Source organism: Lissotriton vulgaris, chromosome 9, assembly GCF_964263255.1.
Source record: "Lissotriton vulgaris chromosome 9, aLisVul1.2, whole genome shotgun sequence".
In the NCBI taxonomy this organism is placed as follows: Eukaryota; Metazoa; Chordata; class Amphibia; order Caudata; family Salamandridae; genus Lissotriton; species Lissotriton vulgaris.
Window position 1 is genome coordinate 426,072,606 of NC_141697.1, and position 72,089 is coordinate 426,144,694.

The window sequence follows — 72,089 nt, forward strand, 5'->3', positions numbered from 1 at the left end:
TAATAATCCAGGAAGGCTTGTAGTATTTAGAAGGTTTATTGAACAGCACAGCATCCAGTCCTGACACAGCAGGATACAGGTGACAACTGACAAACAGTAGAGAATGCTGTATGAGCAAAGCTCTGTTAGGAATGTAGAATCAAAAGGAAACACAACATGGCACATGCAATTAAAGGAGTAGAAGCATGAATAACCTAGACACTAAAATGTACAGGATATAACACACCTCCCTCTTTAAATAAAAGTAAAAGGTATAAAACTAAAACAACTAAAGACCAGAAGGAACATACTATACAAAATCTTGCAAAGAAATAGGTCTTCTTCTGATACGCCCATCATCTTTAATTCTTGAAGCTACTGAGTCAGAACAATAACTAGACCCACCATCAGAAGTGTGTTCTTTGTCAACATTAGCATGAGGTTGGAACTGAGAGGCATCTTGTGTAGGACATTTAGCAACCCTACTCAAATTCCAGACCTTGCCATCCTGAGTAATAACAGAGTTACTGAAAACCCTTTTGATTTGAATGGGTCTGCCAAACTTACTCGTACCTTTGCTGACAAAGAAAGGTTTTAAAATTCTGACCCAATCACCAACACACAAATCATGCTCTTTTGTTTTCCACTTCTTGTTGTACCAAACTGCAGACTTATCTTGTTTCCCACTTACTCTCTTTGCAACTTCCTTGACATCAAAATCATTTTCCCCCAGGCCTTCACATTTTTCTTTGAGCCACCAAGGGCACATGTCAGTCGCAGGATCCCTACCTTTAAGTAATTTGAACGGACTGATCTCAGTGGTAGTATGAGGAGTTATACGATAAGTCCAAAGTTTCTGTCTAATACGGTTCAGCCAATCCCCCTTTTCTTTGATAGCATCAGAGACAAAACCCTTCAGAACACGGTTAAAACGCTCAACTTGCCCGTTCTCATGTGGCTCGTAAAGTGATGTACAAATGTGTCTGATGTTACAGGATTGTAAGAACAATTTCATTTCAGCAGAGACTAACTGCACACCATTATCTGACACCAATACCGAAGGACAGCCTTCCCTAGCGAAAACTTCTTTGAAGAAAGAAATGACAACTTCAGAAGTGATTTTAGCTACAAATTTCACTTCTGGCCATTTAGAATGGTAGTCTACAATGACCAACGCAAAACGTGAACTTTCGGGTAACACTTGGAAAGGCCCCGAAATATCAAAGGCTATCTTGCTCCATGGAAACTCTGGCCATTTAACTGTCTTAAGGGGTGGAACATGTAATTTTAGCATCTTGTCACTATTACAACACTCATTGCATTCTCTAACAGTGCGGTCTATGAACCTGTCCATCCCAGGCCACCAGAAATGTAGCCTTATAATACGCTTCATGGCCGAAAAAGTCCTGGATGAGTCTTGTGTGCTAATTTGAGAATGAGCTCTTGCACTCCACTAGGTGGAATGCATTTCTCAGATTTGAAAAACAAATCACCTTCACACCATAACTCTTCCGCTATGTTGTAAAATGGTAGCAGGTCATATTCAACATTATTCTTACTAGGCCAACCTTCTAAAAGGTATTTCTTCAACTTAACAAATTTCTCATCTTTATTCTGGCATTCTATCCAAAACTGTTCAGAAATATCTTGATACTGGGAGGAAACTAGATCTGTCAGGCCTAATACAAAATCAACTTCAGTAAGACTATTCACACTGTCAACCTTACCTTCACACGGAAGGCGTGATAAGCAGTCGGCAGTAACATTTTTCTTCCCTGGAATATATTCAACTTTAAAATTGTACTCCTGTAGCTTGGATGAAAGACGTGCAATCCTAGCCGTCGAGTTCCAACCACCACCAGCTGATAGGATATGCACCAAAGGTTTGTGATCCGTTCTAAGAATAAACTCACTGCCCCAAATATAAATTCTATAGTGTTCAATGGCCCACACACAAGAAAGCAATTCACGTTCAATAACCGCATATCTGCGCTCAGTTTCATTCAAAGTTCTGGAGGAAAAAGCTACATTCCATTCTAACATACCATCTGTCTGAGATAGCACACACCCAAGACCGTACAAACTTGCATCAGTGGTGATGATGCACTTTTTCCCAATCCTAAATGGTTTCAAAGTCGGGGAATTAACAATATCATGTTTGATTTCAGTGAAAGCCTTTTCTTGTTCAGTCTCTCATACAAAATCGTTGCACTGTCTTAAAAGTTTCCTTAAAGGTTCCATTTTGGTGGCAAAATTCACAACAAATTTACTGTAGTATTCACACATTCCGGAGAAAGTAAGAAGTTGTTCCTTATTCTTTGGGGCTGGAGCACTAAGAATAGCATCAACATTAGATTTTTTTGGAACAAGACCTTCCCCCGACAAAGTGTGGCCTAAATATTCAACTGACTTCCTAAAAAGTTTGCATTTGTGTGCCTTGAGAGTAAGCCCAGAATGTTCTAATCTTTTGCACACAACACTCAAATGTGAACTATGTTCAGCTTCATTTTTTGAGAAAATCAAAATGTCATCTTGAAAGCATTTTACAAACTTATCAAGATCTCTGAAGATTTGAAACATGACGCGTTGGAAAACAGAGGCAGCGGATGCCAACCCAAAAGGCATCCTTCTGTATTGAAACAGTCCCATGGGAGTAATGAAAGCTGTATATTTCTTGGAATCTTCAGTGAGCTCAATTTGATGATACGCAGATCTAAGGTCTAAAGTGGAAAAAATCTGCGCACCATCAAACAAGGAAACAAGCTCATTAATATTCCGAAGGGGATGACAGTCTATAACAATATTAGAATTTAGGGCCCTCAAATCAATGCAGATTCTTAATTTTTGGTCGGGTTTGCGCACCAAAACGATGGGCGAAACCCATTCAGACGATTCAATGGGCTCTATAATATTGTCTTTAAGTAGGTCATCCAACATTTCTTTTAGCTCATCCCTAACATTTAAAGGAACTCCTCTTAGCTTTTGTTTGACTGGAACTGCACCCTCTTTGAGAACAATTTTGTGTGCAAAATTTTCCAATCTACCTAAACGGTCACAGAAAACTTTATTGAACTTTTCACTCCATGAAATAATTACATTATCCTTTCCATTAACATCAGAAATAGAATTAATCATATCTTGTTCACTACATAAAGAGATGGGATCTTTGGCACGTGGATTTAACGTGATGCCAAGTTCCCATTGGTCATGCCAACCCAGTACATTGACTCCTTTGATAGCAATGTAAAGCTTAATTTGAGCTGACCTTCCTCTGAAACATAAAAGAACATTAAAGAAACCTTCAATATCAATCATATTTCCATTGAAACTTTCAGCTAATATATCTGAAGGTTGTAAATCAGATCTGTTACATACAGTTGTTAATTTTTCATTAAAGTACTCCCTGGTAATAATCGTCCATGGAGATCCAGAATCTACCATGAGTTCGATAGCAATAGATGAAATATGAAAGGTACATTTAGGAGATTTCCTACTGGTTGATCCAAGAATAGAGACAACATATCCACGCTCAACCTCATGTTTGACTTCATCCACAATACCAACTGAAGATACTTTAGTGGGAGTAGGCATAATAGATCGTCCAGTGCGACCTTGAGGATTGTACCTTCTCTCCCTACATACATTGCTAAAATGTCCTAACTTGTTGCAAATATTACAAGTTCTGTTTATGGCAGGACAGCCCTGAAAGGAGGCTATATGCGATCTACTACCACATCTGTAGCATGAAAACGATGAATTACCAAAATCTGATCTTCTGTTATTGATACCAACAGAATATTTATATTTAGACTGAAAAGGAATAACATTTTTATCATCAACTTTGGGTTTAACAATACAAACTTCTTCTTCTACATTAGTTTTACTAGGATTGGAATTTGTAGTTTGCTTAACTACTATATCCATCCACTTTTCTGACATTTCAGTGGACTTAGCAATGGCTATAGTTTCTTCTAAGTTAGGGTCACCTATACACCATAGTTTATCTTGCACCTTTTTGTTTTTAACATGAACAATAATCTGATCACGGATCATTTCATCTGCCATGGCACCAAAATTGCAATGTAAAGTCAAAGCTCTTAAAGCAGTGAGAAAATCATCAAACGATTCCTCTTGTTTCTGTGCTCTTGTATAAAATTTAAAGCGATTTAAAGCAATATTGGCGGTAGGCTTGAAACGTTTCTCTAATCTACCAAGAGCTTCAGTGTAAACGTTCACAGAATCACCACTTCCACTAGGCACAGTAAATTGAGGTAAAGTTCTAAAGATTTCTTGACCTTCAGAGCCCAAACAATGTAACAAAATGCTTTTTTTTCTCTCTGACCCCATGCGCTCCCCATCAATAGCTTTCATATAATTGAAAAACTCCTCCTTCCACCTTGACCAGGGCATAGGAGGATCACCCTTAACCTGTAAAAATTTAGCAGGAGGATCAAATTGCATGGTGATTGAAATTAAGTAAAAAATAAATAAATAAATAAATAAATAAATAAATAATTGTAAAATACACAGTAAAATGGGAACAATTGTTGAAGAAAATGTACTTATGCCAATGTAGAATCACATAGTTTGTAGTGAACGAAGAGAATTGTAGACTTGCAGAACTGTAGAAGTTGAAGCTGTAAATAGCTTGTAGAACTCTTGCCAGAAATACTTGAAGAAATAGAGTATATATAAAAAAATGAAAGTTAAGGTGAGCGCTAAGGTAGTAGTTCACTCATAGTTCAAGCGCTAAAATAATGAGCAAAAACGGCAAGAAACAACGATCTGAAATGAACTTAATCGCCGTGAATGCGTTGCTAAGCAACCAAGAAAACAAAATGGAGGCATGTAACGTGCGTGATGATGTTCCAAGGGCGTGCGTGATGACGTTGTAGCGTAGCGTGATGACGCGCTACATGACACAACACGGAAACATCGGAAACATCGAAGACGTGGTTGCTGGGCAGTAGAGTTGTAGAGAGGCGTTGCTTCTCCGCTTTGCGGACAGTGATGTCAGGGGTTGCTAGGCAATGTCGTGGCTGCTCCGCTTCAAAGTGGATGACGAATGCAGACTGTGAATAGACGAAGGCGTTGCCACGGAGATGGAAGCTCGTGGAAATGTCGCGCTGTAGGCAGCTGGAAAGTTGAAAGATGCCAGCAGCTTTAAAGGTCAGAAATCGGAAAAATAGTATCTTGAGTTGAATAAAGAGGAAATTGTGGGTAGTTCTTGGGAAATACTTGCGGAAGGTGGCAAACAAATTCCTCAGAGGCTAGCAGATTTCTTCAAACGCAGGCAGTCCAATATAAATTAGGAAAAAAAACGTAAAATTATCCAAAATGGGTTCAAACTCCGCTCCTGTGCTGTAGATGGCTGGAGTAAGGTTGTCCTCGTCGCCAAAATTTGTAATAATCCAGGAAGGCTTGTAGTATTTAGAAGGTTTATTGAACAGCACAGCATCCAGTCCTGACACAGCAGGATACAGGTGACAACTGACAAACAGTAGAGAATGCTGTATGAGCAAAGCTCTATTAGGAATGTAGAATCAAAAGGAAACACAACATGGCACATGCAATTAAAGGAGTAGAAGCATGAATAACCTAGACACTAAAATGTACAGGATATAACACTTGGTGTTATCAAGCACAGCAAGTTCAGTGAATTAAATAATGAAGAAGCTGTGCATCTCACAGTCATAGAGCGGTGTCTCTTCGATTCATTCAGATGACGCATGCTGAGAGGGACACAGTCTAGAATAGGTACTCATGGTTGCAAGAGCTATGTAATGTGCAAATCGACAAGCTGCTGATCTGGAAACTGGAAAAATCCCGAATGAATCAGCTTTGACCATGAAAATTAAAAAGAAACACAAAGTGGAGGCCCATATGACAATATCCTTGAAGAAAAAGAAATTGTGTTTCCGATGTGGATTCTCATTTCCACATGATGGCAATCGTCCTGTCATTGGATAGATATGGAAAGAATGTGAGAAAGAAAATCACTTAGTAACAATCTGCAAAGAGAAAAAGAAACCAAGTGTGTCACAACAAGAAGAGAAAATAGGCACCATAAAGTTCCAGAAGCATTCTAGTAATGCCTAAAGGCCAAATAGCAACATCAATTGAGGCAATTATAGACTAAACAAAGTTGATCGCCTTCAAGTTCATCCTCTAAAGGCTCGTCAATGTCATCTTCAAGCAACAATAAAGCAGATGGATGTGCAATGGTGATGTCGACTACAGAACAATGTGCACATGTAGGATTGGATGCTTGCAAAGAAGAACACAAGTCAAAAAGAAATTGCCACATGAAGTGACTAAATTCATTTGGAAACTGCCCCAAGATCATGCTAAAGAATGGTTGCACCACAAATTTGAATATAGACATTGATGCATCGATTAATACCATTCCAGCGGAAAAATACAATGAACTGTCTCCGGTACCATGTCGAATGCCATCAAAAACAAAGTGTGCACATGGCCTACTGCTCTGCCATTACAAGGTCACGGGTCATTCGTAGCGACCTACTTCGTCAAGTGCATATTCACAGCTACTGACATGGGACTGATATCCATAAACTATATCATTAATGCACATTCTGAAACAGTAAGTCAATTTCTGTCGATGTTTCATGAACTATGGAAACTTAAGACAATGAACATGTGTTGGAGAGTGGGTTATCAGTAGTGGTAATTATATATCTACCACTGGTAATAAGGCCACTAACACAAGTTAGGGCTCAGTGCAGGTCTTAGAAAATTATGCCCATGCTCAACCCTTGATAGCTTGGCTGCGAGCAGACAGGCTTAACTTGAAAGACAGGTATGTGAAGCATTTAAAAAGCACAAATTCAGTAAATAATTAAGACACAACACACAATAAAAATCAAACCCCAATTTATAAAAATAGGAAATATTTTTATGTTTAAAATGGCACCAAAATGAAATAATCCAATGTAGTAAACTGGAGATTTGAATTTTAAAAGATTTAGCACTATATAGCACATAGAAACCTATGGCGCCTATTGGGACATCTGGCCGCGCTAGACTGGATCTAAGTCAAAGTATCCAGCCAACCGGGATGGCGCTCTGAGTGGCTACCCCATGTGGTAGGTCTTTGTCGAACTTTTTACCTTCTGAAGTAAAAACTTTCTGGAGCTTTTCTTAATGGGGTACCTCGAAGTTCTCAGCTACTCTGGATTTGGTGAGGGTTGGCCCGCTTGTCTTGCAATGAGCTCCTAATCAGACTTGTGGAAGTCCAACCTCTGGAGTTTTCGAGAGGGATGAACCAGAGATCCAGGCCAGTGCACGGGTGAAGGTGGGCGACTTGACTCTTACGGTTAATCCAGCTCTCCTCTCCTACATTCGGACTTAGAAAGTTCTACAGAGCTTTTTCTTCAGGGGTCCCTCAATGCTCTTCACCAGGCCCGCTTCAGTGAGGGTTAGCCGGCTTGGGTTTCAGCTTACTCCTGGTCAAACCCTGGAAGTCAGGCCTACTGTAGACAGGACGAACCTGGACGGCAGGCCGGATGACGGTTGAGAGTCACCGGCTTACCTAGCCAGGTCAAGGCGGTCCACTTATGGAGCTTTTTTCCAAAGTTGCTCCAAACTTCTCCAAACTTCTGAAACTTCTTTCTGAAGTTCCCCAAAGCTCAAATATGGTCCTGAAAAGTTTGGGACTTCAGTTCCCACATCCACTTGGACAAAACCCTTACAAATCCACTGGTAGTACTCCAGGCTGAAGATTTTTGTTGGTGATGTTCCAGGTGAGCTCTGTTAACCTGTAGCTTGCAGGAAGTCCACTCTATAGTATGTTTGAAGCAAAGCATTGTAGCCACAAATGGAGACCTCAGGGCCCAAGTGAGGTTTCCTTGCCTTGATGAATGAGTCAAGAAGGAACTGAAAGCATATCACCAATGTAACTGCTTATCTCCCAAGACAACCCAGCATCCGCTAAATATGTCTGACCTTCCTAAACAAGTGTGGGAGAAAAGTGAAGTTGATTTCTTTGGACCCTTAAACAATGGCCATCATCTCATGGTCGTATTGGTGAGTACTCCTGTTTTCCCTTCGTGGAAGATTTATCATTGATCATTCATGACAAAGTCATCAAGAGACCATATGATATTTTTGTAGTGATGGGGTGTTCCCTCCATTCACAGTCTGACAATGGTCCACCCTTCAACAACAGAGAGTTTAATGAAGTTCTTAGTCACTTGACTGTCAAGCATCAGGAAAGCACACCTCTCTGGCCAGAGGTCAACAGCATTGTTGAACGATTTATGGGCACCCTGAAGAGAGTGGTTCAGTGTGCTGCACTGAAAGTAATCAATCTCAAGTCAAACTTGTGTCGAGCTCTTTGTGCCCATTGAAAAAGTCCCTATTTTACAACAGGTGAAAGCCCTGCTTCCTTGTTGTTAGGGAGAGCCATTGAAACAAAGCTACCACAGTGGAGCACAAGCCGAGCATTAAACACTGACAAGATTTGAGGCACGGACAGTTCTCACAAGCAAGACGAAGACCTATGCAGATAAGCGCTAGAAGCATTCAGGGAATGGTTTTCAAAGGAAACCAGGTACTAGTCGAACATAAATCGAAAAGCAAGACTAATGCTCCATTTGATTCTGATCCAATGAGAGTCTTGACAAGAAAAGGGCAAATGGGTAACCACTCAAGGTCCTGGAAAGTCCATTGCAAGAGGCATCTCACATTTCAAACATTTGACTCATTGTTAGTTGGCTACAGACCTTAGGAGTGAGACAAGTTCACCTGAGAGCCTCAATGAAGCATTTGATTCTATAACTACGATGCCAGATGACAGTGCGACTCCTTCATCTCCTATGTCCCGATCTGGAAGAATAATGTGAGCATCTAGACAATTGAGGAACTCAAATGCATATATGTTGTTCTTACTTTTAACAAAGGGAGAGATTTAGTGTTGTGTGATCATGTGCAGCAGGACACTTGTCCTCCATGAGAGACTCCTTACAAAGTTAGGTAATCAGTTGGGAAGTATTTGGATGTGTCTGGGTATGCTCAATAAAGTCTTTGACATATTACATTCAGTTACGGTTGCATGCCGAAGAATAAAGTTGTGTGCTACCAAGCTCCGTGTGTAGCATAATCATTTGTGGGCTCCAGAGCTGGTGTGGACGCAACAGTGGCTAAAAATGAAGGTACAATAGAAGGTATTCGATTGATAGTTTTCTACCCACTGTGCCATTTCAAAGTGGCAGCGACCAAAATAAAGCAGTCTTGGCTTTGCTCCATTAGAACCAATCCAAGCAGAACTGCCTGACAACAATCCTTGTTAAGGCGAGCACAAGCAAAGTATCACGTCTGGATAAAGGCATAACTTGTATCCACGTTTCTATGAACTTACTGAAGACCATGTGTAACAAGGTGGGGTTGACACCAGAGGAGGACAATACCTGAATGGACTGGTGGTCTCCAACCTCCCCCTCTTCCCGTCTTCTCTCCCTTCCACAGGATGACTGGAATTCCACTTCCCTGCCGCTTTTGCATGCTTCGGACAATTTGGAAGAAGGCTCCTTTAACTGGGTCTTCACGATCGCCAAAACCACACCCCCAGAGGACGTCACCGCTGGCCGCCCAATAAGGAAAGACGGCAACAGGAATAAGGTGCGCAAGTTCACCAAACAGGAAGAAGGCGCTGGGAGCGTGATCCTCTACGGGACTGCAGAAGAGCAACCCCCGGGAATGACTTCCACGGAAGAAGACCCAAAGCTGCTCGGAGGCCCTCGACAATACGAATAGCCCCGCCAGGCTCCAGGAGGAGCGTGGCTTACCAAGGTAAGGGAGCGGGTATCGGGTTAGATCGGGAGGCGGGAGGGATGATCGGAGACTTAGCCGGCTCTCTACTCCCTAAACACCGGTATTCACACACAACGCGGCTTTCTTTAGTTACACGTGGCACAGTGTGCGGTGATCCCCTCACTTCCCCCATCCCTTGGTTGCGGCAGCCAAAACCGCAACTCATATGCATTTCCTTTGTTGCATGTTCCCTGCATCGTGGAATTCCCGCGGGGGTCGGCGAAATAGAAGACGTGAAGCGGACTACAAAACCACTAGAAGAGGAAGATCTCCAACCCCAAATGGACTGTTTTTAACACCATCTGAAGTATTGATCACAAGAAGTAGACGATTGTTAAGAGCAATAAAGCCTTTGTTAACACAGCCCAGTTGTCCTCAAGTTACTTCTTCCCCTCTCCCATCACAACATGCAAAGAATATCTACCTGTTGGAGACACTAGGCCCTAGGTTTACTAAGACATTGTGTTGTCCACAATGCAAAGGCATAAATAAGATTTTCAAAATCATGCATGGGGCAATTTGTGCCACCTAGAGTGACTTTTTGGTAAAGAATGGTAACAAACGTAACTTTGCTTCCTGCTTTGCATGACATGAACTTTTCGTAAATGTGCTCCAGTTATTTTCACCTTGAATGTTCAAAATGCCTGGCTCCACCTGCACTGCAGAAGTATTTACAATAAAGAGTCATCATTTTCTAAATTGGTCAATGATATTGCAGTTCACTATTTCTACAATCTCATCTGACTTGTGACAATCGATGTATAACCCACTTTCTGTGATTGATGATAATTCTATGACTTTCTAGAGGTGATGCATAGATATTCTTTGTAAATAACCTGTAACCATAATGCACATTTATTAATTTATATATAAACATGACCACATATACTCCAAGCTGATTGAGAAACTACAAGGAGATGGAAATATTATAATCAGACAGTCTGATAAGGGCGGCAACGTGGTCATGTGGCCACGTGATATGTACATGGACGAGGCCTTGTCACAACTTAATGACAGAAACTGTTATAAAAGAAGTACCATCCAAGCAGTGAAATGTGCATGGGAAGTTTACAATAACAAGCTTCTAGCATGGAAATCTGCAGGCCTGCTCAGTATGCAAGAGTGTAAATTTTTTAAGTCGGACTACCCTGTTATACCAGCTATATATTTTATCCCTATGTACCCCTGAGGCTGAAAGCCGGGGGCTAGGAAGCACTGCTACGCTTTTTAATCGTTATTATTTCATTTATTTTGAGTTGTGTTGTTTTATTAAACTGACTTTTTCTGTTCCCCTGAGGCGAAAGCCGGGGGTTAGGAAGCACTGCTGCGCTGTACCTTGCATTATTTTAAATCAGACCTGCACTGTGTAGTGCTGACCAGAGGCTCCACCAATTAGGTGCGGTGTCCAGTTCTTCCTCGCAATGCTGAGCTCTCCCTCCACGCCCACCTCGGAGGCGGGGGCGGTGGGGTGCGACTCAGGCAACTGACGCGAGCGGCGTCCCTTTAAAAGCACCTAGTAAGTCGTGATTCGCCCCACTCTGTACCCCTGAGGCGGAAAGCCGGGGGCTAGGAAGCACTGCTACGCTTTTTAATCATTATTATTTCATTTATTTTGAGTTGTGTTGTTTTATTAAACTGACTTATTCTGTTCCCCTGAGCCGGAAGCCGGGGGTTAGGAAGCACTGCTGCGCTGTACTGTAGTGCTTTTAAAAAAAACCTTTGTCTCACTCACTCTTCCTCGGCAAACCTTGCATTATTTTAAATCAGACCTGCACTGTGTAGTGCTGACCCGAGGCTCCGTCGATTAGGTGCGGTGTCCAGTTCTTCCTCGCAACACTGCGCTCTCCCTCCACGCCCACCTCGGAGGCGGGGTGGTGGGGGTGCGACTCAGGCAGCTGACGTGAGCGGCGTCCCTTTAATAGCGTGTGGTGATGCCTCTGCGCAGCGGACGCGCATGGCGGGAGCACCGATGGCGCACCGAAGGCGCGCCAAATGTAAGCCTGTCTGTGCCTGTCTGTGCCGCGGCCGGGCCCAGGGCTAGCCATGCTGGCCAATCCATACCCACTTCGATTCCAGCTAGAGAGGAGATTCTTTTGTTGAATATGCATGCCACTTATTGTCATGTGTTCATAAATGTGGAAAATTGGCTGGGGCCGATCTGCTGTCATCATTGCATGACGTATCTTATCCCAGAGCAATATACCCCGGTTATTGGATGCCCTACCTCCTTTCGAGGAGGACTTATTAACGCTAGATCTATGAGCAAGAATGGGGCACATATCTATGACCTGATCTCTGAGAACGAGCTAGACTGGCTCTTCGTCACAGAGACAAGGCTGAAAGCTTGGTGTAATCCTGTTATTACATTAGCTTAACCTCAAGGATATATTATTCAAAGATTAGACAGGCAGGAACAGCGTGGGGGAGGGCTTTCTATCAGAGACTCTGTGAAATGTACACTATTCGAACTCTCAGATATCAATGGGGCAGAAAGCCTGGGTTTCTGTCTACAGATACATGAGTCGGTTACTTTCACAGGAGCCCTAATCTATCGTCCACCTGGACAACAAAAGGACTTCCTTGAGAGTCTTGGGGAAGTACTTAGCAATCTCACCCTCAAATTTGTCAATTTCATGCTGTTAGGCGATTTAAACCTCCACTTAGATTCTGTCGCAGACTCAAGTGCGACATGTTTTAAAGATCTCATGAATGTCCTAGGGCTTACCCTTTTGACATTGAATCCCACCCATAAAGCTTGACATATCCTAGATTGTATTTGCACGAATTTTAAATCTCTAAAAGTATCCAGACCTGGTCCGATCATATGTTTGTGCCTTTTGATCTTGGAGTTGAAGGAAAGGTGATTAGGACGGGCCACATTAAAGCAGGCGGCCGTACAAAATATGACTGGAAAAAAATAAGGGACAATCCCAATCTCCAGCGGATTGCTCTGGAAAGTAAACCATTACTGACCGGTGACACGGAGACAGATAATAAAAGCTTCTGTAACTATATTGCTGGAATTTGCGGGCCAGCAGAGACCAGCAAATCGGGCAAAAAGCGGAATAAAATGTCCGCGCCTTGGTTCTCTCTCTCCCTAAAGGAGAAACAAATGGAGGTCAGAATATTAGAAAGGAAATGGCGTCGTTTTTATAAAGCTCAGGAACTCACTAGCTATAAAGAAGCTAGGAGGCAGTATCACGCATTGATTAAAAATGCAAAAAAAGAGTACTTCCTAGAGGCTATTAGCTCTTCTGACAATCAACAAAAGGAGATCTTCAGAATAGTTAACAGCTTCATGAATCCCATAATTCTCTTACAAGAAATCCCTCCCTCTCTTAATCTCTGTAATTCGATTGCCAATTAGGTTGAGCAGAAAATATCAGACCTCACTAAAGATTTTCCACAACCACTGATCTCCCCTCTGGTAGAGGAGAGTGAAGCTGGTTCATTTCAGCAAGTTCGCTCCCGTTAGCCTGGAAGAGTCCCGCCAGGCGATACTATCCAGCAAATCCAGCTCTCCTTTCGACCCCTGCCCCCCTATGATTCTGCACGCTCTAGTGGACACAGTGAATCCGATCATTAATACTATCATTAACTCCTCCCTGTCCTCTGCAGTGATCCCATTGGATTGGAAAATGGCCGCAGTAAAACCGCTGCAAAAAAAACCTTTAGCAGACTCTACCACGCTCTCAAACCTTTGTCCCATCTCGCTGCTCCCGGTACTTTTTTAACTTACGGAAGCAGCAGTGAATAAACAACTGACGATGATATTCTGCACCCAAATCAATTCGGGTTTAGGGCCAAGCACTCCACGGAGTCCGCTTTATTATACACCGTGGAGAGCTTGAGGAATGCCATGGATCAGGGGAAGAAGGCTGTACTGGTCCTACTTGATCTGTCGGCGGCCTTCGATACGGTGTCACACTTCGTATTGATTGGCCGCCTATTAGCATCAGGGATAGCAGGGGCTGTGCTTGAATGGCTAAAGAATTTCCTCAGCCACAGGAGGCAAGTTACGGTGCTCGGGGAGTACCATTCGGAAGAGAAAGCGCTTACAACAGGGGTGCCGCAAGGCTCAAGCTTAAGCCCCGTACTGTTCAATCTGTACATGACCCCCCTGATTGAGCTTATTACATCCTTCCACATCAGCACAATATCTTATGCTGATGATACTCAGCTCATCCTGGTACTAGATGGCGAAACGGTGAAGGCTGAGGAAAATCTTAGAGACTGCCTCGCTGCCACCTTTGACTGGATGAGAAACAATCATCTTAAGTGAAATTCAGGCAAAACCGAAATTCTACCGTTCAGACAGTAAAACTTCTTTTCCCCAAGACTATGGTGGCCACTAGATGCAGAGGCTCTCCCGAACACCATTGTTACAGCCCGTAACCCAGGGATTAGGTTTGACGAGGCACTATCATTTAAGCAACAAGCAGGGGCTGTGGCAGGGTCCTGTTTTAGTATAATCAAGGGGCTAAGAAGATTCTTTGACCTCTTTCCATTGGCTTAAGACAAAAGCGGTTCTGTTGGGTGGCAGAGTGAATTTCTTTAAGGGAAGGCTATGTCAGCTCATAACACAATAGAAATAATTAAATTCAATTACATTCAATTAAACCTCTCTGAAAACAAATGTAGTTCAAAACTTTTATATAGTAAAAAGACACAATTACAATACATAGGAATTACTTCATTCCGTTTTAGTTTCAATAAATGCTAAAATATGTGAGGAGTGACTGTTGGTGAACAAAGTGAGTAGTGCAATATAATTCAGTGACACTTATATACAAATGTATACAGTATTGTACAAGGGGGAAAAGAGGGGAGGAAAGGTGTTTTGTTTGAAGGTCAGAGTTCTGAGTTAATGCTCCAAGGAAACAGATGGTTACTGTGCCCATTTCCGGAGGTTTCTTGACCAATATTGTGCGTCGATGTTTCGACCCTGATGCGCCCCGATTGGTGGTCGTGGCAGGTCTTTATCAAGACAAGGGAGGGAGGGGGGGAACAAGGGGGTCATGGGGTCTGTTTCCTTCTTTCGCCACGCTATCGGCGTGGAGGTTTGAGGATTTGCTGTATATATATATATATATATATATATATATATATATATATATATATATATATATATATATATATATATATATATATATATATATATATATATATTTTGTCACAAAGATTTGGCTGACCTAAGCCACAGATCCGGCGGGCACACGGCTGGGGTAGCCACCCCCTGTATATCTCACACACCGTCACCAATGTGAGAACTTGCCTCATTCACGATGAGTTAACAACAAAGGAGCCGCGGCCACAAGTATTGCAGTGCAAAGTTTATTCAGGCACGATGTCCTACGCATTTCGGAGTTGTAGTCACTCCTTCATCACGGGCAGTAAACAGTGTTAACGTGAAAGTAAATAAAGTAAAAATCACGTGATCATGGATATCCCCTCGTAGGGGATTGTCCAAGTAATCGTATCAATAAAGAATTAAAATGAGCATGAAATAGGCATTATATCACAACAATTCATGGTACAAATTAATGATCTTTCATTGGTACAAACTCATCTGATTAAATAGGAGTATTTGTTACGAAGGTAAAGTTGGTCACATGGTTCATGCCAAAAACATATGTACAGAAGTTTAAATACACACGCTGCATTTATACGGTATGTAAACACAAAGTAGTGCTGTGGAGTTGCACAACAAAAAATTAATATCAAAATTTCGAATGCTGGCAGTATTGACAAAAATTAATATGAGCGGAGGCGCAAACTCGCCTGGTGCGAAAAACTAAAGATTCATTAGCTTTTCACTCGCTTGAGCCATCGGCTTACAATGAAGTTACGTCAATGAAACCGTTTATATGTTGCTCCATTAGCGGACTGAAGTCAGTCAGCATGTGCAGCAATGATTATATGTACACAAAGTATTAATCATAAAGCCCCAGTGGGCCCTTTCTGTATACTGATTAAAATGAAGGAGTTTATGGTTCAGTGAGGCATTTAAACTGCAACCTAGGACCATAAAAGAAGAATACAAGGGGCTGTCATTTGGAATGCTATGTAGCAATACCACACCATCATGACGGCCAAAGGAATTGACATTTTGAGTGAGATCGCTCAGTCCTATGCCACTGTTCACAATATAAAATCTCCAATTGGAGTGAGACATTTTTAAAGAACGTGAACTCTGTGTGACTGCTGGATCTTAATCAAGAAGTACTGAGGAAGGCATTATTGATGAAACGCATCTGCTAAAATTAAAGGAGTAATCAACCTACCCCTGAGAGTGCTCCGTGTTTTTTTGGAGAGTGTATAGCACGTGAGTCCTGTCCTCATGTCCCGGTAGCACCCTCTATGAGGTCAACACTACAAGTTGGGATTTGGAGTGAAGTATACATATATATAAATATAAATATATCACCTACTGGCGGGAGCCAGTAGGTAGTTATAGTTAGGACCTAGTTTCCATAGGAAATCCACAACATTCTATTTGGAATAACTTTGGCGTCGATTGAGGAATTGGCGTGCAATTTTCCAAAACTTTGGCCAGCTCAGTTCTGCTCCTTCCCTGGCAGTTTTGGGGGGATTCGGCAAGCGGGGGCCGAGTAAAAAGGGGGGGTCCCAAAATGTGTTTTCCCCATGTTAATTTCCATAGGACGTTTAGACACGGCTACAGCCCGAACCGCTAAACGGAATTATAGCAAACTTGGCAAAATTGTAGGGACTGGTACGCAGAAGTGCCTTTTCTATATTTGGTGAAAATAGCTCCAGTGGTTTTTATGAATAGTTACTTCTAAAAAATGTATTTATCTATATGCGCGCTGCGATCGCTTTGGGTACGCGTACCCGTAAGCGCACCCGGCACACCACGGAAGTGCCGAGCGGAAAGCTGATTGGCTCTCGGGTGTCTGTCAACATTCCAAACAGTTCGGAGAGTCCGCCATCTTGTGTCTCGGTAGAATAAAGACACAAGGGGAGAAAAAACAAAAGGGGAATACTATAAAAGGGGGCAGGGTAGAGACCCCCTGACCCCCTAGGTATTTTTAGGGGGGCCTAGGAGGACCCTGAAGGGCAAAAACACTATTATTTATTTGGGGAGAATTTTGCGGAGTGCGCTCTGATTGCGCGTACAGGTACACGTACCACGGGGAATACAGAGAAAAAAATTAGAGTAAAAAAAGAATTTAGAGGTAGGGTAGCTCTGAACAGAGCTGTTGTGTTATGTGGGTGAATTAAGTACCTACAAGTAGTATTTTTTTTAAAAATAAACATTATTTTTAACCTTTGGAGTCCTTCAGGGACCCCTGAGAAGGCCTAGGGGGTCAAGAACACTCAACCCTGCCCCCTTTCCACATTTTCAACTTTTATTGTTCACTCTCTTCTGAAACCACAAAATGGCGGCGAAAGGGTTCGCTCTCCGAGCACTCACCGCACACTCTCCGAGCACTCCCCGTGCGCGGACCTATGAAATTTAAAAAAAATAAATAAAAAAAACATTTTTTTTAACCTTTGAAGTCCTTCAGAGAAGAGCAGTGAGGGGATGGAGAGAGTTACAAAACTTGATTGAAAAAAGGGAACTCAGGATTTTAAAAAGAAAAGGACAGTAAGTGAGGTACAGTGATGGAAAAAATACATAAAAGAGAAGAGATGTCAGATACACACAGGAAAAAGTATAGTGTGAGAAGGGGAGTAACTATGAGTAAATTTACTATGTAACTCAAAAATGTTGCACTCTATACTACAAGTCTCACTTCATACCACAATCACTTGGCCACTATCTCATAAATTACATTTAAAAAAGTATAATTTCTCAAACAATTTTTAATGACTAAATATACATTTATTGAGGGTATTGTTTAAGACATGTTGTGTCATCCATAAGTGCCTTACAGGGAAAGGCCCCGAATACCTGACAAAAAAATGTAATGCATACGCTCCCTCACGATCTCTTAGATCGGGAGATCAAGAACTCCTATGTGTTCCTAGGATTAAGAAGGCAAGGCAAGGGGGTAGGGCCCTGTCAGTGGCTGGCCCAAAGCTGTGGAACATTCTCCCCAGAGAGATCAGACAATGTAGGGATCATCTTCCTTTTAGGAAGGAATTAAACATTTTTTTCTTCAAATACTAGTTTATCGGCCATATGGTAACAATGCTACATTGTAGGACCTGCTCTGTTGAAAGATGACGCCAGAGGCGCGGAGATACTCCTTTGGGAGTCGATTCCCAGCGCGGTACAAGTTTGTAATAATAATAATAATGTTAATTGTTCTGAATGTTCGTAATTTGAAAGAACTTCTAACATTAAATCGTCAGAAATTTCGTCATCAGTAGTTTCCCAAGAAGAATCCTGGAACTCAATTAAGTCAGAATCCAAAGATTCATCATAACAATCCCCCATGCCATCTCCTTCTTCAATAAGGTCTTCATTATGTGTATTCACATCAACTGGATCATTCAAATTGTCTATAATAGTCGCAGAAATTTCAAAATAATGTCAACTGACTCCTCATTAAGATCCATCATTGCTGTTAGGGTAGTATAAAAAGAGAGAGAGAGAAAGACAGAGTGAGTAAGAAACTTCAACATTAAAAAACATTATTCTTATTAACTTAATGTGTACAACATAGTTCCCCTTACAAATTAACAACTAACCTTTTAGAATGCTGTTGAAAATTCTCACACCAGAAACTGAAAACCAAATACTCCTCACAAATCTACCTCAGACACTGCAATCACAAAATGGCCGTCATTCCTCTCTCATTCTTCACACTTATACTCGTCCCTAACCAATCAAATTTCTTCACACACACAAATACTAAACCAAACCAACATTTTAATTGGTTATACAGATCAACACTTTCAAACTCACATAATCTTCAACCTACCCAAAAGGGGCAGGGTAGAGACCCCCTGACCCCCTAGGTAGTCTTAGGGGGGCCTAGGAGGACCCTTAAGGGCAAAAACACTATTATTATTTTTTTTTTAAATTTCACGGAGTAAGCTCAGGGTGCGCTTACACGGGCGTTTACAGGTACGCGTACCCTGAGCGCACCATGGAGAAAAACAGTGAAAAAAATTAGAGTAAAATAATAATTTAGAGTGCTTAGAGGTAGGGTAGCTCTAAATAGAGCTGTTGTGTTACGTAGGTGATTTAAGTACCTACAAGTAGGTACCAATGCAGAGTCTAAAATTCAAGAGGAAAACTCTGTTCCCCTCATCTGATAAATGTACACCATCTCTCCTATAGATGCCTTGCATGTTGTAACGCAGGTTATTGTGGTGTATGGAACCCATACCGTAGTCTCTCAGGAAAGCAGAAACAGATTTATTCACATGTTTCCTTGCTTTCTCAATCTGCGGACAAAATTGGTTGGACCAATTCCATTTCTGTCTTTGGCATATATTGGAATACACAAAGGCAGTTTGAGGAAAAAGTGACATTAATTGCCCAAAGGTGTCCTTTGAAAGCATTTCCAGATCTACCCCAGTCAATGTGCCTAGGTCATTTCCCCCACAGTGCATAATTATGAGGTCAGGGTGTTGGAGATGCAAAAAGGATTTTAACAATGGTATCAATTGGTGACATCTCAATCCTCTCTGGCCAATCCACATAATATCCACATTTGGTAAATCAAGGTTGGGAATACCTCTGTTTGAGGCATACCTTTCACTCCAGTAAATATAGCTGTGTCTCACAATCCAGACTTTAGGCATCTTGAAGGGAGGTTTTGTTGTACTCAGATGGGCTCTGGAAATCAAATGGCAGTTTCAATAGTAGGAGTTTATAAAAAATGAGGATGAGATTCAGTGCATTTCAAGAAAAAGAAATGATTAGTGGTTTCTGAAAATGCTACCCAGCATATTAGGGTGCATGCTTTTGTGTTTTGAAAGAAGTAATTCTAATGGTTGAGGAAAGGTCATTGAAAGGAACATTGCACATGATTAGCTAGTAAATTGAGAGGTCAAACACCCTTGCTGAGTTCATTTCCCACATAGTATAATGAAATTTTCACCTGTGTGCTTGGTTAGGTGGGAGTTACCATGGTAACAGGCTGAATGAGCACTGGGAGGATGGGTGAATATTATGTGAGTTTGAAAGTGTTGAAATGTAGAACCAATTAAAATGTTAGTTTGGTTTTGAAATAGCGTGGGAAGAATTTTGATTGGTTAAGTCCAGGGATATGTGTGAAGAATTACAGGGAATCAGGGCCATTTGTGGTTGCAGTGTCTGAGGTGCATTTCAGAGATTCTGCTTAAGAAAATCTGGTGTGTGTGACTGACATTATTCTAAATCTTCAAAAGCATTTTTAAAGGTGAGTAATGATTCATTTAATATAGATAGAGTGCTGTATGCACTATGGGGAAGATTAAGAAGTATATTGGGCTTCTTTATTCTTGCATTGTGTGTCATGTTTTTTTTCTAATGCTGTTAAAAAAATGTAATAGTGCATATTGGAAATGCATTTTGGAAATGAGTCAAGTTTGTGCACTGTAAAGTAGTGGTCATTTAAATGGGCTGTGCTCTGTGTCTAAAATAATTTACTATGCTAATTGTTTTTTGGTAATATGTATGGCTTTAACATTTTTGGCAAGGATCACACTGAGTGTCTGTGTGAAATAAGGAATTATATTTTCACATTTTTCTATAATGTCACCTGTGTCTCCTCACAGTTTGCATCTCTTACCTTATAGGGTACTGTTTCTTTGGCATTGTGTCTCATGATAGTATGTAATGCTGGCAAAAAATGAATGGTGCATATTGGAAATGTATTTTGGAAATGAGTCAGGTTTCTGCATTGTAATGTAGTAGTCATTTAAATGGGCTGTCCTCTGTGTCTAAAACGATTTACTATGCTAAATGTTTTTGGGAAAAATGTTTGGCTTTAACATTTTTGACAAGGATCACACAGAGTGTCTGTGTGAAATAAGGAATTATATTTTCACATTTTTCAATAATGTCACCTGTGTCTTCTCACAGTTTGCATCTCTTACCTTATAGGGTACTGTTTCTTTGGCATTGTGTCTCATGATTGTATGTAATGCTGGCAAAAAATTAATGGTGCATATTGGAAATGTATTTTGGAAATCAGTCAGGTTTCTGCATTGTAATGTAGTGGTCATTTAAATGGGCTGTGCTCTGTGTCTAAAATGATTTACTATGCTAAATGTTTTTTGGTAAAATGTATGGCTTTGAAAATTTTGACAAGGTTCACACTGAGTGTCTGTGTGAAATAAGGAATTATATTTTCACATTTTTCTATAATGTCACCTGTGTCTCCTCACAGTTTGCATCTCTTAGCTTATAGGGTACTGTTTCTTTTTATATTGTTTGTCATGCTTTGATTCAATGCTGGATTAGAGATAGATGACACAGGCAGAGAGTGAGATGGCACACGGAAAGAGAGAGATAGCGCAGACAGAGAGCGAGATGGCACACGGAAAGAGAGAGATAGCGCAGGTAGAGAGTGAGATGACACAGGCAGTGAGTGAGATGTCAAACGCAAAGAGAGAGATGACACACAGAAAGAGAAAGATGGTGCAGGCACACAGAGAGATGACACACGCAAAGAGAGAGATGAAACACACAAAGAGAGAGATGACACACACAAAGAGAGAGATGGGGCAGGCACAGAGTGAGATGGCACACGGAAAGAGAGAGAAAGCAAAGAGAGACATGGGGCATGCACAGAGTGAGATGACACACGCAAAGAGAGAGATGACACACACAAAGAGACAGATGACACACACAAAGAGAGAGATGGGGCAGGCTCAGAGTGAGATGACACACGCAAACAGAGAGATGACACACACAAAGAGAGAGATGGGGCAGAAACAGAGCGAGATGACACACGCAAAGAGAGAGATGGCGCAGGGAGAGAGTGAGATGGCACACGGAAAGAGAGAGATAGCACAGGCAGAGAGTGAAATGACAAACGCAAGGAGAAAGATGGCGCAGGCAGAGAGTAAGATGACACACGCAAAGAGAGATGGCACATGCAGAGAGAGAGATGACACACGCAAAGAGAGAGATGACACACACAAAGAGAGAGATGGTCCAGAAACAGAGCGAGATGACACACGTAAAGAGAAAGATGGCGCAGGCAGAGAGTGAGATGGCACCTGGAAAGAGAGAGATAGCGCAGGCAGAGAGTGTGATGACACAAGCAAAGAGAGAGATGACACACACAAAGAGAGAGATGACACACACAAAGAGAGAGATGGGGCATGCACAGAGTGAGATAACACACGCAAAGAGAGAGATGACACACACAAAGAGAGAGATGACACACACAAAGAGAGAGATGGGGCAGGCAGAGAGTGAGATGACACACGCAAGGAAAAAGATGTCGCAGGCAGAGAGTGAGATGACACACGCAAAGAGAGATGGCACAGGCAGAGAGAGAGATGACACAAACAAAGAGAGAGATGACACACACAAAGATTGAGATGGTGCTGGCACAGAGTGAGATGACACACGCAAATAGAGACATGACACACACAAAGAGAGAGATGGTGCAGGGACTGAGTGAGATGACACACACAAGGAGAGAGATGACACACACAAAGAGAGAGATGACACACACATAGAGAGAGATGACACAGGCAGAGATTGAGATGACACACACAAACAGAGAGATGACACATACAAAGAGAGAGATGGGTTAGAAACAGAGCGAGATGACACACACAAAGAGAGAGATGGCGCAGGGAGAGAGTGAGATGGCACACGGAAAGAGAGAGATAGCGCAGGCAGAGAGTGAGATGACACATGCAAGGAGAAAGATGGCGCAGGCAGAGAGTGAGATGACAGACGCAAAGAGAGATGGCACAGGCAGAGAGAGCGATGACACACACAAAGAGAGAGATGACACACACACACAGAGAGATGACACACACAAAGAGAGAGATGAGACACACAATGAGAGAGATCGTGCAGACAGAGATTGAGATGACACACGCAAACAGGAAGATGACACACACAAAGAGAGAGATGGGGCAGAGACAGAGCGAGATGACACACGCAAAGAGAGAGATGGCTCAGGCAGAGAGTGAGATGGCACACGGAAAGAGAGAGATAGCGCAGGCAGAGAGTGTGATTACAGAAGCAAAGAGAGAGGTGACACACACAAAGAGAGAGATGACATACACAAAGAGAGAGATGGGGCATGCACAGAGTAAGATGACATACGCAAAGAGAGAGATGACACACACGAAGAGAGAGATGACACAAACAAAGAGAGAGATGGGGCAGGCACAGAGTGAGATGACACACGCAAACAGAGAAATGACACACACAAAGAGAGAGGTGGTGCAGGGACTGAGTGAGATGACACACACAAGGAGAGAGATGACACACGTAAACAGAGAGATAACACACACAAAGAGAGCGATGGGTCAGAAACAGAGCGAGATGACACACGCAAAAAGAGAGATGGCGCAGAGAGAGATTGAGATGGCACACAGAAAGAGAGAGATAGCGCAGGCAGAGAGTGAAATGACACACACAAGGAGAAAGATGGCGCAGGCAGAGAGTAAGATGACACACGCAAAGAGAGATGGCACAAGAAGAGAGAGAGATGACACACGCAAAGAGAGAAATGACACACACAAAGAGAGAGATGGGGCAGAAACAGAGCGAGATGACACACGCAAAGAGAGAGATGGCACAGGCAGAGAGTGAGATGGCACACAGAAAGAGAGAGATAGCACAGGCAGAGAGTGTGATGACAGTAGCAAAGAGAGAGGTGACACACACAAAGAGAGAGATGACACACACAAAGAGAGAGATGGGGCATGCACAGAGTGAGATGACACACGCAAAGAGAGAGATGACACACACAAAGAGAGAGATGACACACACAAAGAGAGAGATGGGGCAGGCACAGAGTGAGATGACACACGCAAACAGAGAAATGACACACACAAAGAGAGAGATGGCACAGGGACTGAGTGAGATGACACACACAAGGAGAGAGATGACACACACAAAGAGAGAGATGACACACACAAAGAGAGAGATGACACACACAAAGAGAGAGATGACACACGCAGAGATTGAGATGACACACGCAAAGAGAGATATGGGGCAGAAACAGAGCGAGATGACACACGCAAAGAGAGAGATGGCACAGAGAGAGAGTGAGATGGTACACGGAAAGAGAGAGATAGCGCAGGCAGAGAGTGAAATGACACGCGCAAGGAGAAAGATGGCGCAGGCAGAGAGTAAGATGACACACGCAAAGAGAGATGGCACAGGCAGAGAGAGAGATGACACACGCAAAGAGAGAGATGACACACACAAAGAGAGAGATGGGGCAGAAACAGAGCGAGATGATACGCGCAAAGAGAGAGATGCCGCAGGCTGAGAGTCAGATGGCACACGGAAAGAGAGAGATAGCTCAGGCAGAGAGTGGGATTACAGAAGCAAAGAGAGAGATGACACACAAAGAGAGAGATGATACACACAAAGAGAGAAATGGGGCATGCACAGAGTGAGATAACACACGCAAAGAGAGAGATGACACACACAAAGAGAGAGATGACACACACAAAGAGAGAGATGGGGCAGGCAGAGAGTGAGATGACACATGGAAGGAGAAAGATGGCGCAGGCAGAGAGTGCGATGACACACGCAAAGAGAGATGGCGCAGGCAGAGAGAGAGATGACACACACAAAGAGAGAGATGACACACACAAAGGAGGAGATGGTGCTGGCACAGAGTGAGATGACACACGCAAATAGAGAAATGACACACACAAAGAGAGAGATGGTGCAGGGACTGAGTGAGATGACACAGACAAGGAGAGAGATGACACACACAAAGAGAGAGATGACACACACAAAGAGAGAGATTACACACACAAAGAGAGAGATGACACAGGCAGAGATTGAGATGACAAACGCAAACAGAGAGATGATTCATACAAAGAGAGAGTTGGGTTGGAAACAGAGGGAGATGACACACACAAAGAGAGAGATGACGCAGGGAGAGAGTGAGATGGCACACGGAAAGAGAGAGATAGCGCAGGCAGAGAGTGAGATGACACACGCAAGGAGAAAGTTGGTGCAGGCAGAGAGTGAGATGACACACGCAAAGAGAGATGGCACAGGCAGAGAGAGAGATGACACACACAAAGTGAGAGATGACACACACAAAGAGAGAGATGGTGCAGGCAGAGAGTGAGATGACACACGCAAAGAGTGAGATGGTGCAGGCAGAGAGTGAGATTAATAATGAAAATGTATTGCACTGCCATAAACTGAGAAACAACACTCACTGCATGATTTCCTATGATGAGACACAGTTGCTGTGCTATAAACTTAGTTATGTGGTAAACTAGTGTTTATATTGTTTACTTATTGTCATTGCTATGTAGTATGTTAGTAGTGGTCTATAATATGTTATTTTTTCTTTACCACAGATTGTAATCATCTATAGAAAGATAAAAGAATATGCCGACGAAGGAAAGAAGAAGAAAAAGTTATAAACATGCTTTATTGTCCAAGAAAACACAATTAGAAGATTCATCCAAAACACAATCTTCAGGAAAAAAAAAGAATGCTCCTTGTAAGTAAGCTAAGGACATTTTAAGGAAATTAACTCAATGTAAAAAACATCTGGATATTATTTCAAAGAAAAAAAAATCATCTGTTAATACAAAGAAAAAGCAGAGCTCCCCAAAAAATGTTAGACCTGTACAAGGAGATGATATTGTCTATAGTAATAGACAGGGAAATCAATTTATTGAAATTCGTAGATGAATGTTTTATAACAGAATTATTTTAAATGTATTTAAAAATTTTAAGAATTATAAAAAGAAAACTGCTATTTATAAGAAAAAGTAAAGTATAGTGAAGATTGTGGATTAGGTTTTGTAAGTGAAAACAAAATTATATATTTTAGTAATCAATAGAATTCGTACACTAGATAAGGTAATCAATGTTTTGAAATCTAAATGTAAGTGGAAAAGAGTAATTAATCAGACTAATTTTTGTGATGTTTTTTCTGGAGAATGGAAGCAAAGTTCAAGTTGTGAGCCATTTTTTAATGAAGAGAGTTGCTTTCAGGATAATGATTTGGTGCATGCAGTTGACACCAGTGGTCGAGCATATGAGGTGAAGGACGGTTGTCCGGTTGAAAAAGAAAAAATTGTGCATAGAACTGCAGAAGAGGTGTTAACTGATGAAGTTTTAGGGAGATGTCCTAAGGCTCCCGTGTATACTTGGAATTGTAGTAGTATTTGTAGTGTGCGACAGGATTTAATTGCTTTGTTACGCAATTTCTTACGTACATATACTAAGAAAAGTCTTAAACAAAAAATGAAGATGTTGCAAGAGTTAGATCCTTGTAGAGTGAGAGAAAAAACAGGTTTGCATGGGCATTCACTGACTTGTCTTTCAAGAAAAGTAAGTCAGAGTGTTTTTCACCATTTTAGGATGTTAGCAGTGCCTCATAATAAAGTGAGGAAATTAGTGAGAAGTTTGTATTATGCAAAAAGTCCAGCACTTAAGCTAAAACAGTTAAACAGTGCTCTTTTGCATGGATCTGAATTAGATGTGAAGAACATTTGTGAAGAAATGTAATTTTGTTATTTTGGTGAAAAAGAGGGAAGTGCAGAAACTGATACAGTAATAGAAGATAACGTGGAAGAGAATGTACCGATTACAAGTACAGAAAAATTTGACCATGAAATTACAAAGTTTAAGGTCAATTCAAGTGAAAGTCCTAATTTTTCTTGTGTGTGAATCAGACTAGGTTAGTTGATTTATATGTAAAAAGTGAAATGGAAAATAATAATGAGTGGAACAATTTTGCAAGTTATTTCTTGGTAGAAAATTGTTTTGATTTGGGTTCTGAGCAACGTATTTGTAAATATTGTTATAATAAATTAAATGAAAACAGAATGCCGGCTAGAGCTGTTCATAATAATCTTGAGTTGGTAGACATTCCTTCTGAATTGATGGATTTAAATACCTATGAGTCTATTCTGATTCAATGTGTGCATCCTTTTCAGGCTATTGTTCGCATGGAGCCTAAGACAGGGAAATTGCCTCCTTCAGATTTACAGAGGATTAAAGGGAAGAGTTGTTTATTTACCTCTAGATTTAAAGAAAAATATTGATACAATTGGTGTAGAAAAAGTGGAAGAGGAACCTCTGGTTATTCTAATTAATGGTGTTTCGACAAAGAGTAAGAAAATCTGGCAAGAATTAGTGGATGTTAGGAAAGTCAAAAAGGCTACGTTGTATTTGTTAAAAAACAAAAAATGAAACTTCTTATCATTGATGAGGTAAGCATGGTATCAAATGTAATGCTTGCTTTTGTGCATCTAAGAATGCAAGAAATTCTTAAAACAGAGTATGATGTGTTATTTGGAGGCAAACACATCATTGTTTTGGAGATCTACTGCAGCTAACTCCAGTGAAAGGACAACCAGTGTTTAAAATGCTTACGCATGAAGATACCAGGAAGTGCCTAGGAAGCATTGGAAATGTTAATATATGGTTAAATTTCAAATATGCAGAACTGCTTCAAAATATGCGACAGGCAAAGGATGAAGATTATAAAAATATTCTGCAAGATGTAAGAATTGGAAAAGTAAGTGAGCATGGCAAAGAAGCTTTACAGGCACGATTATTTTCAAATTTATTTCCAAACAAAAATATTCTCTATTTTTAAGAAAATTGCTGAAAACAAATCTGTGATATGCTTGATGGCAACTCTGCAAGAGTGTTCAATCTTCAACAACAAAATGTTAAAGTTAGAAAATCAAGAGATTGTGAAACTGGAAGCTATTGATAAAATAGAGCATGAAGGAGCAACAATTATTTTGTCAGAAAAGTTGAAATCATAATTGGATTCTTTAGAGAAGACAATATCTAAAACTGCTGGTTCGGAAAAGACTCTGTATGCATGTTTAAATTGTCGTATAATTTTACGACGGAATTTACATGTGGAAAGAGGTTTAGTGAATGGAGCAATGGGTCATGTTGTTGATTTTGTTAATTACCGAAATAGAGATGGAATTGAATTTTTAAAAATGAAATTTGATGGAATTGAAGAAGTACAAGAATTCAGTTGTTGTTATGCTCGATTTTTACTTTTGAAAGATTTATATGTCCGCCGAAAACAGTTTCCTGTTTCTTTGGCATATGCGGTGACTTTTTATAAATCTTGAACTTTAAGTGTAGACAGTGCTTTGGTGAATATTGGAAGTTCGGTGTTCAAGGAGGGTATGGCATATGTTGCTTTATACTGAGTCAGAACTTTATCTGGATTGTACTTGATTGATTTTGATGAGACAAAGATTAGTGCAGATCTAAATTGTGTAAAAGAATATAATAGGTTAAGAAGAGAGTATGCTCCAAATTTACCTCAATATCCTCTATTTGAAAAGCGTGTGGTAGGCCAAAAATGAAGAAATTAGAAAAATTGTAGTGAAGTTGTAGCAAAAAGAAAAAAGTAGATGAACCAGTAATTGTAAGCAGAAAGGAAAAGGATTCAGTAAAAGATGTTGTTGGATTTCAGTTTGAAGACTGTTCTGGTGTCAACTGCTATGCTAATGTAGTGGTTAATGTTGTTTTTTTTTCCAAACTTTACAAGAACAGCTTGTTGAAAATCGGGATCAAAGATTTTGTTGTTTGTTGAATTCTGTGTTTGAGAAATGTAGCAGTGATAGAACAAAAATAGAAAGTGTTTCTAAAATTCGAAATGTTTTAGACATATGTTCTGGTCTAAATCAATTTTCACAGAATATTCAGCAAGATTGTCAGGAATTTCTAATGTATATGCTTGTTGTATTGCAAGATGAAGGTATAGATGTAGAAAATCTTTTTGGCCTTTCTTATAAATGGCAGCATAACTGCGACAATTGTTCCTTTTCAAGTACTACTGCAATAGACACTGAAAAATTTATATATTTGACTTTACTAGACTGCAAATCAGTGTCTTTTAATAATCTAGTTAGAGAAGCAAATCAAAACATGGTCTGTACTCAATGTAAATCTGCAATGCTATCAACATTATTTATACAAAGATATGGACAGTATGTAATTTTAATGTTCCAACGATGTAGACCTGATGGAACTAAATTGACAACTTTAATTAAAAATGTTGTGGCTTCCCAATTATCAATTTCAGGAAGAACCTTTGTAACTGCAGAAATTATTTTCCATGATGGTCCTTCAACAACATCAGGACATTACACAGCTTATTTAAAATGTCACAAAGGCTGACTAATTGTAATGATACTCAATTGACTTTCAAACAATGTTTACCTTTTGACTTACGAAATTCTTATCTAGTGTTTTTACAACCGAAATTTTAGGAAAGGTAATTGGCCTATGAAGATTGGAGCAGTTAATAAAACTTAGTATGCTGTTCAAAATTACTTTGTGAGTGAGAACGATCAAGATAATAAAAAACGTGTAGTTGTCATAGAGGTAGTGTAAGTGTATCACATAGTGAGTGATATCAGTATTATAGGAAATGTTGATCATGAGTGAGCCAGAGGTGGAAATATAACTATTGTTACATGATCAAAAAGATGTTGGAGCATTTCTTTCAGAAAGTCTGGTAAATGGAAGTTTAAGAGTACTATTGAGTAATTTCCAAAGAAAAAGACTTTCCATATACTATTTGGCCTCGTGGAAAAGTAAGTGAATTAAAAATGAGTTAAGATATGTTTTTTCTAAGTTTTACATTATTTATTGAAACGTTGTATGTGTTTTTTAAACACAATCTTTTTGATTGTGTTTTTTTCCCCGCTGTCATATGATGAGTAGTATTGAACTCACTGTTTTTAGTGAAATTCAATATATTCTGAGAACAGCAAAAATAAACCATATCACATGTTGTACACGTTATTTTGTATTTTGTATTGTGAAATATACATTATACTCCCCTTGTCTCATGCTCACTCACCTTTTTCCACCCTCTATCACCCCTCTTTACTCACCCTCACTGCCCTTCTCTCACTCTCCTTCGCCCCCGTTCCCTTACTCCACTTCCCTCACTACCCCTCATTCCCCATTCCTTCACTCCGCTTCCCCTCTCTCCCCTCCACCACTTTCCAGCTCTCAATCCCTCTGCTTCACTCCCCTTCCCTTCTTTCCTTCCTTTGCGCCCTCAGTAATTCCCCTTCCCTCACTCACCTTACTCCACTTCACTCACTCCCTCTCTCACTCCCTCTGTCCTCTTAAATCCTCACTCCCCTTCCCTCACTTCCTCTCTCTTACCCTCACTCCCTCCATCCCCTCACTTTGTCACTCCCCCTTCCCTCACACTTACTCCCTTTAACTCACCAACACTCCCTCATTTACTTTTCTATGCTTCCTCACTTAGTCCCCTTCTCTCACTCCTTTCTTCACTACCTCTATGTCCTCACACCCTCACTCCCCTTGTCTTATGCTCACTCACCTTTATCCACCCTCTATCACCCCTCTTTCCTTAACCTCACTGCCCTTCTCTCACCCTCCCTCACCCCTGTTCCGTTACTCCACTTCCCTCACTTATCCTCATTCCCTATCCTTAACTCCCCTTCCCCTCGCTCACCTTTTCCCAGTCCCTCTGCTTCATTCCCTTTCCCCTTCTTTCCTTCCTTTGCTCCATCAGTAATCACCCTTCCCTCACTCACCTTACTCCACTTTACTCACTCCTTCTCTCACTCCCTCTGTCCTCTCACTTCCTCACTCCTCTTCCCTCACTCCCTCTCTGGTACCCTCACTCCCCCTGTCCCCTCACTCTCTCATGCCCCTTCACTCACCCTCACTCACCTTCCATCCCTCGTTGTCGTGAATGCACCCTCACTCACTCCCCCTTCCCTCTCACTAACTCCCCTTTCCTTACTCCCCTTTCCTCATTTAGTTTTGCTAACTCACATTCCTTTAGTATCTTACTCACCTTCAGTTCATTTCTCTCTCCCTCTCTTCCTCTCTGTTACTGAATCTATCTGCCTCATTATCCTCTTAGTAATTTGCTCTCCCTCTATTTCCTTTTCCCTCTCTCTGTCCTTCACCGTTACTTTATTTCCCTTTCTGTGTCCTTCACTCCTACTTTATCTCTTAGCACCCTTTTATGACTTTTAATCTCCTGCCTTGTCTCTTGTATTTTCACTCACTCCTTCTGACACTCCCTCTGTCTCTCACTTCCTCACTCCCCTTCCCTCACTCCCTATCTCTTAGCCTCACTCTCTCCGTCCCCTCACTCTCTCACTCCTCTTCCGTCACGCTCACTCCCTATAACTCACCCAAACTCCCTCACTTACCTTTCTTTGGTCCCTCACTGAGTCCCCTTCTGTCACTCCTTCTTTCACTCCCTCTGTCCCCTCACTCCCTGACTCCCCTTGTCTTACCCTTACTTGCTTTTATCCACCCTCTTTCACTCCTCTTTACTCACGCTCACTGCCCTTCTGTCACCGTCCCTCACCCCTGTTCCCTTACTCCACTTCCCTCACTTATCCTCATTCCCCATGTTCACCCCCCTTCCTTTCACTCCACTCCCACACTCCCCTTCTTTCAGTCCCCCTGCTTTACTTCTCTTCCCCTCTCTTCCCTTAATTCGCTCCCTCAGTAATTCCCTTTCTCTCACTCACCTTACTCCACTTCACTCACTCCTTCTCTCATTCCCTCTGTCCTCTCACTTCCTCACTCCTCTTCCCTCATTCCTTCTGTCTCTCTCACACCCTCACTCCCTCCATCCTCTCACTCTGTCACTCCCCCTTCACTCACCCTCACTCACCTTGCATTCCTCACTGTCATCAACTCACCTTTACTCACTCCCCTTCTGTCATTTGTTCCATTAGTCACTTTCTTCCCTTCATTCAGTCATTTCATACAAGCAGTTATGCAGTACACATTAATTGAAAGAAAGAACAACACTATATGTAAGGAATATAGCTCTTTTTGGAGAATTGGAGGTAGTTCTAAAAAGAACTCTTTTTTTCTTCTTTTTTAGTTTTTAATTTTTTTTTTATTTTTTCCGAACGTTTTAACATTTTTTTTGTATTTTTTTCAGAACAAAAACAAAACTAGGGAATGCAAAACTGCTCAACAGGCGCAAAAAAGGGGAAAAATTAGGGCTGAGGGGCGCAGCGATGTTCCTCCCTCTTTCTAACAATTAGTTCAATGCTCTGCTCCCCATAACAGAGCAGTTGGTCACACTGCTTACAATGAATTGTAATATCTCCAAAAACAGGCTGAATATTTCGGATCATCACTGCTGGTCTTCCTCTCACCGATGATGTTGAAGTTCCGATGGAAGTGAGATGTCATCAGTTATGTCATCAGTGATGTCACTGACCATGTCATGAATGATGAAATATGTGACATCATCAGCAGTGGATTGCGGGCGCGCGAGTTATAGTGAGTCCAACTAACTATAACGTGTGAATTTCAATGGTTTTGTATGAGTAAAATGTTCAGCTAAAATGCTCAAAAGCACTTAAATAAATAAAATTACTTTAAACTAGAACTGCGGTGTCGGTATCTGGCTGTTGGGATCCGAACGCTGGAGCTGGCTGAGTGAAACAAGGCAGCCATGATGGAAAGTGCAAAGTCACATTATGAATCCAGTTAAAAGTCTAACATAGAGTGAAATAGACTCGAAAATTCATAATCTAAGTAACTCAAGTAGGATACAATCATGTTCAATGAAGGCGAGTGCATGAACATGAACTGGCAAAATATATGGCATGACAGACTGTTGACAATACTCGCGCTGAGAAGCGTGATCACTTGTCACACGTAAGCGCCTATAATGGTATGGATTGGGAATGACAACAGAATTGTTGAGTCCCGTCATCGCCTGTATGCAATGTACTACAGTGGCATGCACAGTTGTAAAAAAGTGCGTCAGATAACATCTGAGTGACAGGTGAAAAAGGAAGTGCTCCTGGGTTCGAGTACCTGCAAGCATTAAGCATATGTCGCCCATGGTGCGTGGCGCGTGTAACCATGATGTCATGGAACAGCAATTGAGGCAAGAATGCAACCAAAGGTATGCAAAACATGTTGAGCAACATAAAGGGCGAGTGCCCAGGGAAAGACCACCTCTTGACACACTCCGGGCCAGTGCCCTGGGGAGAAGTCAACTGGGGCAGGTGCCCAAAAGTACACAACAGTGAGTTCATACATGAATAACCAGTAAAAAAATGGAAGGTACATCCTTGCAAAAACAATGTCGGTGGAGCCCCGCCAAGTCTAAGTGAGAGACGAACATGTGACATTACCAACCAGCCAAGGTAAAAATCGAAGAAAAGGTTAGGTGACCCGTACTCGTAGTGTGAGGTGCAATCTGGTGAAGTGGGTCCCTTCCTTTCCTCCTACCAAACAGAAAAGAATATGCAAATTAAAAGCGATATTAAAAACAAGGTTCTTACAAGGTAGGGATCAAATAAAATGAAATTGTTTCTCAGACTGTTACTAAGGAGAAAGGAACAGATTAAAATGCTGAAGGAAGTATGGGAACTGCAGGTCACAAGTGGTCACTGAGTAATGGCAGACTAGAATGTTATCAGATGGATGGCCAATTCTTCATCCTGATTCAACCCTCCAAGTGCCTTGGTTTGAAAGTCTACAATGTATTCAGACTCCTGTTGTCTCATTTTGAGTGTTCTGTCACTACCCCTAGGATTTCTAGTGATCTGTTCTAAGATGCAGTAACTGAGAACAGAAAAGTCAGAGTAGTGTTGAGTTTGAAAGTGGCGAGCAACCAGGTATTTCGGGTCTGTGTTAGTTATGGCTCTCATATGTTCCAGTATGTGTTTTTTGGCCATTAAATTTGTCCTGCCAATATACCATTTCTTACATGGGCACAAAACTGTATAAATCATATAGGTGGTGCTGCACGTGACCAATTGTGTGATGACTCTCTTGTATGGGCCTATGGTGACTTCTTTGCAAAATGAGTTATTTTTGCATGCTTTGCAGTGTCCAATGGGTAAAAAATCCCTGTAGACTAAAGTTCCTCTCATTGGTGTATTGTGTGATGTCACTGTGTACTAAGATGTCCCTCATATTTCACACCATGACCCCCTAGGACTGCTTAGGGGGTCTCACAAGGACATCCAGGGCCCAAAAAAGATTTTTTTTTTAAACGCCGAGATGCGCGCTGGGTGCGCGGATCCAGCCGCGAAAATGAAAAAAAAAAGCTTCATTGTTAATTAGCCCCCGGGCAAAGTCCCGGGGGCAGTTCAACATATATGTGCGGGGGCCCAGGTGGAACCCCGCCACCCCTGGGGCTTTCTAACAATATTTGGGGGGCTCACAGCCCCCCAGCCCCTGGGACCGCCTCCCCCGGGGTTTTTTTTTTCAAATGGCTGTGGGGGCCTCCAACGCACCCCAAGCTCTGGGGACCACCACCCCTGGGGCTTGCTTTAAAAAAAAATACATAACCTGTGTGGGGGGTTTGAGCCCCCCCACACGCCCTGGGGACAACCACCTCCCTGGGGCACTAAGTAATAAAATTGGGGGGGTCCGTTTCCGGACCCCCTAGCCCTGGGGACCACCACCTCTCCAGGGCTTTTCAAATGTTGTGAGGGGGCTGCGGGCCCCCCTCCATGCTGCATTTGATGGCCCTGGGGACCACCACCCCCTAGGGCCGGCTCCTGCAGTGCCCCGGGGTACCCATCCCCGGGAAACTGTTGTTTGCTACGGTAGGGTGGGAGCATGTCTCCCATCCTACCGTAGCAAACTCTGCTTTGGATTTTGGAAGAGAGAGAAGGGAAACCTGCTCTGTCTTCCAAAATTCAAAGCAGAATTGTTTTTCCACATGGGAGCAGCATGTTTGCAGCTCCCCATGTGGAAAAGCAATGCCAGCTCCCAGAAGAAGTGGGGAGCTGACAGGACAGAGGGGGCATTGGGGCTCCCCCCATGGCCCCATCCCAGTTTTTTTTTACGAAAAAATTTGGAGTCGCAACCCCAGCGCGGCTCTCAGCACAACCCCCAGGTGTGAACACGCTGGGTGCGCGACTCCCAGCCCGGCCCACTGGTGTGAACACGCTGGGTGCGCGACTCCAACATGCACTGGGTGCACGACTACAAGCAAAAAAAAGTCATATTTTTTTATATACATCTAGGTTATATGTGTGGATCTTGGGTGGCTCTAAAAAGAGCCCTTGCATTTATTGGGAGATTTTGCCTATGCAGAGTCTAAAGTTGTTGAGAAATACTCTGTTACCCTCATCTGTGAAATGTACACCATCTCTCATGTAGATGTCATCCATGTTAAAACACAGATTGTTGTTGTATGTGGACCCCAAACTATAATCTCTGAGATAAGCAGAAACAGCTTTAATAACATGTTTCCTAGATTTCTCAATCTGTGGACAAAATTGGTTGGACCAGTTCCATTTCTGTATTTGGCATATGTTAGAGTAGACAAAGGCAGTTTGGGGGAAAAGTAACATCAATTCTGCAAAAGTGTTCTTCATTAGCATTTCCAGACCTACCCCAGTCAAAGTGCCAAGGCCATTGCCACCACAGTGCACAGTTATCAGGTCAGGGTGTTAGAGATGCAAAAAGGATTTAACCAATGGCATCAATCGGTGCCACTTTAATCCACGCTGTCCAATCCATTTAATGTCTACAGTTTGCAAAGCTAGGTCTTTGTCAATACCTCTGCTTTAAGCATACCTTTTTTTCACCAGAAAATATAGCTGTGCCCCACAATCCACACTCTAAGCATTTTGAGGGTAAGTCTGAATGCACTCAGTAAATGTCTGTAGCTAAAGTAGGAGGTTTGTAAAATAAGATGTCTCTAAAATGGTGGACAAGATGCAGTTTTAAAAAAGAAGAAAAATGATTGGCTGATTCAGAACATTATATAGACTGATAAATAGGGTGCATGTTTTTGTGTTTAAAAAGCATATTTCTTATTGGTTAGTAAAAACTGTGTGAAAAGTACATTAGATAGGATAAGCATGTACTTTGGAAAGTCAAGCCCACTTGCAGTTTGAATTTGCAACATTGTGTGCTGAACTTTTGAACTGTGTGTTCAGTTGAGTGTTCCATGAACTGTTACTATGGAAACTGACACTAAGTAGAATGGGAGTAGGGTTGGAAGTTATGTTTGGCATTAAAATGTGTATTTCTTATAAATATTAAAGTAATATGTAAATGCAGTGAGATTTCCCAAGGCACTGGTATAGTTAAAAGTAGTGGATTATGAAAAAGAAATGGTAAAAGTATTTGTAATATACTTTTGAAGTCTCGTCTGGATCTGCGGTTCCATCGCTTATGGTGCACGCACCAGGCCTGACTACAGAAAATTCTAGAAGCAATTTTGGTTTAGTTGGAGGTCAGTTGAAAAAGGTTGATATGTGTAACCAATAGAAATAAGTCTTAGAGTTTGAATTAATCTCAGAAGCAATGTGATTAGATATTTAAATGTATATGTGTAGAGAATGAGAGGAAAAGTTTGCCATTTTTTGGTTTTGCAAAGAGCAGTGCACTATATTCATTGTGTGCATAAGTAAATCTGGTGTGTGATTCAGATATTTCATAACCTACAAATCAATTTGAAAGGTGACTTATTAATGTGTGAGATGCTCTATGTCATGCCTTTGTTTTTAAACATTAAATGTAATTCATAAACTTTGATGTTAGTGATATATTTTCTAATGAAGAAATATTTATTGCAGATGTTGTTTAATATATAGTTTGTATACTATTATGTGTCTTTTGGAATGGGGATTGCTGATTATGACACATTGTTCTAATGTGTGCATATGTACATTTGTGTTTTCGTACATAATTTTAGGTTTTTAATTTCAAATTGGAAAAGTATATGTTGAGTTAAGGTATTAGTGATGAGAGTAGTTTTTATAAGTGTCTACAGAGGTGCAGTTAAAATATGCAACATCATTTTTGGTGTTTGGTTTGAAATTGAAGCTTGTATTGTGAATGTATGTGGTGTAGATAGAGTTCTGTATAGACACACTCATTTATGTTTTTCAGTGATATGGTGACAGTTATAGTAGAGAAATGTGAAAGGTTTCTGATTTGTATTTGGCTACATGTAATATTAAAAGTAGCTGTAGAAAGGTAATGTAGCAGTAGAGATTCATTCAGTAGTTTTATTTCTATGAAGAAATTGCTTGCTGATCCGTTATTGCCTTTTTAGTAGTGAGAATCTCCTCCAATTACCTATTTAGCATCATACAGTAGTAATAGCTATGTACTTACAAATTCTCTATGCACTGTGTTTGGTACAGTCAAATGTGCACAATGTATGCTGTCCTCTAACCCCTTGCAGAGTACTGAGTCAGTCCTGCAAAAGTCCAGAAAATAGTCATGCTTGTCTGTAATCACACCGTGAATCTGTGTCCATTCCTACAATCATCCTCACAGAAGCATGTCCTTATTTAATCTCTCTGCTGAAAAATAAGCACTTATAAACTTTCCTACTGTCAAGTACTAGCAGTCTGGGAACCCAGCCATTTGTCTATGCACTTGGAGAATGAGTCAGGCATTCAGACAAGCAGTGGTACAGTCAAATGTGCACAATGTATGCAGTCCCCTAACCCCTTGCAGACTACTGAGTCAGTCCTGCAAAAGTTCAGGTAATAGTAATGCTTGCCTGGAATCACACTGTGAGTCTGTGTCCACTCCTAAAATCATCTTGACAGAAGTATGTCCTTATGAAATCACTGTGCTGAAACATAAGTACTTATAAAGTCACCTTGCTGTGAACTACTAGCACTCTAGGTACTTATTCACAGTCTATGCATTTGTATAACAGTTATTTATTCCAATAATTATTTAATTAGTAGATGTGCACTTTAGTAAATGAATTCTGATTTCAAAAGGGAGTGTTTAAATGGTTTTTATGTAGAATGTGATTGTTTAGTAATAGAACAGTATATTTTATAGATTTTTTTAAATAATATATTTTTTTCAGATATTGTTCATCATCATTAAAAGAAGCTTATTATGGCTAGAAAAACAGAAAAGAGAAAACAACACAAAAAGGACTATTATTTGAAGAAAACTAAACAGCAAGTATTGGATGAACAACAGCATGTTGGGAAAAAGAAAAAGTCTTGAGATAAGAGAACAAAAGAATTTATTAAAACACTTTCATAGCCTAGAAACAGTGAGCACATTGTGGAAAGTACAAAGAAAGCCTCAACAACAAATAAAAATAAGAAGAAAAGAAACAATGTTCCCATGCAACGCCCATGAAACAAGACACATCTCCAGATTTATGAGAAATCGCAAATCAGGAGATGTGTGTAAATGCTGCACCATCCTAGAGTTGATGTAGCAAGGCATAACAAGGATAATTGTTTCTATTTTTTTCTTTTTCAATGCATGCTGTATTCCACACTTTACATTGAAAGAAGAAAACACCTTTGATGATTGTTTTTGTGCAGAAAGGTGCACAAAAACAATCTCCGCACAACAAAGACATCCTTGCACAATGGTGCAAGGGTGCCTAAATTAGAGAATGGCTGCAGTTTTTGTGCCAGTGCAGAGTGAAGCACAGAGTTGCTACATATTCATGCAAATATGTCACATCCCTATGCTTTAGAAGTGCTGCAGCGCGATGCAGCTAAAGGGATTGCAGTGTCACGCTGCAGCAGTTCCTCATAGATCTGGCCCTATAAATTCACCATACACTACTAATGCATTCTTTCAGTCAATCATGCTATACACATATATTGAAAAAAACTTTCAGACATTATCAGGCAATTATAGTTCTAATTTTTAACCAGAGAAGTTAGTTCCGATAAGAACTTTTTTTTTATTTTGTTGTTTTGTATTTGTTTTGTATTTTTTTTAACAATGTTGTAGTTTTTTGGGTGTTTTTCTAAAAAGACATTAAAAGGAAAAAAATAAAAAGGTAACTTTTGAAATTAAACTACATTCCAAAAACAATATAAAAAAAATTACATTTATGGTTGGGCTATGCTGTGCAAACAGCATTCACGGATTGTTCACCGTACCAGATGAAATCTTTGCACTTAGTGCAGTGCTGCTCCACATGTTAGTTTGTATTTTTGGGTGTGTGTATCAAAGGTTATATTACGGTGAGAGGAGGTTTGCCACTCTATCACAAGGATGATGTCATCAGTGATATCATTATTGATGTCATTGACCATGTCATGAGTGATGTAATATGTGGCATCATCAGCAGTGCATTGCTGGCGCGCGAGTTATAGTTAGCTGAACTAACTATAACAGGGGAATTTCTAGGGTTTTGTGCGAGTGAAATGCCCAGCTAACTATTATGCCCCTGAAACCTATGGTTTTTTCAGTGAATTTCTAAGGTTTTTTAAATTCTCATTTCTAACTATGACGTGCCTGAAACCTATTTTTTTTTCAGTGAATTTCAAACGTTTTTCAAATGCTAATTTCTGACTATAACGTGATTGAAACCTATGGTTTGTTCAATGAATATATATATATATATATATATATATATATATATATATATATATATATATATATATGCAGATACTTTCTGTTTCTCCAGGACGGCAACACAGAAAAACGGACCACCAGGCAATGTAGAGCTTCTCAGATAGGTTTATTATCCCTCCTCTCACTCGGCATCACGCATTTTCGGGTTACGAATACCCTTGTTCACAAAATGGGCATGCAGTACTTGTCAGTTTATATATACATGTTTTTTTCACCTTTCAAAACCACGTGACCATAAACAGTGAAGACATACTTCTGTGTAAAACAAGCCATTTCGTAGAATCTTCCATTATTTTTAAGATCTTCGTTTTTTTGCATGATTACAGTTCTGGATAGCGAAACATTTTTGGAGTGTAACAGCAATGTTTTTGCAATATAGCAGCATAAATGCCTAATAGTATGAGCAAAATACGCAATAAATACTATTAACAAATTCATACAATAAATAATATATATTTGTAACATATTATTTAACATCAAGCTTATTTTTAAAATTCCATAACACTATTTATGATTTGTGCAAAAAACGCAATTATTTACTTTCCTTTGAATCACATTGGTGACAGAATGTGCAAATCACAGCTTAAATGCTGACGTGTTGTGCAAATCAACCATGCGTATAAGTCCATTCCTCTGTGCAAAATATGCAAGATTTTTAATATGATGCTAGTATATTAACCCCTTCAGTGCTGCGCGAATTCCGCTGCGGTGCTGAAGGTTCTAAAGAACCAATAGAACCATGACGGAACGGTTCCGTCATAAGCACAGGCCAACCGACGCTTATGACGGAACTGTTCCGTCATGAGCATGGAAGGGGTTAACTAAGCATCGTGCACATTTCCTGCCTCAATGCAGTCACATCTGTGCAAAAATAAGCCTATATAACAATAGCTGCCACAAATTATCCCCAAATAAAATTATTGAATAATTTATGTTGTCAAGATTAAAGTATCATTCTTGTCTATACCGGATCCCAAATATTAACCCAAATATATCTAATCCTCATGCAAAACGATTCCATTAACAATTGCCAAAGTGCTTAGTGCTGATCATATGTGCAAAAAGAATAATGAAAAATAGTTTAAAACGAATGCATCACATATAGAAACGGAGGCTGACTGATGGGGTTAAATGCATGTAAATACCCCATACCGTCCTGACATTTTTTTAAATCTTCAGGTGTACTACAGATGCGCTTTAACCTTAAGATCTCCCCATAGGGGATACTGGCAATGAGATGTTTTGGGTGCACGCTAGAGGCATGAAGTGTGGCATTTCCTGCCGTCGGTTTTCTAAATGCATTAGTTGCTAAGCTATTGTTATTCACATATACGCACATCTAAAAATTCAATAGTGGTGGGACTACAATGTGATGTGAAGTGCAAGTTAAAACAATTGATGTTAATCTTCTTGATAAAATCCTCTGCACTTTCAACATCTCCCTTCCAAATTATAAAAACATCATCTATAAAACGTAGCCAGTATTTGATCTTACTGTTCCCAGAACCCCACATGTAAACACGCGTAGCTCGGGGAAAAGCAGGCCCCCATGGCCACTCCTTGCTTTTGTCTAAAAACATTATTGCCAAATGAAAAGAAGTTATTTTCTAAGCACCATGAAATTAATGACAACAGCATTTTGTTATGCAATACATATTCTGCAGGCCTTGTTTTCAGAAAGTATTCAATTGGTTGTAGGCCACATATATGTTCTATGCTGGTATACAACGACTCTATGTCCAGAGTTATTAAAATCAAGTCATCTGTCCATACAATATTTTCAAGTTTTCTTAAAAAATCTCCAGTGTCTTTCAAATAGGACGGCATAGTTTTTACCAACTCTTGTAAATAAAAAATCAATATATTGACCCACTTGTTCCGACATGCTATTGATCGCAGATATGATGGGCCGGCCTGGAGTTGGGAACGTTCCTTTATGAATTTTAGGTAAAAGATATGGGAAGGGTACCTCCGGATGTTGATTGAACATAAAATTATATTCCTCAGTTGAGATCAATTTTGTAGTTCTTTTTTTAATGCATCTTTCGCTTTATTATAGGCCTTCATTGTCGTTTTTTCATAGCAATGTGCATTGTTAAGATGGCGCATGGCTTCTTTTTCATATTGATCCTTTGGCCATAACACTATGTTTCTGCCTTTATCAGACTTTTTCACAATCATTTCAGAATTCTTGCTGATCTTTTCCATGAGATTTTGATATTATATATATATATATATCCATTTGCAACTGCTCAACACAATGAAGCGCCCACTCCCGCTGAGTCCCTCGTTGTTTCTTCACGGAGGCAACATTTTGGGTATATTTTGCGAGACCACAGCGCAATGGAGGTGACCCGCACTGACAACCCAAGCTCTCATGTGGAACACTTTGGAGGCAGATTGAGGTATCGATAGTGGGCGTGGGTTGCTGCATGCCACGGGTGATCAGACATCTGACCTGAAAGGGACCGTTACTTCACGGTGAGGCCCGGAGTATTGCCACAGCCTACTTAAGGTTTAATTGTGATACAGCGCTGTTTGGACTTCAACTACCAGCGTGCAAATGCGAGTCTAAAATATTTATTTATTTATTTATTTATTTATTTATTTATGTGCTTATATAGCGCAGGACTCGACCCCCGTAGGGGTATCTCCACGCTTGGTTCACCAAGTGTGCATGAAGCAGAGCTTTAGGAAGGCGCATGAGGTTATGCTGTCAGAAACAGATGTGTCTTAAGTGTTTTCCTAAAAATAAGATAGTTGGTGGTTTGTCTCAGACCAGAGGGAAGTTTGTTCCAAAGGGTAGGGCCCATGTACGAGAGCGCTCGACCGCCCTGCCTTGCCTTTCTAACTGGAGGGACCTGTAGCAATAGTTAGCCACTAGAACCAAGGAGACGTCCAGGGTTGTGTATGTTGAATTTTTCAGCCAAATATTGAGGACCTGAGCCAAACAGGCTTTTATGTATAACACAGCAGATTTTAAACTTAACACGTTGATGAATGGGCAGCCAATGGAGTTTTTCCAGGAGGGGGCGAGAGGGTGTTCTAGGCGGGACATTTAAGACCAGTCTTGCTGGGGCATTTTGAGCCACTTGCAGTCTGCTGAGCACATCTTCATTAGCAGATAGGAAGAGGCCGTTACAATAATCTAGCCGGCTGACTACAAGGGCCTAGACAAGGGTCTTTCTGAAAATGTCCGACAAGAACGGGAATACGCGCCTCAGAAGTCCGATCACCTGATTTGCATGTTCTTTTAACAGTAGTCCCTGGTCCAATTGCACACCTAGGTTCTTTACTGTCTGTTTAGGGCAGGGGACAGGTCCCAAGTCCAGTGGCCACCAGTCCGGAGACCAGAGGAGAGGAGCCTTCCCAAAGAGCATGACCTCGGTCTTGCCCACGTTAAATTGTAGGCAGTTGGAGGCCATCTAGTCAGACACCGCTCTCATTCCCTCAGCAAAAGAATGTTTAATTGCAGGAGTGAGGGTATGGAATAGAAACAGAAGCTGAGTGTCGTCAGCATACGACACTAGGATGAATCCATGTGCTCTCACAATGTCAGCTAAAGGGGCCACATACAGATGAAATAGTGTGATATGCCACACCCACTTAGGGTGTTTGTATATAATGAATAAATTACGGACTAAGCGCTGTTTCTTTCAATCCCTCTACAGTGCCTTCCATGATTACGGGGCGTTCCAGCCTCGAAACGCGTCGGAAATAGGCAATGAAAGAAGGTTGTCAATGAGCAAGCTACAGCGAGGCTAAACACGCTGGATGGCACGAGGCAGTGTTGTGTGCTCTTCTGAAGCTCGAGGGCTCTTTGCAGAACAATATATATATATAAATATATATATATATATATATTCACTGAAAAAACATAGGTTTCAGGGGCGTTATAGTTAGTTGGACATTTCACTTGTACATACTATAGAAATTCCCCTGTTATAGTTAGTTCAGCTAACTATAACTCGTGCCCCAGCAATGCACTGCTGATGACGTCACATATTACATCACTCATGACATGGTTAGTGAAATCACTGATGACATCACTGAAAACATCTCAAATGACATCACTGATGACATTATCCAGTGACTGTATGTTTCTGTAAAGCCTACATATGTTTAATATATATATAGGGAAAGGCATATTGAAGAGTAAGTGGGTGACTAATTGTCTGAATGGATGAATTAGTAGATGCCTGACTGACTCTATAAGTGAGTGATTAAACGTATCTTATTGATTGCATGGGTTAGTGACTAAACTGTGAGAATGTCTGTATCCGTTTGTCTGTTGGTGTGTAAGCGGCTTCAGGGGTTTGTGAATAGCTTGATGAGTGTCTATATGAGGTATTGATTGGTTGTCTGAGTATCTGTATGGGTGCCTGAGTGTTTGTGTGGGTGTGGTGTGTGTGAATCTGTGCATAGATGTGTGAGTGGGTGATTCACTGGGTGCATAGTTTCAAGAGTGCATCTGTGATGGAATGTATGTGTGGGTGAGTGTGTGTTTGGGTGTGTTAGTGAGTGAATGTATATCTCAGTGGTACATGTGTGAGTAACTACATATGTGAAAGGCAGTATATATGTGTGCTAGAGTATATAAATGGCTATAAGTGAGAGTATGTGATTGTGAGAGTGGCTGTATGGATGAGTGTGTGCTTGTATCAGTAATTGTATAAAAGCATAAGAATGTGCTAGTATTTGTATTAGTAAGTGAGCTGGTGTGTGTAACACTGTATAGGTGAGTAAATTTGAGTGTGATTAATTATTTGCGGGACTGACTAGGTGTGTGAATACCTCTATGGATGAGTGGTGGTGTGTTAGTGCCTATATAGATGTATGAGTGCATATAATAGTCCTGTACTGAGTGACCATAAGTATGAGTGACTGTACAGGTGAGTGAGTGGATGTGTATGTAGACCTAAGAATCAGTGAGTGGGTATGTATTTATTGATGTTGGAGTGTTTATGATGTTGAGAATGCCAGTCTGTAATTTAGAGTGGGTATATCAAAAGGTATATTAGGATGAGCGAAGATGCATGAAATTATCACATGGATGATGTCATCAGTGATGTCATTTGAGATGTCATCAGTGATGTCATCATTGATGTCACTGACCATGTCATGAGTGATGTAATATGTGACGTCATCAGCAGTGCATTGTGGTTTTATACGAGTGAAATTTCCAACTAACTCTAAATCCCCTGAAACCTGTGTTTTTTTCAGTGAATTTCTAAGGTTTTTTAAATGCTAATTTCTAACTATCACGTGCCTGAAACTATGTTTTTTTCAGTGAATTTCAAAGGTTTTTTAAATGCTAATTTCTAACTATAACATCCCTGAAACCTATGGGTTTTAAGTGAATTTCTAAGGTTTTTTAAATGCTAGTTTCTAACTATGCCTACAGAGGTAGGACATAGAAAGAAGAGAAAACGCACAGAAAGAAGCAAAAGAAATGCAGAAAGAAGCAACAGAAGTCCACAAAGACGATGAAAAGTGCAGGAAGTAGCAAAACATGTGCAGAAAGAACCAAAAGAGCAGCAGAAAGAGGCCTTGTTGCAAAATCATCCTGTGTCTACAACTTTTTCATACGGGTACTGGTGGTAACTGACTCTGACTAACCAGGCCTAGAGCAAGTGCTTTGCTAAAAGACTCTTAGAATACAGTGAAAAAACCTACATACACTAGGGAACACTATGCATTTGGGTACCCCTGTGATTAGCATGACCTCCTCTGTAAGCCCCTAGTATGCTAAGTCGGAGGTGCAGAAATATGCTACTTTAACTAGTAGTCGTTTTTGCAGAGTGGTGGAGAAAGGGTGCTGGGCGTCCAACCAACGCTCAGGAATTCCGCTGCGTATAACTAACAGGAGATACCAGGAAGGATTCTTGGCCCCCAAACTCCCTCAGGACTAAATTGGACTTCATATCCATCCCGTAGTCTGCCATGAGGCACGTTTGCCATGAGGGATGTTTGCAGAGAGAAAGGGGGCCATGGGCGTCGAAGACCTCTTAGCAATCCCACTGTGTGGGACTTACTTGAGGTAGCAAGAGGGGTAGTTAGCCCCCGAGGACATCCTTGGGAGTCAACTTCCCAAACTATTACCTCCAGTCAGTCCCACACAGCAGAATTGGTAAGTACTCATACCAGGCCACGCCCACTTTGCCCACCACTCTACAAACACGCTCCCTGGCACGTTCTTGAATGGGGATTGATGTCCCCTTCACTGCTGGAGGTCCTTTAGGGGCCAACTAGCCTAAATTGTACCTCCAGTAAACCCCACGCAGTGGGATTGATGAGAGGTAGACAAAGGCCATGCCCCCTTTCTCCACCACTGTGCAAATGTGCCCTCTGGTGCGTTGTAAGTTGGGGCATTAAGTCCCCTTGAATTCTGAAGGTCCCTGGGGTCCAACTAGCCCAACAGGTACCTCCAGTAAGCACCACAGAGCTGCGTTGCAGAGAGATGTAAAAAAGGGGCATGACCTGGACCACCTCTCTGCAACGCAGGCCTGTGGCGCTTACTGGAAGTACCTGGTAGGCTAGTTGGCCCCCACAGGCCCTCAGAATTGAAGGGGAATTAATTCCTCAACTTAAAACGTCCCACAGGGCGTGTTTGCACACGTGTCACCTCAGGCCCCGCCACTCCCTTCACCACTGTGCAAACATATCCCCGTGGCACATTTTAAGTTGGGGGATTAAGTCCCCTTGTATCCTGAGGGTCCCTGGGGTCCAACTAGCCCACCAGGAACCTCCAGTAAGCGCCACAGAGCTGCATTACAGAGAGGTGTAAAAAGGGGTGTGGGCTGGACCACTTCTCTGCAACGCAGCTGCGCTTACTGGAGGTACCTGGTGGGCTAGTTGTCCCCCAGGGACCCTCAGGATTGAAGAGGAATTAATTCCCCGACTTAAAACGCGCCACATCAGGCCCGCCCCCTCCCTTCACCACTGTGAAAACACACCTGTGGTGCATTTTAAGTTGGTGGATTAAGTCCCCTTGAATCCTGAGGGTCCCTGGGGTTCAACTAGCCCACCAGGTACCTCCAGTAAGTGCCACAGAGCTGCGTTGCAGAGAGGGGTAAAAAGGGGCATGGCCTGGACCACCTCTTTGCAAAGCAGCCCTGTGGCGCTTACTGGAGGTACCTGGTGGGCTTGCTGGCCCCAGGGACCCCCAGTATTGAAGGGGAATTAAGTCCCCAATTTACAACGTGCCACAGTGCACTTTTGCAGAGTGTCGCTGGGATGGGGTGGGGCCTCCGGCACAATCCCGTCTTTTAAAAAACGATAGTTTAGGATGGGGCTGTGTGGCCCCCCTTCTTTTTCCTTTGTTTGGGCCCTGGGGACCCCATCCCCCAGGGCCTGACCCCTTTTAAAAAAAAATAAAAAAATATGAACGGTAAGGGCGCGGCGTGAGACCCCTCCCATGGCCCATTCCGGCACCGGAGACCCCATCCTCCGGGGCATGGCCACATCTTTGTTGTTTTTTTGTGGAGGGGGCTGTGTGGTCACACTCCTGGGGTCTCTATTGGCTCCGGGGATCCTATATCCCGGGGCCAACCTTTTTAAAAAATGTTTTTTCTTTATTTTCGGGGAAGGGGGCAGCATGGCCCCCTCCCGGGCCACTTCTAGCTCCAGGGACCCATCCCCGGGGCAGGCCCTATATGTTGGGGACCGTGGGAGGAGCCCAAATACCCCAATTGTCCCTATCGGCTCCCCACCTCCAGTGGGAGCCAGCATTGCTTTTCCACATGGGGAGCTGCTGACATGCAGCTCCTCATGTGAAAAAGCAATTCTGCTTTGCTTTATTGAAGCGAGAGCAGGTTTCCTGCTCTCGCTTCAATGAAGCAAAGCAGTTTGCAATGACAGGGTGGGAGCCGCACGGCTCCCGCCCTGTCATTGCAAACAGCAGTGTCCCGGGGGGTGGGCACCCCAGGACACTGCAGGAGCAGGCCCTGAGGGGTGGCGGTCCCCAGGTCCAACAAGGGCTCCAGGTGGGGGGCAGCACTGGCTCCCTCCCCCCTAATACACAACCCCAGGGAGGTGGTGGTCCTCAAGTCTCAATACTTAGTGCCCTGGGAAGGTGTTGGTCCCTGGGGAGCGTGGGGGGCGTGAGCCTCCCCACACAGGTTCTTTTTTTAAAAAATAAGCCCCCTGGTACATATTAAAAAAAGCCCGGGGGGGTTGGCGGTCCCTGAGGCTTGGGAGGTCGTGTGCCCCCCCCCCCACATTTTAAAAATCAAGCCCCAAGGGGTGGCGGGCCCGAGGGCTGCAGGGGGGCCATGAGCCCCCGCAAATATTTGAGGAAATGCTCGGGGAAAGACTCCCTGGGCCCCTGCAATTACAATATTGCATGCCCTCTGGACTTGGCCCACCCGGGGGCTACATAATAATGAAGTGCCAGAGCCCGTGCTTCATTTTTTTTTTCGGCTGAAAATTTGCACTGGGTGCGAGAATCTTGCTGATTTTTTTTTATATGCTTTTTTTGTCTCCGAGCAGGCCTAGGGGGTCAGGGTGATTCTACCATGCCCCCTTTTCTTGCTTTTTGCATTTGATTTTCTGTTTTCATGTGACTAAGTTCTACCAAGTCACAAGATGCCTGTCAACACTTCCTGGTTCGGAGTGTTGACAGCCAATTAGAATAAAGCTCATGGTCGGGAGGGTCTGCGGATCCACCGCGCCTCTAAATATCGAAACCTTTATTTTGTGATTTTCTCAGCAACTACTGAACAGATTTACACAATTTTCTTAACTAAGCACTACCTTTTTGCCAATTCCCTTCAGCAGTTCGAGCTTGGGGTAATTCACTTTCAACTCCATTTTGTATTCCTTCGCCATTTTGTGTTGCCCTCAATCAGGCAGCTTAATAAACCGAGTGTTTTTGCCCTTTGTACTGCCACGTGTTAAATAACCTCCCCTTCCTTGTTGTGAAGCCAATTCCAGGAACTAGCCAAACTGACTAATCCTTGTGTAGACTGACTGATCCTTGTCCCAACTATCTGTTGGCCTTCGGTATTCTTTCCCCGCATTATCCTATTTTGCAAGTTGTCCTTTGAAGCACACAAACATGTCCTGCCATTACTGATTGACCTATAGGGGCTGTCATTGATTGACTTATGGGGTTGGGCAAAAACACGACTCAAGGGGGTCGTTCTGGTTACATGATGCCTTGTTTTGAATGTTTTCCTATTGGCTAATATTTGGCAGATCTTGCATGTCCATATTAGGCATTTTGCATGCTTGCATGAGCTAGGACTGCCCCTTGCTTTTATGTTGAGTATATAACCCTCACATATATAAGGCCCCAGTGTTCTGTACTCTTTAGAAAGCCTCATTCAGTTGCTAAGGCTTCTGTGTGACGTAGTCTCACTCATTTGAGTTTAATAAAGATGGTCTTTAATATTTTAGCTTCTGTGCCAACTTCTTCTTTGCATTAATGAGACCCCTGAGAAGGAGTTTTGATTTCTTCAATTGACGCGCCAACGGGGACCTCATCAGAGAAGTGGCAGTGATCTTGTCAGGAGACAGAAATCTACTGAGGAGGACAGGACAGGATTCTACTAAGGAGGTACTCTGTGCACGGAGATTCTGGGGATTCTCTGTCTCTACAGCCCAATATATTTCTGATCTTCCTGATTTTGATCCTCCACATGATGTCACCCCTGACTGAGAACCTTTTTTTGGCGTGAGTATTCTAAAAAAAAACGTTAGGTCATTTAAAACGTGGCAGTTAGAATTTGGACAACCATTTGTTTGGTAAAAGTCGTTCTGCGGCTCTTACTGTTGGTTTTTGCCTTGGATTGGTAAGGTAGTTTAGTAACGCTTACTGTAGCTTTGGAATTTTGGAATTTGTGCTGGCCAACTTTGGATGTGTATGGATTTGATATGCAAATTGCAATTTGTGTAGGCAGGTAATGAGGAGATTTTTCTCTATCTGATTTTGTTGAACGGTGCACGTACGAAGAGTACCTTAAGCACTACCTTGATTATAATATTTGCATATTCTGCAATATTTTTGGCATGCCTGTTTCAAGCTCACATCGAAGAATGTGTTGCTTTTTTTGTAGGTACAATTGTGTGATGTGAAGTAAATTAGCTGGCTCCCCTAGAGGAAATACCTAAATAGGTTTAGGTATAAAAACATATTTCTTCCTTGGTGATTCTGTATCCCCAGGGAATTCAAATATGGGCATAATACATACAAGGATCCTTTGTTCTGCGCAATCTTATGAATGGAGATATGCAGAGCGATTTTTGGTGTTCTGCCAGCCAAAGCTAGTGAATTGAGTGTATTTTGGTTTCTTGGATATACAGCAGTCCGTTGGGCTGTTTTTGCAGTCTTTTGGAACACTATTGAGAAGTGCTTCTTGTAAATATGACTTACAACTAGTATTTACAAATGGTTTGGTTTAAGTACAGTTTGTGAGCTGTCCTTTGTTTCTGTCCTAAGTATTGATCTGTGGGTTAAATGTGTGTTTAAATGTCTATGTGGTTTTCCCATTAGTGCAACTTCTGTAAGTAAATAGCGATGGCGCTATTTATGAAATAAATGGCTAAAGCGCGCTGTATTGTGTGTCCTGAGTGTTTGACCCCTTTCTGTTTATGTCTGAAATGAGCTCAACGTGTGCTTGTGTTTTTTCTTGATGTTTTCAGTCTGTTAAGCAAAATGTCAGTTAATTAATATTAAGTAGAAATTAAATAAAAATCCAGAAATGAACCATGTGATATGCTAAAATAGCTATATGTTGCTATTTAATTTATAGAGTAAGCAATAATGCACATGTACACACTGTTAAATGCTTAAAAAATAAAATTAAAATTCACATTCACTAGCAATAAAAAAGGCCTCAAAAACGAAATTGTGCGTTTTGTAGAAAAACAAACGTATAGCATTTTTTACTTACATACATTGTATTAGATATTAACAGGCAAACACTTCAGCTGAAGTCAATCAATCAATCAATCAAGGCATTTATAGAGCGCACTACCTACCCGTAGGGTCTCAAGGCGCTATAGGGGGGGGTGCCATTACTGCTCGAACAGCCAGGTCTTGAGCTTCTTCCTGAAGGAGAGGTGGTCTTGGGTCAGGCGCAGGTCGGTCGGGAGGGAGTTCCAGGTCTTGGCGGCCAGGTAGGAGAAGGACCTTCCTCCTGTTGTCGCTCTATGGATGCGTGGGACAGCGGCGAGGGCGTGGCTGGCTGATCGGAGGTGGCGTTTGGGAGCGTAGAAGTTGATTCGGTTGTTGAGGTAGCTCGGGCCTTGATCGTGTAGGGCTTTGTGTGCGTGGGTGAGGAGACAGAAGGTGATTATTTTGATGACGGGGAGCCAATGCAGGTCTTTCAGGTGTCCGGAGATGTGGCTGTTTCGTGGGATGTCGAGGATGAGCCTGGCTGAAGCGTTCTGGATCCGCTGAAGTCTCTTCTGGAGCTTGGCGGTGGTTCCGGCGTAGAAGGCGTTGCCGTAGTCCAGACGGCTGGTGAAGAGGGCCTGGGTGACGGTCTTCCTGGTCTCCGTGGGGATCCACCAGAAGATCTTCCGTAGCATGCGCAGGATGTTGAAGCACGCCGAGGAGACGGCGTTGACTTGTCTGGTCATGGAGAGGGAGGAGTCCAGGATGAAGCCCAGGTTGCGTGCATGGTTCGTCGGTTTGGGTGCGGTGCCCAGGGCGGGGGGCCACCAGGAGTCGTCCCAGGCGGTGGGCGTGGAGCCCAGGATGAGGACCTCCGTCTTGTCTGAGTTCAGTTTCAGGCGGCTGGCCGACATCCACTCGGCTACTTCCTTCATCCCTTCGTGTAGGTTGGCTCTAGCGGCAGTGGGGTCGTTGGTCAGGGAGAGGATCAGCTGGGTGTCGTCGGCGTAGGAGATTATGTTGAGGTCGTGTTGGCGTGCAATGGCCGCAAGGGGGCTCATGTAGACGTTGAAGAGGGTGGGGCTCAGCGAGGATCCTTGGGGGACGCCGCAGATGACTTCGGTGGCCTCTGACTTGTACGGTGGAAGGCGGACTCTCTGTGTTCTTCCGCTGAGGAAGGAGACGATCCATTCCAGTGCTTTCTCCTGGATTCCGATGTTGCTGAGGCGTTGCACTAGGGTGCGGTGGCAGACAGTGTCGAAGGCCGCGGAGAGGTCTAGGAGGATGAGGGCCGCTGTTTCTCCGTTGTCCATCAGGGCTCGGATGTCGTCGGTGGCGGCGATGAGGGCGGTCTCGGTGCTGTGGTTGACTCGGAAGCCGGACTGCGAGGGGTCGAGGGATCCGTTCGTCTCAAGGAAGGCGGCCAGCTGTTTGTTGACGGTCTTCTCGATGACTTTGGCTGGAAACGGGAGTAGCGAGATTGGGCGGTAATTCTTGAGTTCGGTGGGGTCTGCTGTAGGTTTCTTGAGAAGAGCGCTGAGTTCGGCGTGCTTCCAGCTCTCGGGGAAGGTGGCGGTGTCGAGGGAGGTGTTGATGATGTCCCGCAGGTGGGGTGCGATGACAGCGTCGGCCTTGTTGAAGACGTGGTGAGGGCAGGGGTCGTCGGAGATCCGGAGTGGACGGAGTTCATCATGCGGACGGTGTCTTCGGTGCTGATCGGAGTCCAGGCTCGGAGGGTGGTGGTGGGCGGCGTTGCTGGGGTCGTGGCGTGCGTCAGTTGGGTGCTGAAGCTGTTGTGTATGTCCGCGATCTTGTTGTGGAAGTAGGAGGCGAGGGAGTTGCAGAGGTCTTGCGAGGGGGTGATGTCGTTGTTTCCGGCGTTGGGGTTGGAGAGCTCTTTGACGATGTTGAAGAGTTCCTTGCAGTTGTGTGCGTTGTTGTCCAGCCGGTCCTTGAATGCAGTTTTCTTAGCGTGGCGGATCAGTTGGTGGTGCTTCCGGGTGGCGAGTTTGAGGGTGGTCATGTTGTCCGGTGTAGGTTCCTTTCTCCAGACTTTCTCGAGGGCTCGGCAGTTCTTCTTGGAGCTCTTGAGTTCGTCGGTGAACCATGGGGCTTTCTTGCTGCCGGGTCTGCTGGGCGGGGTCCTCAGAGGGGCGAGTTCATCCGCGCAGTTGCTGATCCACTTCGTGAGGTTGTCGGCGGCCTGGCTGGGGTTTGCTGAGCTGGCAGGAGGGCGCTGGCTCAGGGAGGTGGCGAGCTGGTCGGCTGTGATCTTGTTCCAGCTTCTGCGGGCAACCTGTTGCTGGTGGTAGTGGATTGTCGTTCTTTTGAAGGTGAAGTGTACGCAGCTGTGGTCTGTCCAGCGGAGTTCTGTGGCGTGGCTGAAGGCGATGTCTTTGCTGGATGAGAAGACGGCGTCGAGTGTGTGTCCGGCGAGGTGGGTGGGGGTGTTCACCAGTTGTTTGAGTCCAAGGTTGGCGAGGTTGTCGAGCAGGGTGCTGGTGTTGCGGTCGTTGTTGTTCTCCAGGTGGAAGTTGAGGTCCCCCAGGAGGATGTAGTCAGCGGAGGGGAGGGCATGCGGGCTCACGAAGTTGGCGATGTCCTCGCTGAATTGAGTGCGTGGTCCCGGGGGTCAGTAGATCAGGGTGCCTCTGAGGGTGGTCTTCGGATCGGTGTGGATCTGGAAATGCAGGTGTTCGGCGGTGGTTAGGATGTTGTCGGTGCTAGTCGTGATTCGGATGGTGTTCCTGTGGATGATGGCGATGCCTCCTCCCATCTGGTTGGCGGTGCGGTCCCTCCGGGTGATCTTGTAGCCCTCTGGGATGGCGATGGCGATGTCGGGCGCTGAGGAGGCGTTCATCCAGGTCTCCGTAATGAAGGCAACGTCAGGGGCTGTGGCGTCTAGGAGGTTCCAGAGTTCGATGGCGTGTCTGTGGACGGATCGGGTGTTGAGGAGGATGCACTTGAGGTGGTTGCTGCTGGTGTTCGGCTTTGCAGGTGCTGGTGCCTGGCAGGTCCGGATGCAGGTGAACTTGCAGGCGTGGCAGCTGAAGGGTCCGTGGGAGCGTCGTGGGGTGGCTCGGTAGCATCCTGGGGTTCGGCCGTTGTTGAGTGCGATGAGGGTGGCGGCGGTGTAGGTCAGGCGGGTCGGTCGGGGTCCTCGTGGACCAGGGGTCCTGGCGCTGGGCGCGGTCCGGTCGCGGACGGGCGCAGACGGGCTTACCTTTAATGCGCCTTCGGCGCACAATCGGCGCGCCCGCTGCGCGTGACCGCTGCACGTTCGCACGGTCGCCATATATGGCGAAGTGCGCGGGGCGGAGCAGCTGGGAGGCGGGAGCGGGGAGGGTACAGAAGGCAAAAGGGGCGGGGTTAGCGACGGTGGCGGGGAGCGGGGAGGGGGGACGAAGGGGCTAAACGCAACAAGCAAAACAGAAGGCAAAAATCAGCAAGTTACAGGGAGACAGGCAGCAAGAAACAAAATACAGTAAACAACAGCAATTACGACGGGGGCAGGTCGCGGACCACGCCGCTAGAAGGCAGGGGGCGTGGTCACGCGGCAGAGCTCGGCTAGCGAGGCAGAAGGCAGGGAACACGCACGCAGCAGCTGGTGGCCGTGCGGCGCGAGGGTGTCCTAGAGCTAGGTCAGTAAATTTTTGCTGAACTCAAACGCATATTGTAGAACACGCATTGATATGTCTTAGTTTGAAAAAGACTATCACCGTGCTCCTTCAACACTGAGAAGAGCATTTACTGCCGCTGAGCAAACAGCTGTTGTTTTTGTAGGCCACGAATAGACAGGAATGTTTACTCAGCCAGGACTTCGCCCTCAGTTAAACACGGGTGAAACTTTGCATTTCATAATAGTGTTTTAATAAGGTTCATTATTTTGTATTACAGGAAGACATTTCAATTAAGGGTTTTCCTCTCTTTAAACATTTTTGTAAGCATATTCTTGGTTCTGTTGCTAAATAATAATTGTCCTTTTTTTAAAAAAAAAGTGGCGCAAAAATTTGTCATGTTTCAAGTTAGGCTTCTGTGCTTAGGCTTATAAATGAATGCGTCTAAAAATAATAGGCAAGAGATGCAGCTTGCTTTTATATCTGGAATTATCAAAAATGATTGGGTTTATTAAAAATAATTATTAATTATGAAAAATAATAATTAAAAATAAGTGCTTCTAAATTCGTTTTTTACTATTTATAAAGCTTAATACTCATACTGTGATCTCCTAGTGTTATAATTCAATTTAAGTTGTGTTGTACTGCATAATGAGGACATTAGCATATGGAATTTCACTTGGCGCAGGCGTAAAAAACTCATTTTTTGTAAGGATTTGCATGAGATATGTTTAATGTCCAATCTCTGCAATCCTTAAAGAACATTCTGTGGATGATTAATATGTAACACAATTATAGGATATTCATTTTTAAGTGCCCCAAATATCAAAGTCGACATTGGGTAAAATAGACTATTCAAACAGCATTCTTGCCATTTACAATAGCTTTAAAGTGCCTTAAGGCTTCAGTAAATGCATACATTTAGGTATAATACAAATTTGCAGGTTGTTCCCATTTGGGGTTGCTTTTAATGGCTCAGTGAGCCAATGTGCCCAGTGCAGAGGTTTGAGTTTGATATCAGGGTGGAAGGTTCTAACTCTAGCTGGACCTTCTGAGACGATCATCCATTTAAGGTTGATGAACTGAGTACCGTTGCCTAGGGTTGTAACAAACATTTGTTTTAAAGCTGGTATGTTATGTTATTATGTTCTGCGAATCATTCACAGTAATTGTTTTAATAATCTAAGAATAGAAATAAATTGTAGCCCCTAAAAGAAGTAATATATATAACATGTGTTTTTCAATAGGGTTAATTATTGCAGGTTAGAAAGAGTTAGGAAGGCTTTTTGTCTTTGACAGCTTCAGGGTGAGGAGAGAGAGAGGGCTGAGGAGTGCAAAGTGAGAGGCAGATTTTGACCTTGAGGTCAGTAAGGTGGGGGTTAGGAGTGAGTGAAACAACATGGAGAAATCACTGCTTGGAAAAGCTTCTCTGACAAGAAGACATTAATGCTTGCACATTGCAGGAACCTTGAAAAATGGCGGGGACCAGGAATGCTGGCAGAGGCTGGCAAGCAGCCCAGAAAATTCTGCTGAGGTGTTATTCTTAGCTCTTGGGGGACTGTGCGAGGCCGAGAAGTGTATTCCTGAACGGCCTTGCTGAAAACAGGGCCTCAAAGGGGGTGATAAATTCGTATTTCTGCTTTTGAAAAGTAATGTCCATGTAGTTGCCTTAATTTAAGATGGTTAGTTACAGTTTATATTTTGTGTGTTATGTGAAGTATCAGCAGTATGTTGAAACAAGATGAGTTTTTGTATGACTCCTTTGAAAAAAAAAATTTGTGTGTTTTTCATGTTTTTGTATTTTGTCCTTCTATGAATTGTTCCTGCTGGTCCTGTGCATCAGAAGTGACACAGTAAGTTGTATTTGACAGCCGATCACCACTAACTGGTGACCAGCTGTCAAAAGGAGGGTGAGGAAAATAAAAGAAAGTGTAATTTTGATTTTAAGCCTGACAAATTAAGCAGGCCCGAATATTGGGTTTTGGGCTGCAGGTTCACAGTGCATAAAGTACATGACATGGTGTTGTGTGTCACCGCTCATTTACATATGCTATTGTTTTGTCTATGCTTTTTGTGCATGGTATACAGCAAGTATATCTGATGGCTTGACATGTGCGTTTTTTTTTATTTTAAGCATGTTTTTGTTTTATGTTGTTCCTTCTGATACTATTACAAGTTCTCCTGTGTTGTGAAGGGATGGTCATGATGATGCATATCGCTGCACAACAGTTGGTGGGACTTATTCTGATACTAAATTCCACATATTTCATGCTGTGAACATGAGAGACAACACTTTACCTGTGCATGTCTATTTGGCTATGATGGTATTGAAGGAAAATAAAAAGAGATATACAGGATCAAAGTGTGTCACCTGCAGTTAGTCACGTTACTGCCCCTTCCCTTAAGAAACAGGCAGCCCTAGATTTATGTATCCTGATTGGGCGTAAGGATAAATTATAGATCTGTGACTCTTGCACATAGTGACCTAATTTCTATATTACATTCGTCAGTTGTGTTCTGCTTCCTAAGTAGTGCATGGTTTTGTTCCTTAAAGGAAACCAGGTTTAATTTTTCCCTGAAGAAGGAACTGGAACATTAGCTGAGATTACCAGATATGGTGTAGCGGCCAGCGGTAGAGTTAAAATTTGTGTACTATTTTGACTTTTGTGTATAACCCATACTCTTGGTATTGTGTCACAAACTTGACTATCACTCGAGTCATTTCTTGTTCTTCCTATCGATTTTTCTTTTTTGCCGCTTCTCCCCTGATTGATGTCGCATTGTGCCTAGTTATTGGGGATTTTAGCTGTCTCCTAGTCCCATTTCCCTTTTCCGTATTCCTTTCACCAGTCAGCCTTTTTATTATTGTTGGTGTATTGTTCAGGTTCACACTTCCAGACTGCATTATTCCAGACCCCATATTATGTATAATTCCCTTTTGTATGACCAGACTGGTTTTCAAGAATTTTCTTTAGGCCTACTTCGATGTTTTCCAGTCTGACTGTTAGGGTAGTGATGGACTGGTTAACTGGCTCAATACTATAATAAGACAAGTTTTTCCATCTCAATAGGAGATACCTTACATTTATTTTTTTGAACATGACAAATTTTCAATGACTATTTCAATTTGTTTTTTTACCCTTTTGTTCCTGCTTCTTTAATTTTCGGTGGGATCAGATATGTTCTAGATCATGGAAATACCAGGACTCTCTAGCTCTTGTCTTTTGTTTCCACATTTTGATCATTAGCCTTTGTATTGCTTAGTGCACATGATGCACAATTATTAAAGGGAGGTATCTACATGTCCCTGATAATCTGTATCATGTGAATTCTCTTTTGAGGTGTTCTCACTGTGCACATCTAAAGGCAGCAGCAGTTGGACAACTCAAAAGTGGGGCATGGAGTCTAGACGGCTAATAGCACAAACAAAGATGAGATGCTAAAAGAAATTCCATTTAGAATAAGAATAAAAACCCAGGAAACTCACAGAGAAAACAAACAACAAAGGTTAAAGTAATGTTATGGTAAGGATTTGTAATTTCATATTAACTCACAGAATAAAAAAAACACTGAAAATCACGGAAGAGTGAACAGTTAAAGTGCAGTTATTGTTATAAAACTAAACTTTAAAAACATTGAAAAACAGCTGCTACAGTTCAATTAACTAACTTTAACTTGCACCCCCATCAAGCCCCTGTTGTGGCATCACAAACTATATTACTGATAACATGTTAAATTACATCATTCATGACAACACTAATGGCATCTATCTCAAATGACATCATTGATAACATCATGGATGGCATAATTGATGACATCATCCAGTGATTGGGACAGTGGGCTATAGGCGTAGTTCAACAAGCTTATCCTAAGCAAACTCTTTTACCAACAATCAATTGATAATGGACGTAACCTTTGGCAACATGCAAGCTGTAGGGGGCAAAAATCATATTAGGTACTCTCAAGACCTAAGGGTCACAAGGGATTTTAATACAGAAAGGGGGGTACGCCAGGGGTGTATCTTAGCCCCCTTTCTTTTTAACTTATACATTAATGATCTGGACTGGACCCTGCAGGAAACTGGGGCTGATTTCCCGTACGTGGGATGCAGGGGACTGCCCGTCTTGCTATATACAGATGACGCAGTTCTCCTGGCGCGTACCCCCAAAAGCCTGGAAATCCTGCTTGATTCATTTTGAGGGTTTATGGCAGAGAGAGACCTGGCCATAAATAATGCAAAATCATATATAATGCAGGTAGGGCCCCGTCCAAAGCGTCAGTATCCCTTTATGGTAAACAGAGTGAGAGTACCAATATCCCCCACTTGTTCTTACCTTGGTGTCCTAATGGATGATCGTCTGAACTGGGATGCCCTAATTAAGAAGAGAGGGGAGGTGTGTAGGTGTAACACAGCGATTCTCAACTTCTCAGTGAAAATGGGCAACCACCCTGTGGCTGCAATGCTGAAAATCTACCAAGCCAGGAGTGTATCCGTAGCCACTTATGGTAGCGAGCTGTGGGGATACACCAGAGTGGAAGGGATCCAGGTGACTGAAAACAGTTTTTTAAAACAGTTGCTGGCGGTCCCGCAAGAGGCAGTGAACCTCTCCGTTCATGAAGAAACCGTTCTTACATACTTCAGTAACATCCTGGGTTTGCGCACATTGCTTTTCTGGCTGAAAAGCTGGCTAAATAAAGATATTGTCCTTACTCATAAAATATTGAAAGAGTCCTTGTGCTTGGACTACACGTCTGCAATACCATGGCTTAATTACCTAAAGGGGTGTTTTAGTGAGCTGGGCCATTTGGACCTCTTTTTAACACCTGACCGCATTACCAAGGCAGACGTGGCCCTTGTGAAGGAATCTTTCATAACGCGCAAGCAGATCAAACGCGAGGAGCAGGAACTGTTAAAAAATGGTGTCCGCAAATATCAAATGCTTAGAACTTCTCTCGCTATGGAGCCATATCTCATGTGGCCTTTGTCAATGCATGAAAGATTCCTGCTGGTCAGGTTTAGACTGGATTACTTCCACCTTTTATTAGCAATACCTAAGGGAAGCCACAAAGGCCAGGTGTTAGCACCCTGTGGCTGCGACAATGTGTCTCCACAGGATCTGCAACACTTTGTCTTTTTTTGTAGTTTTTATGAAGCCCCCCGGAGGTTGTTTATAAAACCCCTTTTAAAAAAGCTAAACTTTTCGCACGTTCACCCAGCTCTTTTTTATTTGCAACTTTTAAAGCCTGAACATATTCCGCTTACTGTTGGTTTTTTAAAATGCTCCTTATTGTACAGAAAATGTTTGGATTTATAACTGACGTGGATGCTGTGTATTTTTAAGAATGGATTTTATTATAATGTGATGTATACCGTTCCTTTATACTTCTGATTGATCTACGGGCCAATTGTACTCCTCTGATCGTGTATATTTCTTCCGCTTTGTTTTTATAATGATAAAATGTAACTTTTATGGTTTTTATTTTGAGAACCGAATAAAGTTTAATGAAAATGAAAAAAAAAACATTAGAAACCAGGGATAATCAGGTTTTGTCTCCACCCATAAAGAATGAAAAAATCTCTCTTCTCCCTGGGGGACGGATTAAGGCACCTAATTGCGTGTTTATTTTTCATTACAAAGGATGTCAAAGAAAGTTAAAAGGGCGACGACTTAGTGATGGTTTCACTCACAGTGATGTTGTATGTGTGGCTCTATGTTTTTATGTCACTCAGAAACAAAACAGCCCTGGTCTGGTGAAGCAGATCATCCGTAGCACACTGACCCAAAAAAACCAAGCATTGGCATAGCCAATAGGTCCCGCTTTTGGGCCCTTATACGTTTTTAGCAAGAGCTATTGGCTATGCCAATGTGATTACGTTATGTTGTACAGCAATGTGGCTACCAATCCAACTAGGTTCAGATGAATAAAAAAAACATGACTGCCATGTTGTCAGCACCCGCACGGACTATGCACAAGCTTACAAAGGAAGCATCAAAACCTTTGTTGTTAAAAAATCTTTAACCATGCTGCACTGCATTGGAGATATGCTGTGCTATATGGGTAAAACTACTTGCAAGCCAAAAGATTTCAAAGGTGAAACCTACTGGCTGTGCCAACACTTAATTTCTCCAAAGGTCTCTTCCAAGTGAATATGTAGGGTTGCCACCTGACCGTCCTTTTTTCTGAAATTTCCAGTATTTCATGCTCAGGGTGGCAAAAACACAATAAAAGAAATCACCAAAATGTTCCCCTTATCAGTGCACATTTAAAGGAGCAAATCCAATTGCTAATCACTTTAAATTGTTCCAAAGCTGCCTAAATGAACCCTGCCCAATAATTAAATATAGAGAAAAGACATCAAAACTACAGAGCGGTTTACATACATTTCTATTTAGGTATGTCTTTAAAAAGATGAACAAATGGTCGATATTATCCTCTGGAAAAGGTGTCAACCCTACGTGGAGATGATTAAACTAAGTCAGTCTTGTAGCGTATGTTCCAGGAGTAACAAAGTCAACGAACCAGAAAATGTCCAGCAATATTAGCATGCAGCATCTGCTAGGCACAATTCAAATGCACATCGCTCACTCCGTTGGGAGGGAGGGCGAGGGGTGAGAGAAAAGTAGACCAAAAATTGTTTGTGTGTGTGTAAAAGGCCGCTTTATTAGGAAACAGGTGCACATTACAAATACAAACCTTGGCAAACGCCTTACAAAACTAAACCTCGCTAAATAAATAAATAACTAACCAAACGGGCCCCCAACCCCCACCCCTAACATATTTGGGCCCTCCCCACAATACATCAATACACATTATAACATCATTATACATTACGTCATAATAAAACATTACATCATCAATCAACATTACGTCATACATATAAAGCATACGTCACCAATAAAACTTTATTCATCAAACCACAACTGAATTAACATTTGTCATGTCCTCCGTAATCATCAACCCTGCCTGACCCTGCACTCCTGCAGATACCCCTTTTCCAAACTGAACGGTCAAACCATGACCAACCTGCCCCGGCCCCAGTCCAAGAAAAATCTAACGAAAATACAACCAACAATCTGCCTGAAACCGAACTGATACACCAAGACCCCGCACTGCACCTGCTCCTAGCGACAAATAAAAGTACAAGAAACAACCCCTGCACACCGGTAACCCATAAAAACAGCCTTTTGAAAAAAGAAAAATATTAAAAAGGGAAAAACCCCAAAAAAGGGGCAAAAAACGAGGGAGCGAGGGGGAAGAAAAAACGTACAGAAAAATAGGGAGGGAGGGTGGGACAAAAAAGCTAAAGCACCTAGCCACCAGGTCACCAAACCTAAAATGGTGGCGGTTAGCGGGAAAGGTGGAATTTATACTTGGGCTGGCTGGTCCTACTAAACCAGCCCAAAAACTAGAACATTCTGGCAACTTCTGGAAATAACCCCTCGCAGCCCTCCCAAACCGCCCGGGGGAGGAGACCTCCCTTCGGTCGGCTCCCTCCCCCAAGCCCCCCTTGGGAGGGAGGGCGAGGGGTGAGAGAAAAGTAGACCAAAAATTGTTTGTGTGTGTGTAAAAGGCCGCTTTATTAGGAAACAGGTGCACATTACAAATACAAACCTTGGCAAACGCCTTACAAAACTAAACCTCGCTAAATAAATAAATAACTAACCAAACGGGCCCCCAACCCCCACCCCTAACATATTTGGGCCCTCCCCACAATACATCAATACACATTATAACATCATTATACATTACGTCATAATAAAACATTACATCATCAATCAACATTACGTCATATATATAAAGCATACGTCACCAATAAAACTTTATTCATCAAACCACAACTGAATTAACATTTGTCATGTCCTCCGTAATCATCGACCCTGCCTGACCCTGCACTCCTGCAGATACCCCTTTTCCAAACTGAACGGTCAAACCATGACCAACCTGCCCCGGCCCCAGTCCAAGAAAAATGTAACGAAAATACAACCAACAATCTGCCTGAAACCGAACTGATACACCAAGACCCCGCCACCCAGAAAGGTAGGCAAGTGGGGGGGGTGAACACACAGCGCCTCCCTTTCTGCCCCCCAACCGCGTAGCGAACGGAAATATAATTGGAATCAACGCTGCATGGCCAATGCCCGTGCTAACACCTCACGAAGCTCTAATAGATAAAGGTCCATACCTACCCGTGACAAATGGACTCCGTCATCCCGGAAAAACTCAACTGACTCAAATTTAATGTCCCTGTGCGATATCCTGCTGAAACCATGGCCCCTGCAGCAACGAGACACCTCTGAATTCACCTTTTTCCTCGCCCGATCCACAGCCCTGGGGTTCACAGCCCCTCTCCATGTCCTACGCGGTATCAACTCTGTCCAAAACACATGGCACCCAGACCAGAGGTCCTTAATAAGGCCTAAATCCCGCTTCATAGCACGCAGTAAGACAACCCCTTTCGTGGCACAAAGATCATTTTCACCCAAATGAATTACCAAAATATCCGGGCATAAACCGCCCACCATGTTACTGTTTAAACAAGGGATTAACTCTCTCCAGAGCATCCCACCTTTACCCTTCCATACAACATTAAACATTCGATCATTAAAGCCAAGTTGTTCTCCAAAGTAGCTCCGTGCCGCCTGGACTCTGGCCCATTTAACGAAGGAATGCCCCACTATCCAGACCGTTACCACTGGTGAGCGAGGTCCAGCAACGGATCCTGAAAAAGAAAACAAAATTAGCACACATGACTAGGATGGGAACGCCTGCGCTTCCTCTGTCGGGCTCCGCACATAACGCTGGAAACAATTAGAAGACCAGCGCCCCAACCGCATAATATCCCTCTCAGTCCAACCTCTGTGAAAGGCCTCCGTGGCTGCACCTATGCGGAAAGAATGAGTACCATATAAATTGCTATCAAGACCAATGTGTTGCAGAGCTTTACGTAAAACCATCCGTAACTGATAAGTTGTGACAGGGGAACCATTGATGTGTTGGAATACGAGGGCTTCATCACCGCTTCCACACAATGAACGCCAGCGCCGCGCCAGCAATAAAGGGCAAGTGAGCTTTGGGTCGCGCGCTTGTAACCAAACCCCTTTCCCTTTACCCGTTTGATCAGTTTTGGAGCTGGATAACCAGACATGAACACCTTCATCATAACAAAAAACGTCCCTCCAAAGTAAACCACCCTTATGTTTGGACCCCAACAACTCCGAGACCCTAAAAGCACCAAAAAACATAAACGCCATGAGCATTGAGAAAACACATGCCTCAAAATCATCTGAACATACCAAAGGCAAGACTGTGATTAACCTAGCAAGTATCTGCCAAGATAATGGAGCCCTGGATCGAACAACATGTCCCTGTTCCCTGGCCCATCCCTCAAGCATCCTCCTGCCTATCTCTCCTGCTGACGGGGTGTAACCCCATAACAACTTACCCATAAAAGCAATGCCCGCTAGTTTCCCAGCTATAGTCACTTTAGTAAGGCCCTTATCCATGAGGTCCAGTATAAAATTAACGACATCATCCGACCGCTGAGACAGATCCTCCCGTCTGACAGCACCAGAGTCCAAGAATTCCCTCCAGGCCAAGGAATAAGCAGTACGTGTGGACACAGATAAAGAACCTACCACCAATTGTACGACCCTACCTCGCCTACGCGCCACAGATGAGTCGGCATCGGAGTCGGGGATCTGTCTGCATCCCTCGCCAGTCCACGGAATCTCCCCCACTGTGAACGAGACAGAGCATCCGCAATGTCATTGTCCACGCCAGGAATGTGTAAAGCACGAAAATGAATGTCGTGTTTCAAACAACCCAGAACGAAAACTCTCATCAGTTTCAACACCTGTTCGTCTCTGGCAGACTGTCGGTTCACTATCTCCACAACAGCCATGTTATCCACATGAAACAACACCTTCTTGTGGGCCAATTCTTCCCCCCACAGTGTCAAGGCCACCAAAAGAGGGAACAATTCCAAGAAAGTGATGCTGCGACCACCATGCAACCATTCATCCGGCCAACGTTCCGCACACCATCTGCCATTCCAGAAAAGGCCAAAACCATCACTGCCAGCCGCGTCAGAAAACATCTGTACGTCCCACTGGAAATCAACGTCTCTGACCAAGGGAACACCATTGAAAGAAGTCAAAAAGAACTTCCACATTCTCAAATCCTCCTTCACACCAGCAGACAAACGCACACGATGATGAGGCAAGTGATGTCCTGCTAATGCCCTACCCAGTCTCCTACAAAAAGTCCTACCTGCTCTCACCACCCTACAAGCAAAATTCAAATGACCCAAAAGCACTTGAATCTCCTTCACCAAAACTTTCTTTTTGGCCAACATTGTCTCTAGCAGTTGCACCATGTTGCTCCTTTTATCCTCAGGCAAGCGAGCAGACATAAGTACCGAATCAATTTCAATACCCAAGAAAGAAAGGACCGTATTGGGGCCCACTGTCTTTTCCGGAGCTAAAGGAACTCCGAGATCCTCCATGAGCCCATGGAATGTGTCCAGAGCAGTCTGGCACTCCGCGGAGCCCGGGGACCCAACAAAGAAAAAGTCATCAAGGTAATGTGTCACCAGAGAATGACCGGACTGATGTGAAAAATACCACTGTAAGAAAGTGCTAAAACATTCAAACAGAGCACAAGATATTGAGCAGCCCATAGGTAGAGCTTTGTCCACATACCAGTTACCCGCGAATTGTATACCAAGAAGGCACCAATCATCCGGGTGGACAGGCAACAGGCGGAAGGCAGATTTGATGTCACACTTGGCCATCTCAGCGGCTGCGCCCGCGGTCACAACTAGTGACATGGCTACGTCAACCGAAGAGTAGGAGACTGACACAGCCTCCGGGTCAATAAAGTCATTAACTGAGGATCCTTCAGGCCATGATAAATGTTGAATGAGTCTGAACTGACCTGACTCTTTCTTAGGAACAACACCGACTGGAGAAACAATCAAATTGAGTAACGGCCAATCTTTGAACGGGCCAGCCATCCTACCCTCCTGACCCTCCTTAGTAAGTTTGTCTTGGACAACTGCGGCGTGTTCCGATGCCGATTTCAAATTGGCGGACCACCTCCGTTCCCGGGATCCCAGATAACCCAGTCGGAAGCCAAACTGAAAACCGTCTAATAACGTCATTTTTGCATACTCATCGTCATAACCTTGCAAGGCAATCCGTAACCTGTCCAATTTAACCGGTGTACGAGCCTTTGGCCCCAGAACCCTTAGCACCTCTGGATCCCCGACCCCCTGAAAACTGTGTGGACGAGTTGGAATTTCCTGATCCCGACTGCTTCCCCTGCTGGCTGCCCGATGGCTGGTTGTCCCAACATTTGGATAACGGGTGTTTCCTCCCGCAACCTGAACACTCATGCCTGAATTTACAGTACTCTCTAATACAGGAACCCCTATTGAATTCCCAACAGAAACCAGATCCTGATTGAATGTTTGTGTTGGCCCCCACCCCTCCCCGGGTGGGCTTCCCCTGAAAGGGCCGATACACTAGTGGTAAACCACTGGCCGTAAACACAGTCTTCCCCCCAGCTGCTGACCCCATTGTGTGTTGCCATAAATCATTATCGAGCTCACCCCATTTCGCCTCAGGGTCCCACGCCATCCTGGCCCTAAATTCCTCGTCGTACTGAGACCAGGCAAAACCACCCCCGGTGATCTGAGCTTTACGAATCACATCCATATATTTAAAAAGGGAAACGCTGCGCTCAGGGAACTTTTCGCAATACACACTGGCATAAATCAAAAACGCAGCTGTCCAATTTTCAATATTTAAAGGTACCTTAGGGCGTTTAGCCAACTCAAATTCCTCCTCTTTAGAACCCTCCTTAGACCGGACTTCCCGGTGGAGAAGCTTAAGGAGCTCCACATACTCACCGTTCCAAATTCTTTCCTTAGTACTAAGCATTAGATGAGCACCTAGAGGCTTCGTAACCCCCATGTATGGCAATTTTTTGATTTTCAACTCTTTACTAGCCACTGGCTCTTTAACATTGCTGGAAGCACCAGCTATAACACCACTGTCCATTTTGTCCGTAACTTTGCTGGAAGCACCAGCCATAACACCACTGTCCCCTGTCTCTGTAACGTTGCTGGAAGTACCAGCCATAACACCACTGTCTACTTTGTCTGTAACTTTGCTGGAAGCACCAGCTATAACACCACTGTCCCCTTGTTGTGTAACTTTGCTGGAAGCACCAGCTATACCACAGTCCCCTTTATTTGATATAAACAGTTCGTCAGTGCCCACTGCAGTGTCTTTGACATAACGACCTTTAACCAGACGGCCATCCGTAATGACCACATCAATTTCACCACCGGTACCCACTGACACCATAACAGGTTTGGCCTGTGGGGTCGTTTGCTCACCTGGCAACAGAGATACAGCTCTCGATGGCTCCGCCCGTGGCGCAGAGGACAATGCATCCGGTCTCCGAGGTGCCCTACCCGATGGGCCGCGCTCTCTTCTCCCCTGCAGTTGCCTCTGGACCACTGGAGCCTGTAAAACACTATGAGAAGCATGAGAGGGCACCCCCCCTCAAGATCCCGCAGTTCACCTTCCTCGGGACTCTCTTCATCATAGTCCAATACCACCGAGTCCACACTAGTATGCGTCAAGTCACCACGGGTCTTACCCAACCCGGTATCAACCACTGTACATTTAAAAGATTTTGAAACTCCAGGTGGGGGAGCAGACTGTACACGTCTGTACCTCCCTGGGCGCTGACTCTGTTGCTCCATAGCCGCCAGCAAGGCCTGCCACCTGTACCTGCTACTCGTTGGGGCCAGCGGGGTCACGCCAGACCCTCGTGTGCTGGCCGCGTCGGGCTCCCTCGGTGGAACAGAGAGGGCCGCGCTAGGCACTCTCCTCACTTCCCCTTGGCGAAAAGGGACTGGACTGCGCCCTGCCAAGTCTGGAACTCCGCGCCTAACCTCGTCCTGTAAAGAAAAAGTTTGGACTGGTGTGCTAGGGTTCCTACCATCCACAAACCAACCATACACATTCTCCCTCCGAGTAGAATCAACAGCCATCCCCTGACCTCTCTCCAAAGAACGGCCACGTGATTTATGCCTCAAAGGAACCACCCGAATCGGAGAACTGCCTACCGCCTCCTCGTCTTCACTATGATCCAAATTATCAGGTGCCGGTGCCGAAAAGGAAGCGCGATTAACGGCTCTAGAGACTGAGTCCTGGCCTGCCGAATCCCTCTGAAAACTACGCTGTGCAAGGCCCGCTGCGCCAAAATGTTCCCAGCCTGGAGAACCACACATGAAATACGGACCCCCAGAGGCCCCAGATAAGTGCGGAGCTGAACTCCTGGGTCCTTGCATAGGCCCGCCACTCACCTGTCCAAAACCTCTATCCGGGCCCAACAAAGAGCCCTGGAAGCTAACCCCTGCCGCATTCAATGTCCCAGTAGCCGGAAACCTACCCATACCCAATCCAGACGTGCCAAAAATCGCAGTACCTACACCAAAAGCTGGCTGGCGATTCTGTAATACCGATTGAAAAGGCCCACCACTCAGAAACGGAACACCCCCACCTTCCGCCCGAAAACCTTCGCCCTGCTCCAAACCAGAAATCGCACCACCAAACGAAACACTTTCGCCCATTTGGGCCCATTCACCCTCACCTCTAGATCCACCACCCACAGACACCACTTCGCCAGTCGACGAGCCCGGGGTCGAAAACAATAACGGGCTCCCCACATTACCTCCAAACTCACCCACCCCCGCTTCAGCCTCTGGAGCCACAACCTGTACACCAGAAAACAAACCAGTCCTGGGCCCAACTGCTCCCCCCTCATGTCCCTCCCCAACCCGAACATTGTGAGGAATATGACCTAAAGGGGTTAACAACAACCGTTGACCATCTTCAGGGGCGAACTGAGTTTCACTAACAACCAACCTGTCTTCCTGGGCCCCAAGTATAACCTGGTCCCGCTCGGAGTCCTGTAACACAAATTGCACCGAACTCCTACGACCTCCGCGCCCAGAGGCACCTTCCGAAGACTGCCCCCGCCGCTCAAACAGCGGGTCCGAAGCAGAGCGTTTCTTGCTTCCTCCCCGTCCACTCCTGCCCCCTTTCTTCGCCCCCTGCCCCCGTCCCGCCATTAACGGAAAATCCCCCGCTCCAGAAGCAACACCCATCTGAAGCTCCGGGGCTTGCAAAGGCACACCCTTCCCCCCACTCAACATACCCGGGGCCTCCGAAGCCTCAGAAGCACCGTGCTCTCCCCGAGTTGACCGTTGTGGGACCGGCTTCCTGGACCGGGAGCGGCCCCTCTCGCTTACCTGACTCGGACGTCTCCTCTTTGGCGACGAACATGCCATTACTGCGGCCACCACGCCGGCGGAGGCCTGGCGTTGAGGCCTAGCCTGACCACCTCCTGCGAGCAAATCCAACCGACCAGCGTCAGCCAATAAGCGCATCGCCTCAAGAACTTGTGCGTCTTCCATTACTAAGCTCGAAGTAAGATCGCTACAGGCAAAGAATGAAAAAGAATCGCACACACACCCAAGATACTCTCACAAAAAAGCTAAAGCACCTAGCCACCAGGTCACCAAACCTAAAATGGTGGCGGTTAGCGGGAAAGGTGGAATTTATACTTGGGCTGGCTGGTCCTACTAGACCAGCCCAAAAACTAGAACATTCTGGCAACTTCTGGAAATAACCCCTCGCAGCCCTCCCAAACCGCCCGGGGGAGGAGACCTCCCTTCGGTCGGCTCCCTCCCCCAAGCCCCCCTTCTATGATTACCTGAACTAACCAGAAAAAAAGTTATACCTATGTTACATGTGCTAGAGCGGGCAAGCTGCTTTATAATGAAAACCATACAGCAGAAAAGACTGATTGCTTTGTTATAGCTATTATATGTAGCAACTGTTCACTTTGACTGCTGAGGGTTTAGAGTGTTTAACATCATAAGTCTCCCGAGCGCCGCCTTTTTCTCGCCAGACATGTTTTGAGGGGAACTCTACAAGTCTGCTGTGATAAAAGCACTATCTTAGTGATGGTAAGCAAACCCAGTGACAGGCAATTATAGACAGGAAGAAGAGCTGTTGGTACAAGCTCTGGTCCGGACCGGAAAAACCAAACCAGATTAGGCTACCAACGGTTACGGAACACACCTCAACGGGTTGCAGGAAAAAATGTTTCCCAACCTTTGTCGCTATTCTGAATCCATTAAAGGTAGCAACAACCCAGAGACTTTACAATACGTACATGGCGTCGAGAAGGCACTATTCTTTTTACAATACATTAAATGCATGCCTGTTTGTGGGACATGCTGAAAAAAAGTACAGCTGTAGAATGGCCATGGAAAAATGAACGTGCAGTTCTTGTTTTTGAGAACTGGGTAATGAGGGGATACATTGTTTTTTTCATGAGGCCTATTACGTTATGCTAAACAGAACAAGCATTGGCCGCGCGCAAGCAGCTGCGAGACACGATCTGTGGGGGGGTAGAAGCGTGAGTTGTGTGCGCGCGCAAGGGAGGAACAAAGGCCAGGAGTTGTGTGTGTGTGCGCACGCTAAAATAAAAATTTTCAAAAGCACACGAGTGGCAAAGCTGGCAGCTGCGCAGGTGCTCGCCCGCGTAACCGCAAGCGCTAGGCCAGCAAAAGCGTGTGGCAGCACTTTAAATAGCCACTTACTAAATGTCTAGAAGGGTAGCCCATGCCCTAGCTCAGCTGAGACCTAAAAAGGAATCCCTCTGAAGTCAGCACCAGAGAGATTCCCTGTACTGGGTGGTTGGACGTGACCTCCACATCCTTAGTGTCAAATGGGAGAACAGCCTTTACAACGCAGGTATTACCACGTGCTACCATTACAACACTGCTATTACAACGCAAGTCGTTACAACGACTTGTGCTGGAGGGCGCTGTTGGATAGGCAGTGTGGAAGTGGAGGTGAGTCTATTGCACCCAAGTGGATAAAGGTGGGAAAGCGTAACTTTACATCGCATAATTAAATGAACTTATTAGGGAAGTGATATTTATATCAGAAAATTACATGTGCATATTAATCACACCATTTGTAGTAGGTGACCGCATTTAGCCATTATGAGGAGGGCCTGAGTTGACATGCTATGTAACTTACGTCAGCTAAATTACAAGTGCCATATTGAATATCGTATTTCACACATTAAAGGCTAAGAGGCCTGCACAATTAATTTCCATTGCTTTGCACGTTATGTATTCTTTCTCTAATGCTGATTCTGTAGTTTTCAATATGCCCTTTGTAGCTGGTGAATTGTTTATTGTTATGTATTAAATGACTGATTGTGAGTTTCTTATTGAAAGGAGGAGGAGATGCCAGGATGGGAGAGCCCCTCTTGGGAAGTGCTGACTGTACCAATCAGGCTGTTCGGTGTAACAATTCAAGGACATAGCCATTCATGGACCACTGTTGCTCTGAAAAAGAGGGGAAGTCACCTATTCTCAGAGTCTGAAGTAATATGATTGGTTCCCGAAAATTAGAACAAGCTGTAAAGTTGAATGTAGTGTGCTTGTTGAATAAAAATAGTTTATTTTCTTTAGACTGGAGGACAGATGCTTGCTGACTTCAAACTTAGAAGACCCTTCTCACCTCTGCTGATCTCAACTGCCTAGGCATTCTCATTCTCTTGTCAAAGTGTTATGATGCTGACACCTTTCTTTATTTTGCCTAACCGCTTACCCTTTCCTGACCTATACCTACTTAATTAAGAATAGGAGTTTCCTTTATGGCACACACTTGCTGCATAATTTTTATTCTTTGTGTAATTATTGCTAACGTTCTATTTTCACTTATTTTTAAAGAAACTTACATTTCTAATAATGATGCTGGAACTCTGAATTCTTAATGAATTGATGACTTGGATTTAACTAATTTGTTATGAAATCTTTTTTAAAATGTTACAATCCTCTTTGTCTTTTCCTCTGGAGCCCCATTGGTCTTCACTATTTATGGAAATTAATGTAAATGAATGCTCCTAGATCCCTCTCCTCGTCGAGAAAAGATAAATATATGACTAGTGGTGGGGTTTGTATGATAATTACACCAAACTTTTGAGAATTAATAACCCCCGTTCCATCAAAGGGTTCCAGGCAGGCACTGTTCACTTGTAAAGTATGCAATACTGAAGTGGCTAAGATGGAGTTCAAGTTGCACCCAACATTCAGAAGACAGTCAGAGGAGTGAATCCTAGGACAATTTAAACACTGAGGGGCAGATTTATGATGCCCTTGCGCCTCTTTACGCCGCAATTGTGTCACTTTATTTGACGCAACGGCGGCGCAAACAATGTGCCCTATTTACAACATGACGCATCTAGGAGATGCGTCACGTTGCAAAGCCCTGCACCATGAGGAGGCGTTCCTGCGCAGGGGGGGGGCGTTCCTGCACAGGAACGCCTCCTGAAAGTGGCTGAGTGAAATCTATGAGATTTCACTCAGTCACTTTCAGGCCAATGCTGCGTCAAAACCCTGCGCCTGCTTGAAGCAGGAGTAGGTCTTGACGCAGCATTGTGAAGATGGGGCACCCCCGAGCCTTGCTGGAGCTGCGTCGCGCTTGCGACGCAACTCCAGCAATGCGCCACCTTTCCGGCACAGATGCGTCACGCATCTGTGTCGTTTTTCCACCATATTGCGCCGCATTATAAATGCGGCGCACCATGGGTGGTGGAGCTGTGGCGCACTGTGGCGCACGTTAACTGGCGCATCCCTGGGGATGCGCCAGTTAACATAAATCTGCCCCAAAAGATTTGTAGATACTGTGCCTCTCAAAGGAAAAGCAGCCAATCTTTTCCATGTAAATGATTGTAGGGTGCACAGTAACAATTTAATAATACACACACAGTTATGAGAAACCTAACAAACTATACATTGATTAAGAGGTATCTTTTTGAAAACTATTAGAATAAGCAATGCTTCTGTGTTTGGGGAAGCAAAGACAGAGAGGATAAGATCCACTTCTGGGCATGCCTGTCTCTTTTAGGCAACTGCATTAAAACAACAAAACATAATGGTTGGAATGCTTACAAAAGTCCCATCCACAATCACTTCGGCCGCATTACAGTCTATCATTATTTTGCTCCATGGGCCTCCACAGATGTGCAAAAACCATATGCAAATTAGTTTTTGCCCTGTTTCAAAAGGCACAATCCAGCAAGAACTGCTAGGCCACAGCAATCACTTTTGAATAGGAATGCAAGCTATCTTAGCGATTTCACCTGAACCCTATCAAAGCACACCTGTTGCACGTAAAGCCTACATCAAAACAACAAAAGGTGTTGGGCCAAACTCTTGCAAATGTCTTAGGCACTGGCAATCACTGATAATTCATTCATTCCTTCATCTCACAGTGCAAATCCA